This window comes from Diadema setosum, chromosome 15 (assembly GCF_964275005.1).
Source record: "Diadema setosum chromosome 15, eeDiaSeto1, whole genome shotgun sequence".
Lineage (NCBI taxonomy): Eukaryota > Metazoa > Echinodermata > Echinoidea > Diadematoida > Diadematidae > Diadema > Diadema setosum.
The window spans coordinates 3,519,186-3,591,274 of record NC_092699.1 but is presented as its reverse complement, the minus strand read 5'-3'; the positions used below and the strand labels follow the sequence as shown (position 1 = coordinate 3,591,274).

General features: G+C 37.5%; 1 protein-coding gene across 1 annotated transcript; it reads left to right on the top strand.

The window, feature by feature from the left end:
* Positions 1 to 24,732: 24,732 nt before the first annotated feature.
* On the top strand, positions 24,733 to 67,989 carry LOC140239175 (uncharacterized). Its single transcript, XM_072319056.1, has 13 exons — positions 24,733 to 24,836; positions 26,682 to 26,989; positions 36,543 to 38,110; positions 38,874 to 39,053; positions 40,656 to 40,823; positions 41,366 to 41,533; positions 46,203 to 46,370; positions 50,917 to 51,084; positions 51,644 to 51,811; positions 55,142 to 55,147; positions 55,791 to 55,838; positions 57,358 to 57,422; positions 67,848 to 67,989. The coding sequence occupies exons 1-13, from the start codon at positions 24,754 to 24,756 to the stop codon at positions 67,987 to 67,989; spliced, it is 3,240 nt and encodes a 1,079-aa protein (XP_072175157.1). The 5' UTR covers positions 24,733 to 24,753.
* Positions 67,990 to 72,089: the final 4,100 nt, after the last annotated feature.

Below are 72,089 nucleotides of genomic sequence, written 5' to 3'. Positions count from 1 at the left end.
AGACCCACAAGTTCAAGTCCTAAAGATTTTCTGGATTGTATAACAAACTTATTAAAAAGCCCCTTTTTCATTAATAAAAATATTTTCGTAATGGGTGATTTTAACATTTATTTGATTAAGAATGATGATAATACATCTCAAGAATTTCTTGAAATGTTTTTGTCAGCTTCTTACTTGCTATTAATTTCGAAGCCAACTCGTGTTACAAATCATTCCGCCACCCTCCTTGATAATATTTTTGCTAATTCTCTGCAGATTTTAAATTCTTTTATAATTTTATCTGATATTACTGATCATTTCCCCATTATAGCATGTTTTGACCTTAAACACTGTGTTAATAAGTTTCATTCTTCTTCATCCAGACGTAGAGCTACACCAGAAAATTAGGCTAGCCTTGGTGCGAATTTAGATAGGGTTGATAGGTCTAGTGTTTATGATAATGATGATATAAATGTATCGTTTGAGAATTTTTCAGGGATAATTATTAATAGATATTTAGATAAATTTATTCCCAGATTAAAAGAAAAGTCAGTTTAAGCGGTTGGAAAAGAGAAAATATTTTATGATTCAGTTAGAAAAATATAAACATGATATAAAAAATACATGGAAGGTGTTAAAGCAGGCTAAGAATATATCAAAAAAGAAATCAGAAATTACAAAAATAACACATGATAATAAAGTTTTTGAAGATCCCAATGATAAAGTCAATATTTTTAACTCTTATTTTTCAATGATTGGAGAGAATTTGGCAGAAAAAAATACCACAGTCAAAAATACATTTTTCTAAATTCTTAGGTCAATCCCATTCCAGTTCTATTTCTTTTTTGTTCCAACAACAAAATATGAAATAATAGATATTGTTACCGCAATGAATAACAAGCGAAGTGCCGGTTATGGTGATATCAGTAATTTTATTTTAAAGGGAATTATATCTTCAATTACTGACCCACTTTCATACATTTTCAATAAATTCTTATCAAGTGGTGTTTTTCCTGATTTTATGAAAATAGCTAAGGTTTTCCCTTTATTCAAAAAAGGAGATGATTCTGATATATGTAACTATAGACCTATTTCTTTGCTTTCATCTTTATCTAAAATATTGGGAAAATTGATTTTTACAAGAACAATCAATTTTCTGAATTTACATATTGTTTTTACAAATTCTCAATTTGGGTTTCGTCAGAAACATAGCACCATTCATGCTCTTTTAAAGTTTATTGACCATGCTGCGCATACTATTGATAATCATTCTCATCTTATTGGTATCTTCCTGGACTTCTCCAAGGCCTTCGATACAATTAATCATGAAATATTAGTTTATAAACTGTCTCATTATGGAATACGCGGGGAGGCCTTGGAGTGGTTCAGGAGTTACCTACAAAACCGAAAACAATATGTATCTCTGAACGAGTACAGCTCGAGTTTGGAATTCATTAAATGTGGCGTCCCATCACAGGGTAGTTTATTAGGACCTTTACTTTTTATCATCTATATTAATGACTTTTGCAGATCATCTGACATGCTTTCATTTATACTTTTTGCTGACGATTCAAATATTTTCTTTTCTCACCAAAATCCGGATATTCTTGTACGCATCGTTAATTCCGAATTGAAAAAAAGTAACTCAGTGGATACGAGCTAATAAATTATCACTTAATCTCCAGAAAACTAAGTACATGCTTTTTAGTAATTCTTTAGAAGATTTAGGCACAGGTATTGCTCTTGATGACACTTTGTTAGAACGAGTTTCTCATATAAAATTCCTTGGTATCACAGTGGACGATAAACTTTCGTGGAGGCCGCATATTACAAACATTAATACAATAATTTCACGCAATGTTGGTATTATTAATAGACTCAAGTTTCATATTCCATTGTCCTCTTTGTTGACGTTGTATTTTTCTCTAATCTTACCTTATCTTAATTACGGACTCTTAGCGTGGGGTAGTGCCCATCAAAATTTATTAGATAAACTACTGTTATTACAAAACAAAAAGGTTATTCGTATTATTTGTGCCGTCCCACCACGTTCCCATACAGAGCCATTATTTACTAAATATAAGATTTTGAAAATTAAAGATTTGTATTTTTTTCAACTTGGTCAGTTTATGTTTAATTACAATATAAATGCACTTCCCAGTATTTTCAATTCAATGTTCCCACGGAACCAGTCTTTTCATGATTATCCCACTAGACAATCTAATGAGTTTCATTTACCCCTCTTGAGAATTTTATTGGCTCAGAATACATTTATATACACCGGTCCTAGATTTTAGAATTCACTGAGCTGTGAAATAAAAAATTCCCCATCTTTGTATTCTTTTAAGCGCAAGTTGAAATCTTTTCTATTAAATCCTCTGTGATATGTTTTTTTCCTTAGCTATAGGTTTCGTCAACCTCAGGGTTTATCATCCACCCACCAATTATTTAATCACTGAATTCATTATTACGTAAAGAAGTAGCCATCACAATCCTTGCACAGCTGCAATCAGCGCCAACTCTATGAAGCACATTCTCTACCATCCCCTGTTCCATTTTCCTTGTTCAGCGTGTAGGCATTCTCTCATTCTCTCTTTTCTTTCTTTCCTTCCATACTTTTCATCATAGGCGTAGCCAGGATTTTTTAGAGGGGGGTGTTTAACCCTATTAAGCCCAAGCTATTTTGACCCCTCGCAGGCCCGGGGGGGGGGGGGCACATTGTGCCCCCCCCCCCCCCTTTATAACTTTTTTATTATCCATACGGGGAGTGAATCCGTGGCCCAAACACAGCCCGGACTCAGCAGAAATTTCTCCATTAAAATTGCTACGTCGTGTCTGTGGGCTCCCAAATCCGTATGCTTTTGCCAACGGACGTTGAACAAGTGTGTGTGTGTCAACGGCGTAAATCCGTGCTGAGGAGTGTGGGGGGGGGGGGTGATCGGCGATAGTCACCATCACCACGATTACAAGCCCATAACCGGACGGGTGCAGCCAGTGACGTACCGTGGCGGGTTGGTCAAGACAGGGGGAGGAGGGGGGGGGGGCACCTCGTGGAAAAGTAATTTTGAGGGTGTGTATGCATGCTTGTGCGTGCGTGCGTGTGTATGTGTGTGTGCGCGTATGTGCGTGTGCTGTCAGTCTGGAAACTGTAATGGGGACTGCAATACATTGTCATAACGGAATATGATACATTCCACTGCGCAGTCATTTTTTTTTTCCTTATGGATTATGGAATGACGGTGTGAAACGACAAATTACTGGCAGCAACATCAGGAGAATTACATAACAATTGAAATGAATGCGAGCGAGCGGAGCGAGCGAGGTTGAAAATTTTGACATTTTACAGTCCCCAAACTGCCGTTTGTAGCTATATTTTTTCGCTTTGGAAATTAAGTGGGCGCACCGGACGCAACTGCTGGCAATTACTGGCAACGACATCAGGAGAATGACATAACGAGTATATGCGAGCGAGCGAAGCGAGCGATCTTGAAAATTTTGACATTCTACAGTCTCCAAACTGCCGGTTGTAGCGATATTTTTGTCGCTTTGGAAATTAAGGGGACCCGGGCGCAACTGCTGGCAATTACTGGCAGCGACATCAGGAGAATGACATAACGATTATATGCGAGCGAGCGAAGCGAGCGAGCTTGAAAATTTTAACATTTTACAGTCCCAAAACTGCCGGTTGTAGCTATATTTTTTCGCTTTGGAAATTAAGGGGGCGCAACGGGCGCAACTGCTGGTAATTACTGGCAGCAACATCGGGAGAATGGCATCACGATTAATGCGAGCGAGCATGAAAATTTTGACATTATTTTTACTGTCCCAAAACTGCCGTTTGTGTAGCTATATTTTTTCGCTCTGGAAATTAGGGGGCGCTCCGGACGCAACTGCTGGCAATTACTGCCAGCGACATCAGGAGAATGACATAACGATTATTATGCGAGCGAGCGAAGCGAGCGATCTTGAAAATTTTGACATTTTACATGCAGTCCCAAAACTGCCGGTTGTAGCTATATTTTTTTCGCTTTGGAAATTAAGGGGGGGGGGGGCACCGGGTGCAACTGCTGGCAATTACTGGCAGCAACATTAGGAGAATAACATAAAGATCATAAAGATTATAATATGCGAGCGAGCGCAGCTAGTGAGCCTGCAAATTTTGACATTTTTACAGTCCCAAAACTGCCGGTTGTAGCTATATTTTTTCGCTTTGGAAATTAAGGGGGCGCAACGGGCGCAACTGCTGGTAATTACTGGCAGCAACATCGGGAGAATGGCATCACGATTAATGCGAGCGAGCATGAAAATTTTGACATTTTACTGTCCCAAAACTGCCGTTTGTGTAGCTTTTTTTTCGCTCTGGAAATTAGGGGGCGCTCCGGACGCAACTGCTGGCAATTACTGCCAGCGACATCAGGAGAATGACATAACGATTATTATGCGAGCGAGCGAAGCGAGCGATCTTGAAAATTTTGACATTTTACATGCAGTCCCAAAACTGCCGGTTGTAGCTATATTTTTTTCGCTTTGGAAATTAAGGGGGGGGGGGGTGGCACCGGGTGCAACTGCTGGCAATTACTGGCAGCAACATTAGGAGAATAACATAAAGATTATAATATGCGAGCGAGCGCAGCTAGTGAGCCTGCAAATTTTGACATTTTACAGTCCAAAAACTGCCGTTTGTGTAGCTGTATTTTTTCACTTTGGAAATTAAGGGGAGGGGGGCGCACCGGGCGCAAGTGCTGGCAATTACTGGTACCAACATCAGCAGAATGGCATAGCGATTAAATGCGAGTGAGCTTGAAAATTTTGATATTTTGCAGTCCCAAAACTGCCGTTTGTAGCTATACTTTTTTGGCTTTGGAAATTAAGGGGGGGTGCAACGGGCGCAACTGCTGTCAATAACTGGCAGTGACATCAGGAGAATAGCATAACAACTAAATGTGAGCGAGTGGAGCGAGTGAGCTTGAAAATGTTGACATTTTTCAGTCTCAAAACTGCCGTTTGTAGCTATACTTTATAATAAGGGGGCGCACCGGGCGCAACTACTGGCAATTACTGGCAGCAACATCAGGAGAATGGCATAGCGATTAAATGCGATCGAGCGGACCGAGTGAGCTTGAAAATTTTGACATTTTGCACTCCAAAAACTGCCTTTTGTAGTTAGATTTTTACGCTTTGGAAATTGAGAGGGTAGTCAATGGTGTCGGTTTATGTTCATGATTTGGGGAGGTATGACCAGCGAGGGGACGTCGAAGTGACCAAATGGGGGAAGGATATCCAAAACCTGCACTTTAGAACATCCTCTAATATTATTGTTTGTGTTTGTGTCTGTGTGTGTTTTATATACATGAAAAAGTTAGGAAATAGCCCAGGTCAAGTCTTATCATTGGCAATGCAAGGCATTTTGATATAGACTAGTATGTAAAGCAACACTGCAAAATCATTAATGATATAGCTTTGATATAATAAACGAAGCGTAAGGTACAAAGGTGTACATTCTACATCAAATTGCGCAACGTTACAGCGACTCTTTTTGCCGTTCGGATGTTCTGAGTACACTGCACACATCCTGCTTATATTCAGAATGCCAACCAGGAATCATGCTGAATCGCAATATTTTGTCGGCTCCGGACTTTTTGCACAATGTTTCACGTTATATACCTCTTTAATTATGGTTACAAGAAATCTTAGAAAAATATCTTATTTCTTGATCCCCCTTTCATGTCGATTTCAAAAGCAGTTTAGTAACCCTTGAATTACCATTTTGGTAAGTTTTTTATTCTTTTTTTACGAGCGGATGCGGGGGGGGGGAGCTTGGCGCCCCCCCCCCACACACACACACACACTTAACAGGGATCGAATGTACCACTGTTTTGCATGAAATATAAAGTATGAGGGAAGTGGCAGCAAAAATATGAAGACTTTTTGTTTTTGTTTGTTGTTTTTTTTTCTTTTGCTTGTCAGCCGACTTTTGGTGGAAAATCAGACCTTGAAAGAACGAGGAGTTTTTGTTGTTGTTTCTCTTATCTTTTGATTTTCTTTCTTCTTGACTGACAGGTGATTTTGACCCCCCCCCCCCTCCCTTTAAAAACGTAGCATAGCCCTGAATAATGCCCAAATATATTCAATGAAATGGTAATATGGATCTCCATTTCTTTGTATGTAATAACGTACCGGTATTATCTTCCTGTAGGTATTGTATTTTTCTATTTTCTTGATTTAAGTCAATAAAGCAATCATCCCAGAGGCATCGTTCTGTAATGATGGTGGGTAGGGGAGGGACTTGGAGTTGGAATATCTGTGCGAGGGAGCGGAGCGACCGAATGGGGGGAGGGTGTGGGAGGGGGATACCCCCCTCTCAGACGAGGAAGATTTTGCATTTTCAGACCTGAAATTAAGCGATCTGGTGCACACTTTTGGTGAAATTTTGGATTAACATGTTTACAATGTAGGCCTATAGGGCTATACTATTTGACGTTGTCAACGTCTGGGTCATACCTTATGTCGATATTACTGTCTTTGCGAGCGAGTGAAGCGAGCGAGCGCTTGAGAAAATTATGTATACATTATCCTACAAGACTATTCAGCTCTGTTACCTGTCTGGAGGCGGGCGTACGAACGTCATGCAATATGCCAAATTGATGCAATCACATTTCTGCTTCCTCCATTTTTTCCCTCAAATTTCGGGGGGGGGGATGATTGTACAGGCCATCCCCCCTCCTCCATTTCGGGGGGGGGGGATATATCCCCCATCCCCCGGGATTTACGCCCATGGTGTGTGTGTGGGGGGGGGGGGGCAATGCACGGTGCAATGTGCGTCCCTCAAGAACATACATGCATCCCCCGGTAATATTGGAGGTGTTCAAAAAGGGGCATTAAATGCAAATAATTTGATATTAAATGATTTTAGACATTAAGTGTAAAATCTTAGTCGATACCTATAGTTGAATCATTACAAAAAATCTTTCACTTATGCAACAACTTCCCATTTTCGTCTTGCACAGATGCACTGCGTTGGCGAATAAAATATTCCCACACCAGTACACTACAGAACAGAACTAACTTAGGTCTGCTGATACTGGCACGTCATGACAGGGCTATTAGGAGTGTCGATCGTTAAAAAATTAGGAACTTTTAGTTTTGTGCGCCTCCGCCAACAAAAAAAAAAAGGAAGAAAAGAATAAAACCCGGATATGAATGGGTCTAATAATTATATTATCAAAACTCATTCAAATTATTGCATATCATTTTATCTTCAAAATTTGTGGTCAAATCATGAGACAGAGTAATAGTAGCTTAACTTTGGAGGAATAAAAATTATTCATTTTCCGGAAATGGAAGTGGCAGCTAAAGGCTTTTGTTTTTATATTAGTGTTAATAGTCTGGAATCCCCCCCCCCACACACACAAATTAGCTTAAATTAACTTCAATTATTAAGAACAAAAAATCAAAATTTGAGGCAGTGCATTGTGTAGCGTTTTTTCTCACTTTATTTTGGGAAAATAAGGAAGTTGATAATTTGGCAAAAAGCCGAAAGGTTCAGCTCCCCTCCCCTCCGCCGGCGAAATTGTGCTCGTATAACCAATGTTACTACTAGTAATACATGTATGAAGCATCAGTATAGTTAAGACTTAAGACCCCAATTTCATGAATTACTTTTACAAAAGATAATGGAGAGGGGAAGACCGGATAGATCGCCGTTTTTGGTGTAACGCCTGCCATGCATAATTATGGAAAAGGGCGCAAAACAGCATTGGATAAGTAACCGACGCATTTTGTGTATAAACAAATGGGAGAACCTGACCCAGACCACACCCGTGTAGCCAGGGGGACGATGGGTGTGGTCGCCCCCAAAACGCAAAAAAAAAAAAAGGAAAAGAAAAAACATGAAGAAAAAAAGGAGTAAAAAAGACAAGAAGGTGAGGAAAAGAAAGAAGAGAAGAAGTAGAAACGTCGATGCTTCGATAATACACAAAGCGCGTCACAGAATCGGTATAGCATGCATTGCACACACATAATAATTATGCATCATACACAATTTACGGTACCGCGTACGGTATAATACCGGTAAACGGTAAACATTATGCGCAATGTATCTTCGCGATTCGGCCAGAAAGCAAAGCAGGGAAGAGAGAGAGAGAGAAAGAAAATGAACACAAAAGAAAGGAAAGGCGGAATTCAAAACGGAAATAAAAGCGGTAAAGACAGCTTTTGTTTCATTTTTTTAACATCTAAACATTGTTGAAGAGGGGTGTTGAACAGCTCAAACACCTCCCTTTTGCCCAAGGGAGGTGTTTGAACACCTCAAACACCCCCATTTCGGCAAAGGGGGGTGTTTGAACACCCAAAACACCCCCCCTCGCTACGCCCTTGCTTTTCATCTATTCTGGCAAGTTGTGTCATGTTGTTGTGTTTCTTCTGTTTTGTCCCGTCCTGTCGTATATCATATTTGTCACAAGTGTTTGTAAATAAGTAATTCATAAGTTTTATGAGTGGTTCACAATCTACAAGCTTTGCTTTCTAGTGGACCTCTCTATTCTTTCTTCTTTTTTTTTCAACTGAAGCATGACATTGTATTATTTTTTTTTTGCCAGTATGCGCTCTTGTATTTATCGATATCATTTATTTATTGCAAAGGCAAATATTTTTTGTTTATGCTGTATAATACCTGATTTATCTTATGTTATGTTTTTATTGAAAGAAAAAAAAAGAATGAAAATGAATTGAATTGATATTGTTGGGTCACGTACGTTACCGATATGTTCCTGCAAATTGTTTTGTTTATCTTTAGAATTATTACGTTACATGCCAATCATGACATTATACAAGCTCATCAAATGTTAGTTGCACCCTATCATTTAAACGTTTAAATTAAAAATAAGAAGCACCTTTAAATGTTAATCATGGTACTTCATGGTCACACGCTGCGTACATGCTTAGGACGCGCTAGAAGAATTCTTGGTGTGCTGAGATTTGTTCAGCACTCGTTCAGCACTCCCTGCATATTTGCTGTGTGTTCACTGGAAATGCATGAGAAGCGCGCTATTCAAAGGAGGGACACTGCGCTAGTCTGGTGTTAGCTGTACTTCAGCTTACCGTCATACGACCCATACTGTCATACGACGCATAACGGTCATACGACTTATAATACTGGTACTCAACACACGCTCCGTAGGTGTCTCTCTGGAGTGTCTGGCGTCCTCCTGGCGAGTACTAGTACAGTCATGCGTCGACCTCCTCACAAGGTGAGACCATGGAGTAGCCGTCAGAGGTACTTGCAGGCCCTAAACTATGCATGATAGTCAGAGGACCGTGTGACGGTTTTTTTTTCTCTCTTTTCTTCCCACTTAACCAATAGGAGTAATATGGATGCTTATCATCATTGACATGATATCTCATGGTCATAATATGTAAGAAATGTTAAAGACAACAAAATCCATCGTCTTTTTATTATAGCTGATCCGATCGTCATGGGTGACAAAGGTTCCTACTGAGCGTGACTACAGAAACATCTCGGAGGATGGGGTATCACGAGGGTCAAAACTATAACAAAAAATAATGTTTTTTTTTTTAAACATCAACAAAACTTGATAGAATTGGAACTTCACCGAGTCCATGTCATCTGACGGAGGAGATATTAATGGAAGACGTCAACAGAATTTCCGGGTCCGACCGTGAATATAGGTAGGTGACGACTGTATGACCAGCTGCTTTTTGAGCTTTAAAGGTATTACGCCTGAGGTAATTTGAGACGAGGAAAATGACGTTCATATTGTATTTCATAGCTCATTCGACGAAATCTGATTGGAAGTTGAGACGTTATTCATATTATACAACGTTTTTTAGCTGTTTTACCGTCATGGCAAAAAATAAAGATCAACACTTAGATAGTAACACAAATCATCCTTTTCTAGAGAACATAGGTATGCATAAACGCAGCCATTCATTTGTTTCTTGAAAGAAATAGGCCCACATTTTGTGTTTTTAGAGAGGGGGTGTTTTGTTGTCATGATTGACTTGATCGCTGATATCTAGACTTTATTTTTTTTAAAGGAGGATACACATGTCGTCTAAGCCAAATTAACTACATTATTTCTCCTATGTTATATATATATATATATATATATATATATGAAGAGTTTGTTCGCAAAAACCGATAAGTCCATTTTTGAAGGTTTTGAAGTACAACCTCTGTCATAAAGTACAAAATAATACCTTTTAAATGATATACTGGTCACTACATATAAAGGTACATTTTTGAAGTTATGGTCTAAAGAAGCAAAACATTTCTTATTATTCTCCTTATTTTTCTTGACCTTCAATCGCAAATATCTCCATTTGGCAAATATGGACTTATCGGTTTTTGCAAACAAACTCTTCATATATATATATATATATATATATATATACATATATATTACTGCTGGATCAATAAATTTAAGGAATAAGGATTAAGGAATCCTCAAGGAGAGCACATATTAGACAACGTGTACCTTCATCGACGGCCCATTAGCAGTAAACCTATGGAATGTTAAAACCTTTTGCACATTTTAATGTTACCCTGAGGAGCACGTCTATATTCATCAAGGAAGGATATTGAAAAATAAACACGCAAGACTGAGTGAATATCCTGTTCGATATTCTTAAAATGGCAGGATTGCCAATGCCTTATTATTATTCGCAGTAAGTATACCGCACAGATGGTTGGTTGAGTTGTTTTGATACTTTGAAGGCATGAACCATCAACATGCTGCGTCTAGATTGTATTGTAATATCACAACTCGTTAAATTTATGTAACTGACACTGATAACAGGTGTATGCATTTATAGTTGACCTTTTTTTTACGGGCTTTCGCAAACGTTAGACTTTATCATTCAAATGAATACCTTAAAGTGTGACGATATTGCCATAAACAAAACGTAAGGTTGTAGCTGTGACTAGTATGAGAACCGGCATGAAATGTCTTTTATCCAACTTAATGAAGGACATGTTCTGTCGTATATGCAACGACTACACAATGCATGCAAATATAGAGAAGTATGGGCTGTACGTGATGGTCTTGTTGGTGAAAATCAGTGTGTGTGTGTGTGTGTGTGTGTGCGTGTGTGCGTGTGTGTGTGTGTGTGTGAGTGTGTGTGTGTGAGAGAGAGAGAGAGAGAGAATAAAGAAAAATAGGGAGGTCTTGTTCTGTACACTCCATTCCACATGTATGTCGAATATATCATCTATTCATAATATAAACATGTGCATGTGTTGGGGATCATGAGAGAGAAATTAAGAGCACAGTAAAATGTAGAATTAGGTCTAACTGCCCGCATTAGTAATACATTGTCTCCAAAAGGGTCATATGTCAACAAGCAATATAATCAAGCGAAGAATATCTTTAATAACACCAAAAGGGTACTCATTGCCGACAGTGCCAAAGTTCGCTTTGACTGAAATCATCAGCAAACAGTGTCTGACAAAGTCCAACGCATTATTCACTCGCCTTACGGGGAAATGATGACGCCGTTGCGTGCAAAGTTTCAATTTTTCCTCTCCGTATGTGTCACAAATTTGTAATAAATCATGAGAAAGCAGCAATAAAATCACACATCGTAAATGCAAACAGAGTACAAAGTACAAAGTGTACATTTGTTGAATGTGAGAAAACTGTTCTATCATGTCGGTTGTTGTATCGTTTAATGGAGCCAAGTGTAAAGATATTTCTATGATTTCAAGAAATCGAGCCCACCTATCCGAAAGTCAATCAATATTAAGGTAAAAAAAATGAAATAGATTATGTTAAATGTATTAAAAATGTAAAAAAAAAAAAAAACGGGGCATAGAACGGGTTTAAAATATGTCGACCCTACACACTAAGAAATTGTGGTTTATTTTGGTGTTCAGTTTGGCCCAGTGCACCCTTGAGTAGACTGGAGTTGAATATTGGACCTGTATGGGTGCTATTTACTCCAAGTGGGGTTCACCTTTGAGAAAAAGTTAAATTTCTGAACCTCCGAATAGAAGAACTAGTCTGCTACAAATACCTAGAGCATATAGTGATGCGTTCATACATGTTATGATTCTTCACGCAGTATCATTAATAATTTGAATTGTCGATGAAGTTCAACTTTGAAATAGCAAATTAATCAATGTAAAAATCTGTTGTTGATGTCTGATAACATGAAGTAGCATTTTTTTTTTTTTATTCATGTCAGTTTCATAAACTGTACGTGGGCAAAGATTAACACTCCAACATATTCAGCAAACAATGTCTGGCAAAGTCCAACGTATATTTCACTCGCCTGACGGGGCAAAATGATGACGCCTTTGCGTGCAAAGTTCTAAATTTTTCCTTTCCGTATGTGTCACAAATTTGTAATAAATCATGAGAAAGCAGCAATAAAATCAGACATCGTACATGCAAACAGAGTACAAAGTGCAAAGTGTCATTTGTTAAATGTGAGAAAACTGTTCTATCATGTCGGTTGTTGTATCGACTTTGGAGCCAAGTGTCAGACATTTCGATGATTTTAAGGAACCGAGCCCAACTATCCGAAAGTCAATCAATATTAAAGGGTGCGTACAGTTCTGGTCGAGGTTAGGATTTAGCTTTTAACGTTTTGCGAGATATTCAGAAACCACTCTATGAGATGTTAAAGAGCATGCAATTCTAAAGGGTATAAAAACTTTATTTGATAAAAATCGGTTTTGAAATGCCTGAGATATCCCAAAACAAGGTGAAACAAAGAGATCCTAATAAAAGGCGTGGCCTGTAGTCTTTTAATTATTATCACTTTTTTTTTATATCTCAGCCATGTGAAAACCAATTTTCATCAAATAAACATTGAATCCTTCTTAAAATTACATGCTCTTTCACATTTCATAAGAGGTTTCTCATTATATATCACTTATAGGAATGTAAAAAACCTGAATCAAGGTGTACATCTGTTGAATATGATGAAATCTGTTCTATCGTGTCGGTTGTTGTATCGACTTTGCAGCCAAGTGTCAGACATTTCGATGATTTCAAGAAATCGAGCCCAACTATCCGAAAGTCAATCAATATTAAGCTAAAAAATTGAAGTAGATTATGTAAAATGTGTTACAAAAATGTAAAAAAAAAAGAAGAATGAGTTTAAAATATTTCGACCACTATATAGAAAGATATGCCTATATAAGCTCAGGTCTCACAAAGTAAGTTAGACACAATGTAAAATGTACTAATGAAGGAAATAGATATATAAGGTTAAAATGATACTTAGCAATGACTATCCAGAAGCCCTGATTAGAAGCTTAGTATTGAGAATTGCAAGAATCATCAAGGGTTGGAGGTTCGACACTCGGAGAGAGAGGACAAGTTAAAGTTACCTCTCCAATACATGCCTTACTTCGAAATATATTCACTGTGTCACACGTGAGTCCTTCAACGTACCTCTTTAAATATACATGTATATATCGGATCCCAATACGCTACATGAGAGAAGCTGTGAAGTACCGATATTATACACATGGAACTTAAAAAAAAAAAGAGTAAAGGGTCTAGGCATATAAAGCACTAATGTCTGAATGTCAAAACTGATCGTTATGCTCTGGATCACAGACCAAACCGGCTTTAAATGAAGTTGCAAGACTAAGACATGTAAGGAGGAGCCTCTGTTTCCGGAAGTTATGACATTCATAATTTCTTAAAAAGGAATTCTGCAGAACCGTTTTCGCACAGTTCAAATATGCAAATGAGTGATCAGACGATGTCAACAACTTGCAATTTTCCATTGATCGTGTAAAAAAAAAAATATGACAAGCATTCAATTACTCTCTGCTTTAAAGTATAAAATGTTATGGTCTTCCAGGTTGAATAATTTCAGAATTCTTTAAATAGTCGCCCTTATAATGTAGTATGAATTCTTTAAATAGTCGCCCTTATAATGTAGTATTAGATGACACAGTTCACATTAACGAAGTTCTTAGGTCTGACAATCAACAACAAAGTCTTGTGGAAGCCTAGTCTGCATGGCTTCACGACCCTCTGTCCGTACTAGTTCGCTATTCAGGATATTGACGCCCTCAACGTCGAAAACAAGTAGATTTTAAGGTAGTATTTCCTTCGGCAAAGGCGGCGACTTCGTCCAGTTGGCAAAGGGTCTGGAAATCAGACTAGTGGAAGCCACGTAATGATAGTGTTGATGTTACCATCAACGAAGTTAAGTTTTAATACTCCACGCCATCCTTTTGATGTTATACTCAACTTTGCTTCTGCCTTATCTTAAGTATGGTATCCTGCATCTGGAAGAGAGCCTGTTACGTCTCTAGAAACAGTCCTTTGAATGTCCAATGTATCTTGAAAATCTCATACTGTCGTTTTATTATTGAGATTTTAAAGATAACTGATTCATTGTTATTATCCTATCCACCTTATGGTCAGTTTACGTGTAAACCCAGTAATACCTTGATACCTTGACGCAGTAATCCCTTGAAGCAGCTTATGCATGAAGCTATACTGGGGATGAACTCGAACTGTGTGTCATGAGGGAGTGTCATTCAGTGTATGCACAGGTGTGTCACTATCATACAACTAGAGAAGTACTCTGAGAGCGCAGACCTCCGCCAAGCATGCAGTATATTTTCTACCACTGATCTTTATCAGTGATTTTCACCCATACTTCCTTATAGCATTGTGTGCTGGAAGTCACCCGATTTCCTAATTTAGAAGCCTTTGTTACGTCATAAACCCTCAGCTACACGGCGCGCCTCGCCCTAGCAGAAGTTTGAAGTTTTGAAGTTTGAAGTTTGATTTATTACTCAACGACCCTCATGGGGTATGGGAGTACAATGTCAATTGAAAATACACAAAATAGAAAAATTTCAAATAAGAATTAACATATATACATGTATAATACAAATATATACAAGATATCAACATACTTTTCAAATATAATTTGCATAAAAGTATGTTATATATAATATACTATACAAATGTAAATCTACCACGTGAATTACGAACGATGCAGGCACTGCCTGATGCAAATAATCATGCAAAGGGTATATAAAATAAACTAAATCAAACGAAATAATAAAGTGCAGTATCTAACTAAAAGAGGACATTATTACCTTACAAAACCTCGAAATGTTTGACAAAGTCTTTTTCTTAGTGGAATTGAACAATTGATCATATTTAAATGTGTTAGGATACTTCCTATAATATTTTTCGAGAGATCTTTTACGTTCTGTCGTAAAGAAGGGACATACAAACAAATAATGAAATTCATCACCAATATCATTTTGAGAACAATAGGTACACAAACGTTCAATTCTTGGAATGTCTTTGTAACGCCCAGACACTATTGGAAGCGTATGATTAAGACAACGAAAACGTGTTAATGATTTCCTATCATTTTCATTAAGACGAATCAGATACTTTTCAAAGCATAATTGCTGCTTAAAAATTCTATAAACAGTGCATTGATTGTTTAACTCAACATCACTGTGCCACTCCTGTTGACTCATATCTTTAATTTTTGTATTTATCATTCTTTTGAATGAAGATAAAGATAGATTACTTGCTTGACTCTTCCACACGTCAGAAAGGCCTAAGCTATCAAGAGTATTCTTTACTTTGAAAATCCAACCCATCTGATTTTTCCCCTTCAAAAAGGAGAAAAATTCAAAGCTATAAATGATGCTTGATAATTTAGCTGATTTCCCGTTTACAAGACGGTACCAGAACATTAGCATTCGACTAGTGACAATTTTTTTCTAATTTGTAGTGCCCAAGTTCACCGTAAGTCATGCAATTGGGAGTTCTCTTGTTCAGACCAAGCAATTCTTTACAGAACTTCAAATAAAACGTTTCAATTTGAATTACATTTTCAAAACCCCAAACCTCACATCCATATAACAGAATTGGTAATATCAATTGATTAAATAGCTCAAGTTGAATATCAACAGGTAGACAAAGAAATTCAATTTTGCTCTTCATGGAGTACATAGCTCTTTGTGCTTGAGTTACTTGTTTATTTATAGCTTTTTTGAAGCTATTGTTATAGTTGAAAATTGTTCCTAAATACACATACTCATCAATTACACTTAAAAGTTCATTGGCAAAATAAAACTTTGGAATATTTCTAACTTTTCCTCTAGAAAAAATAACAACCTTCGTCTTTGTGGTATTAACAGTAAGATGCCACAATTGGCAATAATCAGAAAGAGCGTTAAGAGCATCTTGTAAATCATTCGCACTTTCAGTAAGTACAATAGTATCGTCAGCGTACAAAAGAGTGAATAAATTTATAAAAACATCCATTTCATTCTCATAAAAGCAATCGTGAATTGATGTAGATAGAGAGCTCAGACCATTGTATCTCTCTTGTAAAAAAGATTCAAAATCATTCAGATACAGTGCAAATAAGATTGGAGACACATTTTCACCTTGCCTTACTCCTACGTTACTCTGAAAAAAATCGGATTTCTTACCACCATATGAAATACAAGATTTAGCGTTGTCGTATATTTTGACTATTACACGCAATAATTTTCCATCAATCCCGTCCTTCAATAATTTAATCCAAAGCGAACTTCGATCAACTAAATCAAAAGCTTTTTTATAATCCACAAAAGCACAATACAATTAGAGCACGCACTTTAGTACGCGCATGCAAACCTCAAATACGCGCAGTCTGAACTCCCAAGTTCATTGACCCTACCTGCAAAATATCAAAATCCTTCATAAACTCCCCCAATATTCTCGGATCACCACCAAAATTTAATCGTCTGTAACTTGTATCTTTCTAAACCTTTCCTGCAAGTTTCATTCAAATCCGTTGACTACTTTTTTGAGATATTTTGCACACGGACAAACTATTCCTATTCATCCTAATTTCACTGTTCATTTTTTCTCTTTTTTTTCTTTCTTTCTTTTTCTTCCCCCTCTCTCCCCCTTCGGTTCTCACTTTATTTCCTCCATTTCTCTCGTTCTCTCCTTCTCTCCCTCTTTTAATCATTCATGTTTACTACCTTTAAGATGTAAATATGGACAAGTTATGTAAATATATTTCAGGAGTCTGTATTATATTCTCAATTACTCTGTACATAATTATGAATAATTACTTGTCATGGTGACCTACAAATTTGACAAGCTATGCTTTTAGTTGGGTCACCCCATTTCCGTTTGTATAAGTACCCTATATTCTGTCAATTCATGCTGATATATTACTGTAATATTATGTGTCAATATGTAAACGACAATGCAATGTAAATGTAAAATGTAAATGTAAATGAAATGAATAAATTCGAATTCAATTCAAGCTAACTAACTAACGAACGAACGAACAATCGCATCGCCATTCGTTCTTCCCAAGAACTGTAAGGAACTGGAATTCCCTGTCGTCAGAAATTGTTTCAGCGCCATCTGTGGGATCATTTCGAAACCGTCTAACTGTTGATCACAGTGGCTAGTTTTTTCGTCAACTTTTCTATGTGCTTGTAAATATCTGTATATAAATTGTATTATAGTGTAAATAGCACCAGTCTGCAAGAATCTTCAGTCTATTGAAGGAGGCAGACTTAATCAGAAGAAGAAGAAGAAGAAGAACAAGCCAACGGTAACGAAAACAAAACCTCCTCCCTTGGCGGAGGTAATAATGATTAATTAAATCCCAATCATTACGTTACTAACATAACCTTAGAAATTATAATCTGTCATTATATACGTGTACATGATTTATATGATTATGATTATATAGATATTTGTAATCATGAATCTGAAATTAAATAGATTACATTGATTAATCTGCGACCGTTTGTTTTGCCAAGTGCAGATGAAATCAATGCGTTATATAAGTTATAACTTGATTGGCACTCCCTGCTGGAAAGAACGCAGTGTCCCACAGTATGAGAAACACAGTGTGAACACAATGTGAACATAATGTGAATACATTGTAAACACAGAGTGAAATCTCTTCACACTGTTAAATTCGAACGTTTTAAGAGTGTGAGCACATTGTGAACCATCAATCCACAGTGTGAAACAGAACAATGCCATGTAAACACTCTGTGAAAACCAAATCACAGTGTAGAATCATCTCCACACTGTTAAATTCGAGCGTTTTCACATAGTCGACTATGTGACCACACTGTGAATACACTGTGGGACACTGTGCTCTTTCCAATAGGGCTGTTTGCACGAGAACTGGCTGATTCAAGAGACTTAACACGAAAATATTGACAACAGTCTTATCTCAGTAATCAATTTCAATGTATTATCTTATGCATTATATATGTTCACATGCGATTGCAGAATGAAGTCTGCCCGCTATGATGTTACAGGGCTGAATTAACATTAATGACATATTTACGGTACGGGTCCATAGAGGAATCGAGCAGTCATCATCAGTAAGTCAGACGAGTGTATTATAGTCAAATATAGTGAAGTTCACCCTGCACATCGTCACGTGTATTCACGAACCATTCATTCTCAGTCACTGCCCGGAGCTTTAATGAATTCACGTGTTCGACAGAACATTTTGGATTGACGAAACTGACAGGCTTGCCCGGCAAACTTGATGGACACTTTTCAATATACTGTACTAAAGCAGATTGCGAGGGCAGGTAATGTAAATAAATGTCAATGAACAAAAGCGAGATACAGAATGATGCAGTGAAGTTAAAAAGAATGTGGAAGGTTATTGTTGTTACATTACATTTACCATTTTGTCTTACTTTTTAGTTCTCTTCGTGTGGAGTGTGGCACATCAGCCATTTGAAACAGATCGGGATCATCTCTATACTCCCCTACTGGAAAGAAAACAGTGTTCCACATTGTGACTGTGTTCACATAGTAGACTATGTGAAAACGAATTTAACAGTGTGAGGATGATTTCACACTGTGGTGTGATTTTCAAAGAGTATTTATATAGTAATGCTTTGTTTAACACTGCGAGTTTGTGATTCACATTAATTCGAATTTGACAGTTTAAAGAGATGTTACATTGTGTACACATTGTGTTCACACTGTTTTCACACGGTGTTTCTCACATTGTGGGACACTGTGTTCTTTCCAGCATGGCTATGGGTATGACGCGATCCGGCAGCTACCATCGTCATTTTGTGTCATACTCTAGAAATTCACGACTAAGATTTGCATAGAAACAGAAGAAGTTTTGAACAAATTTGTAACTTATCATCTAAGCTGTCAAATATTGTGCACAATTTTACTGACAAATGAAACAAGGATACAAGTTTCGAATTTCCATGTTTGATCGTTATTTACCCCCCCCCCCGCCCCACTTATAAAAATAAAAGAAAAAAATATGAATAGTTCAGAGTTGAAACAATTTATCAATAATTAGATTTCCTTTCAAATATGTTACTGATTCGCATATCAAAATACAAGTGTATGTAGTCGTTTTTCCAGGTGAATTTACGTTGTTCTTGATTAAGATCTTCCACGTGAATGACAAGTAAGTTGTTCGCTTCATGTTCTCGTGTATTGAGCTTGTATACTATAGGTAAATTATCGTAATCGTCACATTAGTTGACACAAACATGTTGCTGCAACATGGGTCTGTTGCCCGATGGGATGCATCCGATCCAGTATTGTCTATTTCGTGATGTTTTCAGTCCAAATTGTTATTTGTTTCACTCGTTTCTTTTTCCCTTCTCCTTTCCCTCGAATAAGATTTCTTTGTTCCATAATTATTTCTTTTCATGATGTGTTACTTAAAGGAGCTTTCTATACTCACTATCCTTTTACGTATATGACTAGCCCTAATCCAATTTTCTCTGGCACGCAATCATTGCCTTGTGTGCTTTCTATGAAATTCTTCACCATCTCCTGAAAAAAAAATCATTGTGCGTCCATATACTTGGATACAACCTGTTTCATTGTCCAAGTTTTCGGATGGAGTATAGGCACTGGAAGATGTTGCAGTGGAAAATGCTACGGGTCATAAAATTCACACCTCTAGTAGTATACCGATGCCTTTTGGTTTCTCCAAGTATAACTAGTCTACAGTACTAATAGATAAAGACCTGCACTTTCTCAATTTTCTCCCCATCCCACATCCTTCATGGTAATTACTACGCATGATTTTAATTTTTCTCATATTTTGCTCAGTAAATCGTACGCTTTACCTATAGTTCCTTGATTTTCTTTTCAAAAGCACTATGCGTAGCTCTCTATCCTTGTGAGGGCTGTGCCATAAATGTAGATATATATGTGTAAATATAGGTTTTCCCGGCCAATTTCGCACTTTTGTCAGTCCATTTGATAAAAGGTTCATTCAATTTAGCGAAAATCCTCGTCACTGCACATTCTGTCATTCAAAATTGCGAGTTGGTCGTTCAATTTAGCATTTCGATCAATTAAATTTGCACATGTGCCATTCGAATTCGTAAAACGAGCATTCAAATTGGCACGTGCTCTTCAGTCATTAAAATTCGCCAACACTGGCCGAAAGGGGTATTTCAGTCATTCAATTTCGCGTATGGGCAGTCAAATTCCTAACATGTTCATTCAAATTAACGTCATGTTATTTATTTTTTGAAAAGGTGATAACATTTAAACGCGTATTTCTATGTGACTTTTTGTTTCATCCACGCACTGTTAAGCAGTAAAAGTATCATATTTTTTTACCATACATAACTCGGGTTTGTTGTTCTGTAACGCCCCTTTTCTTTCATACATGTCATTTTAGGCCTACATGTACCAATACTACAGATTAACTTCATCTTCTTACAGTCATGACAGCACAAATTAGATACAGACGTATTTCTCAAGAAGACAGAAAAAGAATTATAGAAACATTTGATGATCATAACCTTGACTTCCTAGAACTGGCCGACACACTCGGAATAAAGCACTCAACTGCCAGATAAGTTGTGGCCACATGATGCACTAAATCTTCGGACTGGAAGAATCACTAAGCACATTGAAGAAGAAAAAAAAAACTGTTGCCAAAATCTTTCAAATAAGTACGAAAACATGAAATGTAATGACGCTTGCAAAACAGTAACTGTGTTGACAAAAAAAAAATAAAGAAAGAACCAAAGCATAAACATGCGTGCTAAATTGACTTCAAAAGATGTCAAATTGGATGCCCAAAAATGAATTTGAATGAACGAGTGCGGCATGTCCGTGATCACGTGACTATATCATTCTAAATTGAATGAACGGATAACGAAATGGTGCTAGTTTTACGAATTTCAATTGAAAAAGTGTTAATTAGAACGACGCTAAAGGTAATTTGAATGCTCCAAAATGAATTTGAATGAAGAGATCATAAAATTGAACTACCGAACATGTCATCTACGCTAAATTTGGCTAAATTGAATGCAGCAATTAGGAATTGGACTGACACACACGACACAAGTGCGAAATTGGCCGGGGAAACCTATACTTACACACAGCAGGGTCTCAACGGCATACACAAAAATGATATTCAGTTAGATTCCTACTGTACAAAGGGATAAAATGCAAATTTTACAGATTTACTCTTGGCTGTTTCGTTGAATAGCATTTTTGTTTGAACCGAAGGACTGTGGGTGTCAGTCTATCGAACCTGCATTTTCACAATTTACTGGCAAATATACATTCGGTATAATCCAGCATAATTACTGTACCCGTAAGAAGTCACAACATTATTCAAAAGCATAATATGCCATGTTCCAGAGGGTCGAAGTAGCAAACTGGGAAGAACAAAACGTGCGAAGCTGAAATTGGGTTAGGACTGGTTATGGAAGGATTGAAACGTGCACAGGAAGGACAGTTGTTGTGCTTTCTACACAGATTTTTACTGTTTTTAGTATGTAAAGTTGTAAAGGAAACATTGTGGAATTCGAATCAGTCTTTACGTGCGAATTATATGGAAACCAAGGCGACTTATAACTAATTCCGACACAGCTTCGTCGCTTCAATGCACTGTCAACCTGCTTCATACCCGGTCCGATACCAAACTAGGCATCTATGTGCTCATCTATTATAAATAAATTTAAACGTGTTAACGAAGCTCTTTCTATTTCAGTTCCGTAAAGTAGAGATATAGAATTGAGTAATAAATGAAAATGCAACATTCAGATCTGCAAAGTGAGACCACAAAGACCCCCTTCTCATTAATCAGTTCTCAAAATGAGTAGCAAATAGTTTTGTAGTCTTCAGGTCAGAATTGTCAGGGAGGAGGATGGAGGACGGGCCACGTTCCCTCACAAGGTCCGATACTGGCTAAGGATCGTTCGTCTGAATAAATCCTGCTCTTATAGAATACTCTAGCCGGCATTGTTATTTCCGCCCCTGAAAATACATTTTTGGGCATTAATTTACTCACATATTTTCAAGCCTAAATATTACACAAGATTGCTGAGCTCCAACACGATAGGTGCGAGTCCTTGTTGTTTCGACTGCCTCCTACCCGAATTTTCGGAATGTCGTCCAAATGGTAATGGGCGTTATCCATACCAAATGTATAAGCTTATAATAAATTTAAAAAAAAATAGTTTCTTAAACAAAACAAAAGAAAAAATTGTGGTGTTTGCTCTCTATACTTTAAGTTTTTTTGTTTATATAATTATATCTATATTTTACATTCGATTCCGGAAAAAAAAATGTTTTGATGAACGATTGCGCACAAATAGATGTATTTGTCGTTCACACCTGACGCTGCACTTGCTGAACAGCAAAGCATCACTCACATGGAAATATGTGTCAATTATGTACGTGAATGGATGCTGCAAAACAAACTCATGCTGAATGACAGTAAGACTGAACTGTTATTGATTGGCACATCCAAGCAAATATCTAAACTTTCTTTTGATGGGATATCAGTTGGAAGTACCGTCATAAAGTCATTTTCCACTGTTAGGAATCCTGGAGTGTGTTTTGACACACATCTTAACATGGGAGCACACATCACAAATGTGTGTAAATCATCATACCATAATTATGTTATATAATCTTAGACGTGTTAGGAAATATTTCGATGAGAATAGTATGAAAATGATTGTCCAAGCATGTATCATTAGCAAAGTGGATTATTGCAATGGGTTATTGTATGGACTCCCTGATTCTCAAGTTGGGGGCATGCAGCGAGTCCAAAACTCCTGCGGAAGGCTTATTTGTAACAAACCCAGGTTTTCAAGGATTACTCCTCTTCTGAAAGACTTAAACTAGCTTCCGATTCGTAAACAAATATTGTTTAAGATTTTGTTGATTGTATATAAGTCACTCATTGGTCAAACCCCCAGGTACATGTACATATTCGAATTATTCGTATTTAAATCCCATAGACACACTCACAATTTGCGCAGTTCTAAGGACACTCTTCTCTTACAAATTCCAACATGTACAACAAAAGTAAAACTGGGAGACAGAGCATTTGCCTGTGCAACTCCCAAACTCTGAAATGATCTACCATTAGAAGTCCGGAAATCCCCAACCGTGGCAGTCTTTAGATTACGGCTCAAAACACATCTTTTCATTTAACTGTTCATTATCATCAAACACATCAGAAGCTTTTGCAGCACAGAAGAATATATATCACTCGAATTAAAAATATGCCGTTTTTAGCTCCCAACTCCTGAACATTAAATACGTTTTCTTCGCCTTCCCTTCTTTCCTCTTCTCTTTACTTTTGCTATATGGGTACCTCTTATTTTTGTCCCTTATTCTCATTTTTCTTATTTTTCCTTTTGTATTTTCCACCTTGTGATGTCCATTTCGGTCAAGTGACATTCAAAATACATGAAAGTTTTGTGTTAGTTATTCTATATATACGTATGTGTTGTGTTCCTTCTGTAAGAAAAAAAAAGAAGAATTGTTCCAAGCCGTAATTCTTACGCGCCCTTGTCCAATTCAAGCGATTTGAAAATTGACGAACGGACTCCTCCACCTTTATACCAATAAATTGATAAACGGACTCCTCCACCTTAATACCAATAAAGATTTGTCGTCATGACATATAGAATGTATTATTTTAATACATGATTATACCACGAACCCCTGTTCATATGTCCATGACTTGCGAATATGTGATATTGTCATAATCATTTTTGTTCTATTCAATGGATAAATAAAACTTGCTGAAACTGAAGCTGAAACACACCCATGCACACACACACACACACACAAACACACACACTCACATACATACATACAAGTGAGCGCAGCACGCAAACAGAAAAGGCTCCGGGACTATGATTAGTTCCTGAGTGTAATCGGCCTTCTTGGTTATTTTTTTTTCTTAATCGTTTATTTCTTTACACAAACGATGCAGGTAGGTCTATAATACAACTAAAAGTACACTTCATAATCACGATAGTAATCAAACTACTCTAATTCATTTTTTTTTTGAATTCTGCGTTCTTTTGGATGAGCACATGCAATCAAATGCAAGTCAGAATATCTTACTAGAGTCAGATATTGGTCAATCAGAATTTGGTACTTAGATAATATTATGTATGCTTAATGTTTAATGTTTAATGAAGATCTCAACTTTTTTGCAACAGTGCCCAGGAGACAGTTCTCTATCCTACACAAATATAAAGTACACTGATCAATGACAGCAAAAAGAGTGATCATATGCCTTATTCATTCCTGGTCATGAACTAAGAAGTTAGTCCGGTGAGAGGTTCTGATGATCAGTTCATCGATTAACCTGTCTTACATGTAGCCACGCCCTTCTCCCAGTCTAGTCGCCTTATGACGTGGAATCGCCAGTATAGGACAAACTTACTACAACCCTGCACCATCCTCCATTTCGACTTCATGCATTCTGGGCGTCAATACTTCGCTGGAAATCATGCCCAAAAAGCGTGAGAGGGAAGAACAGCCAGCTAAGGCTGAAAAACATTCCAAGTTACAACACCAAATTCATGAGAAGAGGTAAACCATATCACAGTCAAAACAGGAAATTATAATTAGACAGGAATGTCTTCAAATCGTCCGTATGACTTTCAGTTTTGATGACAGGCAGGATAGTGGATAAAGCTTGCATACCGGGTTTCTTTAAAAAAAAATGGAAAGTTCCAAGTGTATGTTTCTGACCTTTGTAAAATCATGTTCAGTTCAGTTGAAAAACATTTTGCTGTGATTGCTTCACAAAAGGAAAACCAGTCGGGAATTTTCACGTGATTGACATGAGTTTTCAAAGGCACATTTCGACTCATGATTACAATGATTCGCAGACGTAACAGGGCATCTGGATTAGGGCTGGTTTTATTCTCTGAGCCATTCGAACTTTGTTTTGCATTGTACAAATTGATCGACTACTTTGATTGCATGATAAGGTTAGCATCTGGAAAACCTATATCCATTTGTGTACGTTACATCGACTTTCTCCTGTTTGTGATTCGTCACATAGGAGATTGCCTAATTGTCAGGTATTAACGAAGAAGAGAAGATCTGGTTATGGACTCCATTGAAGGTTACTCATTTCAAAGTACTAGTGCACCAAAAAAAATTATTAAAAAGGAAAACAACAACTACAAATTTGGTTCATTGATGATCAGAAATTTAAAAAGAAATGCCTGAACTACCTCTTTGCATGCCAATAAGGGTTACAGCTCGTTATTCCGAAGGTTCGTTATTCCGAAGGCTCTTTATTCCTAAGATTCGTCATTCCGAAGGTTCATTGTTCCGAATTTCATTGTCGGATTAACCGATCTTCGGAATAACGAACCTTCGGAATAACACCACAAATTTTCGGATTAACGAACCCCTTTTCATTTTCGGATTAACGAACCTCTAGTTATAGGGAATTTGCGTGTTTCGGATTAACGACCCTTCGGAACAACGAACCTTCGGAATAGCGAACCTTCGGAATAACGAACAGCACCCGCCAATAAGTCTCCGGTTGAAAATGAATGAATAGCTGGAACACACAAAAGATGCTCATCATAAACAGAAATAACCATGTGATGCCTTTAATCACTGCAATGTAAATGGATGTGCTATTGTCTATTGTGGTGAGTATACCGGCCTACTCGATGGTATAGGCCTTGATTTTGTAGTCTTGTAGTTAGAAAGGTACAATAAATGGATGTTTAAATTCGTTAAGTTTCAGTCATAACACTCTGACGAAATACTAATGTAAGCTGATTATACGACAGAAATGAATACATTTTAGTTCACAGAGCAGATCTTGGATGTAATTGTTTCACACATCTCCCTTGCAAATTGAGAGGCATGTAAGCAACCCCACCGCACAGAAGACCGCAGTATTTTGTTTTATACTAGTTTATGCTCTTCTATAATTTATACAATTACTTTTTTTTTCATTGTCTTATAGTCATTAGAATATCGTGTCTCAAAACTTAGCAATAATAACAATTTATGATGATGATGATAATAATGATAATAATAATAATAATAATAATGATAATAATAATAATAATAATAATAATAATAATATGAATTTATATTTACTTCAAATCCATTCTGTAAGAGTGCTCAAAGTGCATTATAACCCCGGTCTACGGAAACATCATTTCCCGCCAGCACAGACAATGTTCACTCTCCACTCCCTGATGGGGAGCTTTCCAACCAGTCTCCATTTAACAGATTACAGATCCATTTTTAAAAATTCACAAATGCACAAACTGTATATATGCTGGCTGATAATAGGCATAATTTTGGCACTAATTTTCTAGCTATATCAGAATTGATTTCTTGTAATTTACACGGATGAAGAGTACTACAAGTAATCATTTTCCTGACCATACATTACAGAATGCCTGAAGATCAGTCAGGTGATGTGGATTTCATTTTGAGAGATATTGCCAGAGATATCTCAGAGAATGAAGACATCGAGAACCTCGGGAAAGGGTTGGGCTTCACTGTGGCGGAATGCCAGAACTTCATCAAAACTAACTATCGTCACCATGAAATAACGAATGAAGGAACTGTCTGCATGCTTCGTAAATGGAGTACGGGAGTGAGCCCGTCGTCACTTCGATCAGACCTGAGAGAAGCTCTGAAGAGAGCCAGGCTAGTCCGGATTGCTGATATACATCTACCATTAGGTATGTCATCGCCATGTTATACCCATTTAAAGATTAAAAGGTGAAGGGTATGCACTTTCACAATGTTGTCCTAAAAAGGGGCCTTAAATCTCTGTGAAAAGAGTGATTAAGACGTTAGAATACAAGCATGTTTATTGAAAAAGTCGTCTATAATATTTGGACTTAGCTCATTAGAAAACAAATGCAATAGTTATAATCACTTATTGTGACATCTTAATATCATAGGCTGGTTTTGGAAAATGAATTCAATCTGTTTATGCACGCTGTCGTTTACAACCCTTTGTTTTCTCCTCTTTAAAGATCGGTCCCTCATTTCCACTTCAGCTCACCATGACAAAATCAAACAAACAAACAAAAACAGAACCCACACTTAATCACACGAAAATGCGAAAATGCCTAGATATTTTATATCAACTTTATCCGTCATATATTGATGTAGGCAGAAAAAAAGTGGAATATATAAGTTTAATACACAATGTACAGTTTAATTATACCCACATAATTAATCATCATTCTCCGGCCCTATTTCCACTGTAACTGAACTTGAATGAATGCACTTTCTTGTCATCATATGTTATTTGAAGGCGATAATGCAAGTGTTAGAAATTGAAACTTGTCACGGAGCCTGTACGGACTAGTGCCAGACAAGCATGTCCTTGTAGAAAAAAAAAAACATTAGAAAGAAAAGCAAAACTGAAAAAAGTCCTAATGAGGCATTCTTAAGCAGTATTTCTTTTTTCATTATCTAACTCAACTAACAATATTTAACAAACCGCATAGGAAGGACTAAGCGAAAGAAACTGAAGTCATGACAGTCGTATTTCAACTATAATTATAGTCATTTTTTTCTTCAAAGACGGTTATGGCGACAACCGGGAAACGATCGACACCGCAGCATCTTGTTTTATACTATTTTACACTCTGTTATAGTTTATGTTGTTACTTTTTTTTTCATTGTCTTATAGTCATTAGAGTATCCTGTCTCACAACAATAACTAATTACAATGATACTGATAATAATAATCATTATGATAGTAGCAATAATAAAATTCATTGATATTCAGCCAAATCAACTCTGTTAGAGTACTCAAATCTCATACAAATTATTATTATCCCGGTCTACGCATACATTATTTCCCATCAGCAGTGAAAATGCTCACTTTCCGCTCCCTGGGGAGCATTCCAGTCAGAAGAGATTTTTACAGGCGCATATATGCAAATGCATAAATTCACAAATGCACAAATTGTACATGCTGGCATATATAAGGCATGATTTGGAACTAATTTTCTAGCTAGAGACTGAAAATGATATAGCAGTCAATACATAATTCTAGAAGCTGGCAGACTTTTTGTTCAAAATGATAATCAAATGTATAGCTTTAACTCACAGAAGCATATTTTCCCCATTAAATTTCAAAAAGCAAATTGTTGATGTTTACTATGTGTGATGTAATCTGATAGGGAATCAGAAGCACGTTGCTCCATATCCAAATATGTAGAAAAAGAACAAGCATAAAAGTCTAATAAAGTCAAGGTCATATAATCAGTCTTAATAGCGTTGGATTACAATCAAACTTTTCTTGACAATACTGTAGCAACAGGTATTTTCTTATAGGAATCGCGAAATATTAATACATATCACCAGAATTTAAACGATTAGATCACATTCAACGATGTACTTTATTGATTAGCTAATTTTTCAATATATCCAAATATTTTCATCTTTTTAGGTGATACGCTATCAGCGTATCACCTATTGTGATTGTCAAAATCTCTCTTTATTTTTTTTTATTCTTCTTTCTTTCTGGACAATTTTGTGTCGTCAATATCTCAAGAATGACATTACGAAATAACATGACATTTTCAGTCAACATGTCTCATGACAAAATCTAGCCACAATAAGGTTTTCATGACAGTAACATATCTATGACGTCATCTAGGCGCCATTTTGTGATTTTCGGACCTTGTCACATGATCGATCATAACTTCATAACTAGATGTCATTTCTGTATCATTTTCGGTGGACATGAAGTTCAGGTCACGCTCTATCTTACTTTTTAACGCTAGTTACACAGGTCATCATTACGGGCGCGTAAGCGCGCGTCCAAATTTTAAAAGGCTCAAAACGACTTCCCAATGGGAAATCTCGAAGTTTCAGACAATTTTAAGCGTTTCAAACATTTTCTCGCGTGCGCGTCCGTCCGCGCAATTTCGCGCGCAGAGCCCGTAAGCAACATGGAAATGCAATTTTTTTGACTGATTTGGATTCCTGATACTTTGAGTAACAATATCCATTGATTTCCGATCGATTTCGACCTATAACAAGGGAATGCACTGGCGTCAAAGTTGAAATTCCACGTGCGCGTCTTTCTGCAAATATAGTGAAAAAACATGTCTTTCTTTATTTCGCCATAGCTCTTTAAATCGTCCGTTGACCCTATATTTCTATTGCATATTACAAAAGTATATTAATTGTAAATAACATTCCTAGTATCAATATTGCCAGGAAAACGCGATGACGTCATCATATCGTCATTTTAAATAAAAAAAGTGGAATTGATTTTTTTGAGGTACTGTTTCTGACATTCATTTGCTCGTATATCTGTTGTTTAAGCTCAATATTATCCCAAATTCAGATATGTTGCACTTTGAACATTTGCCTTTCAAGTCCATGAGATGGTTTTGACATATGATGACGTCATCACACTAGAAATTGTGATTAAAGGTAGAGACTCAAAATCAGACAAGTTTACGTGTTATGTCTATGGGAGGTGATTTTTTTTAAACCATGCATTGACTTGACAACGTTTAAGCACCTTTACCTCATCTGATTTTGCTCCATTTCCTCTGAAACATAAATATGTTGTAGCTGAGACAATAAGCTTTAGTAATCATGCATTTTATGTTGTCAAATCTCCTCATCAGGTTGACAATTTTGCAATTTAAAACTGAAAATGAGAATGCAATCTGTACGGAACGATTCCCAATTTTTCTTTGCAACTGTATATTGATCGAATCCACGCTGCCACTTGTGAGAAGTTGAATAGCGCCATCACAAGTCAACACTGTCACGATTGTATTTAGATTTAATTTTCGCACTCGATCTTCAGGACAGCCATGTGGCATAATCGGTTAGCGCGCTGGTTGTTCATAACGCCATACCGGAAGGCGAGAGGTTCGACTCCCGCAGGACTTTTATCCGTTCTTTCTTTTTTTCTCTTTTTTTTCGGCAGTTCAGCTTTACTCCGATGTCATTTATCGTATTATTTCATCAAGTGTACGTAACCTGTGAACACGGCTGCTCTATTTCCCTTGTTTTGTATTGGAGTTTGGAGATTGGGTTTGCTTCATTAATTTTGTCACACATAATGTTGTAAATTGCCCCTTGTTACAGTGTCCCGCTTGCCACCTTTCGTTTGCTCTTTCCTTTTCTCTTCATTGGTTATTGTTATACTGTAACAGAATAGGTAGGAACATGTACGTTTAAATAACTTGCAGGAATGGGAGCTGAATTGATTAACTCTAGTCCAGGTGTATGGCGTCTCGCTCATCTCTAGAAATTCCAGGTTGTTATTGTTTGACCCAATAACGGAGATGTAGACAGGTTATATGTTGCTATAGAGGTATATAACTTGTGCCACATGAGTGGAAAGCATCACTGTTTAGTAGTAGTAATGAACTTTTTCATGTTGTAAATGGTATAAAGATTTAAGATAAATATATATATATATATATATATATATATATATATATATATATAAATAAAAAAAGATTAAAGATAAATTTCACATCCAATCTTCGGTACAGCCGTGTGGCTTTATAGTCGCTTAGCGCGCTGCATGGTCATTATGCACTTCCTCAGGACGAGATGTTCGAGACCCGCAGGACGCTATCATTTTTTTTTCTCTCTCTTTCTTTGTGTTTCTTTTGGCAGTTCAGCTTTATTCCGATCGATGTCATTTATCGTATCATCTTATCAATTATACTACCCCACGACACACAGTTGCTCAAGTTCCTTTTTTTTTTTGTCGGAGGCTGGAGGTTGGCTTTGCTTCATTTATCATACGTATTGTTTAAATTGCCCTTGGTACAGTGCCCCGCTTGCCACCTTTCCTTTTCTCTTTCCTTTTCTCTACGTTTGTTCCTGTTACACTGTCACAAGACAGGTCGGAAAATAATTTGCATAACTCAGCTGGAGTAGGAATGGCAACTGAATGAATTAACTCTAGGCCAGGTGTATGGCGTCTCGCTCATCTCTTTGAAATTCCAGGATGTTATTGTTTGACGCAATAACGGAGTTGAAGACAGGTTTTATGTTGCTATAGAGGTATCTTGTGCCACATGAGTAGAAGGCATCACTGTTTAGTAGTAGTAATGAACTTTTTCATGTCCCTCCATGTCAATTATAGTGTGTTCAAAGGGGTTGTGTGTCTATCTGCCGAAGAAAAGGAAAACCTTATTTTCGTCATTGCTATTTCTCTATACGTAACCGTAGGTGATGAGTGTTGTTGGTATCTGAGCAGTGAATAACACAGCATCAGGCTAAAATCCCCCTTAGTTATACGCGCTAAGCGTTCAATTTGATATATCTTTATTTATGTAGTCAATCACTGCTAATGGAGTTACAGAATTATGTTATGACACCTTTCACTGAAAGTTTGTAAAGCAAAGTTTATGGACAAGGCAAGCAATTGTACATGAATAATACCAATGATTTCAGAGGGAAATTATGGTATACCTAAATGTAAGGGTATCATTGCTTTGGAATTGCTGAGACAATAATCATCTTGGCACGAGGGCTTCCACTTCTGATAACTGATCCCTTTGAAGATGTGTCGGTCACGGGTGATCATCGTGATTCATCTTTCACGTAGAAGCTTCCGTTCCACACTCTTAGTTCGAGAAGACTTACCATCATACTTCAAATTATGATTAAAGGTAAAGACTCAAAATCAGACAAGTTGACGTGTTATGTCTATGGGAGGTGATTTTTTTTTTTAAACAATGCATTGAATTGACAACGTTTAAGCACCTTTATTTCAGCTGATTTTGCTCCATTTCCTCTGAAACTTAAGTATGTGGTAGCTCAGACAATAAGCTGCAGTAATCATGCATTTTATTTTTTTCAAATCTCCTCATCAGGTTGATAATTTTGCAGCTAAAAACTGAAAATGAGAATGGAATGTGGACCAAACGATTCCTGAATCATCTTTCACATATAAGCTTACGTTCCTCATATTTTCTCGTCAAGACGTACATGGCCGAGAGGATAAAGGCGACGTCACAAGAGACGTGAGGTTGCATACGTACGGGTTCGAACCCCATAAGAGCACGAAACAATTAAAATGCTTACATCTTTTGCTTTTTTTTCTTTTATGGAGTATTCACCTTCGTCCATGTAGAAATCACGTTTTCATGTAAACGTACACACACACACAGGTACACACACACACACACACACATACAATATCCCTTTGTTTTGTGCTGGAGACCACATTGCTTTGACAGGCAACTTGGACTTGAAATTACAAATGTTAAAGTGAAGATGACTCTTAAAAGACCGCATGGCCATGTTTGATTTTCTTTTACAATATAAAGACCTATTGGTAAATACTCATTCACATATCCTTTCCAATCAACTTACTTGGACACGCCGACACCACACGAAATTTTCAATTGGTTGCATGACAGAAACAATTTCATCTGAATTATGTAGGACTGTATAAAGAATTGGACTTCACGAATATTTCTCAATATTACTTCAAGTCGCTACTTAACATTATTTTCGTTGTCGATCACTGAAAATGAGAATGGAATCTGGTCGAAACGATTCCCGATTTATCTTTGCAACTGTATATTGATCGAATCTACGCGGCCACTCGTGGGAAGTTGAATAGCGCTATCAGTCACTTGACGTATATCGCCAAAAAACTGAATATCAATGTAAATTTGTGTTGTGTATAGCATCCATAGATAGATTTAAGTTTCGCAAAAGATCTTCGGATCTTCCGTGAGGCAGAATCGCTTAGCACGCTGCGTGTTTATAATGCCCGACCGGAAGGAGAGAAGTTAATGGAGTCCCGCAGGACTTTTTCCTTTTATTTCTTTTTTCTTTTTTTTTCTGCAGTTCAGCTTCACTCTGATGTCATGAACTACAGCTACTCTATTTCCCTTGTTTTGTATTGGAGTTTGGAGGTTGGGCTTGCTTCTTTAATTTTGTCACACGTGATGTTGTAAATTGCCCCTTGAAACAGTACCCCGCTTGCCACCATTCGTTTTCTCTTTCCTTTTCTCTTCATTTGTTCTTGTTATACTGTAGAAGGATATTTAGGAACGTGTACGTTTACATAACTAACAGGAATGGGAACTGAATTAATTAACTCTAGTCCAGGACAGGTGCATGGCGTCTCGCTTTGTATCTCTTTGGAATTCCAGGTTGTCGGTTATTGTTTGACCAAATAACGGAGTTAAAGACAGGCAGGGAAGGAAGTGACTTGATATTGCTTCATAATGAGGAATTTCGGGCAACACCTTTCCAAGTGTAGTGATTATGACGGGGTTCTCTGTCGTTTATTTTCGTCATGGCTGTTTCACTAGTTTAGCCATAGGTGATATTATGTTGTTGGCATCTGGGAGAATAGAACAGATGAGTACCAAACTGGAATAGCCCTATAAGCAATGTGGTAAGCGTTCAATTTTTTGCATTATCTTTCTTCTTTAAAGTCAATCACTACTGATCGAAATACACAATATTATATGACACGTTCCATTGGTAGTTTAGGAAAAGGGAGTTAATGCACGATGCAATGATAAATGTGCTACCATTGATTTTAGAGACGTCATTGTGGTGTGGTACTGGTGATGGTAAGGGAACCATAGATTGCTTTTAAAGTAATGAGACAATCATTGGACCTTTGCATCAAACCGTATTCCCATCTAGAATATAGTGCATGTTCGTGCGGCGTTTTTTTTTTTAAAATCCTGATGTGGACATTTTCTTTTTCTTGTTTTTAATTTAAGAATGTTATATCTAAATTTGTTTCTTTCCCCTAACATGTTTTTTGGTTGAATATAAAGTTGGACGTTCCGTGACCGAGCAGCGATTTAGTTACAGTTTCAATGCATCTTGTTTACCATCTTCTCTGACATTAAATTGATGGTTTTTATATTTGACATTGTCTGTCTATTTGCCTGTTTATGCTCATAAAACACTGCTATAACAACTAATACATTTGCTTCACTTGTCACACGCAATGATATGGATTGCAGTTGTGCATGCAGTTTTACTTCCGCCACCTTTCGTTTTTCTCTCCCCTTTTCCCTCACTTTGGTTTTGTTATACTGCAGATGGGAATGATTACAATAACATAACCCAACTTGAAGTAGGAATGAGAACTGAATAGATTAACTCTAGGCCAGGTGTATATAGCGTCTCGCTCATCTCTTTGAAATTTCAGGTTGTCATTGTTCGATCAACGGAGTTGAAGACAGGCTTTATGTTGCTATAAAGGTATCTCGCGCCACATGAATGGAATGCATACGCTGTTTAGTATTAGTAATGAATTTTTTCATGTCCATCCCTGCCAATAAAAGTGAAGTGTGTTTGACGGGGTTCTGTGTCATTCTGCCTATGAGAAAGCAAAGTTTTATTTTCGCCATGGCTGTTTCTCTATGCGTGGCCGTGGGTGATGGGTGTTGTTGGCATCTGGGCAGAAAAGAACCGAGTATCATGCTATAATACCCCCCCCCCCCGTTAGGTTCTAAGCGTTCAATACGGTGATATATCTCTCTTCTTTATTATGTCAATCACTGCTGATGGAATTACAGAATTATGTTATGACACGTTTCACTCAAAGCTTAAAAAACAAAGTTTATGCACGATACAAGTAATGGTGCATGAGTCCTATAGGCCATTGATTTTAGATGAGAAATTATGATATGCCTATAGTAGTGGTGTCATTGATTAGGAATTAATGACACAATTAAGCACTCCTTCCACTTCTAACTGTCCCCTTTGAATGTGTGTCGATCACGTGAGATCGTCATAAATTATCATTCACGTATAAGCTTACGTTCAAAGTGTACTCTTAGTTGGAGGAGACCTATAGTTACATGGTTAAAGGCGATGTCTCTTTCGCTGGAGCCGTACGTTTGGCCCGTGTTTCTTTTGCCCTTTTCTCTTTAATTGAGGCATCACTTTCGTCCAGGATAAATCACATTCTCATGTAAACAGACTCACTTGCTCAATATCCCTTGTTTTGTATCGGAGGCTTCATTGGTTTTACTGCTGGTAAATCTCACAGGCTTGTATATAGCTGTAAGAGCTCTCTGAAAGAATCATTATGATAGCAAGATTAGAGGGAGTCATAATGGTCAAAGGTCATGTTTTAAAAGGCCACTGTTAAAGCCAAGATGGTTATAAACACTTAATTGTCATGTTTTATTTGTACGTGTCGAGGATCACTTGGACCCCGTTTACAGTGCGAGGCTCGGCCGCGGCTCGGCCGCGCCGAGCCCACCTTCATTTCGGTGTAAATTATGCGCAAAAGGCCCAATGCGGGGCCAAAATTGGCCTCGCATTAGGCCACGCTCTGGAGGTGGTCTCGGCCGCGGCCGAGCCGCGGTCGCGCCCGGCCTTTTTCTCAGTGTATTAAACGCAAACTGGGCTAAATGCGCGGCCAGTTTTAGTCTGGTTTCCAAACCCTAGCCTGTACTATTTCGCTATTCGGGATATTAACCACTTCAACGTCGAAAACTAGTATATAGTTTAAGGTAGTTTTGTCCTGCAAAGGATTTTCTCCTTCGGCAAAGGCCTTTGCCCGAACGGCGACTTTGTCGCCACGGAATTCAGTTGGCAAAGGATCTGAAAACCAGACAATACCAAATTGCGTTTGTTTACAAGTAGAGCGCCACTACGACAAAATATTGAAAGGTTTGAATCAAAAGCGCGGCCGAGCCCGGCAGTGTAAACGGACTAACTTGCGGGGTTCGGCCTCGCAATTGAGGTTGGCCGCGGCCGCGGCAAATGTGATCTGAATAATGTAGGCCTAAAAAAGTTCAACTAAGTATCTCATTATAACTTCAAGGTGCTATATTACATTCTTTTCTTTGTCGATCACGGATGACCGACATCTGATGACCCCCAGCGTATCACCTAACTCGTCTTCAGTGTGACGAGTTTCATATCTCGTTTTTCTCTTGTTTTTAGGATGAGCAGTAATACAAGGAATGTATGCAGATTTTAGAAATGGCAACAATACTTTGTGAAGAGCAATTTTTTATTTCCGGTCATTAGTAAAAAGCCTGGACAAGATCTCAGTCGTTAGCTTAGAAGCTTATTCTGTTCTGGAACCTCTTCAAGTTCACAAGTGCTGCAAAATGTAAATGATCCTATCACATTTCAAATATTTGGAATCTCTGATGTCAAGGTAAATGAACATGTGCATTTACCATAGCCTGATGATGAGATGATTAAGCCCTTAATTTTGGTGAAAGTAGACGTAACGTCGCAAATCAGGAATATTCCAGTTTAGTAACCATGAACGAACCTTATTCTGCCCTCTTTCAGCCAGTGTTCCGCAGGTACAACCAAAGTTTCCTGATGACAAAATTCTGCAATTGCTGAAGAATGAGTTACGGGGTTTTTGTCATCGATCATGCAGAGACGTGCGCACTTCTCCACTTCATTCCAAATCATCAATGAAGCTTGAAGAAATATATACAAATTTAGTGATGTGCTCTCAAGATGGGGACGTAAAAACAGACGTAAATTACAATGAATTTATCGATCACTTGGAGCGAATTGGCACTGAAATAGGTTTGCCCACTCGAATTGCAATATATGGAGAAGCGGACGTTGGCAAAACAACATTCCTTGCCAAGCTTGCATTGGACTGGGCCTTGGGGAAACGCCTGAAGACTATTGATCTCGTTTTTCTTATACATCTGAGAGAAATTGAGGAGAGCATATGTTTCGGTGATACCATCATGGGCAACTTGTCTGATGAACTAGAAATCGAGGGGCTTGAATTGGACAAGTACATTCGAACAAACCAACAAAAAGTTTTGATTCTCTATGACGGTCTTGATGAGTACGCAAAGGAAATCAGCAAGAGTGCTTCGAATGATGATGCTACCATTGCTGTGATCAGAGGCGAAAAGTTCAAAAATGTCCGAGTCATTGTTACCACTCGACCATGGAAAAAGGAGCGGATAAAATCCGACACTAAACTCGAGAAACAGTACACATTTGTAGAGATTGAGGGTTTCAAGCCAGATGATGTTTCGTACTATATTTCAAAATTCTTCCCCCACAACGAAGAAGCCAGAAACAGTCTTATCAGCTTGATGACAGACAGTGAGAGCATCGTAGCACAGAATATGGCACCCTACCCGATTTACTGCAGCATGCTTTGTTTTATTTGGCAGAATGAAGGAAACCGCAGTGTAATTCAGGGGCTGGAAACTTTCGCCAATTTTTTCGACGAATTGATCCATCATCTTAAAGTCCACTTTGCTGGAAAGGAGACAGACGAAGAGGCGCAAGAAACAAAATTGGTGCGAGGTGACGACTGTTTACAGAATTTTGGCAAAGACGCCTTGTCTAACCTCCTCAGAAACCAGCTTGTATTTGGAGATAAAGACCTCACCGTAAGTGACGTCGATGTTAAGACGGCATGTGAAATTGGAGTTCTTACAAGAGAGGAACACTTTGTTTCCAGAAGGGAAAACAACAAGAGAAGAACAAAGCGTTTGGTCGAATATAGAATACCCCACAAACTGTTTCAGGAGTACATGGCAGGATTGCATCTGGCGTGGCTGTATGAGAACAATCCAGAAGAGTTCAACCAGCTGAACAATAAACTGATTGAAGACTTTGAAAAATTTTCTTACCTTCTCTACTTCACTGCAGCGCAAGGCGTAGATGTCGGAAAGGCTGTCCTGAGTTCCTTATGCAAGATGTTACCTGATGAAGAGAAACTTGAGTTTATCATTGATGTAGCATTTGAATGCCATAGACTGGATGCTCTTCAGCCTCTAATTCCTTACCTCAATGAAAAGAAGTCTCTGAGTATCAGAGGTCCTTACCATACAGCCTCGGGATGGGTCTATGCATGGGAGGCATGTGGTTACTTTGTAAGTTCTTTTCACGTCACCAGCGCCTCAGTGCGCTGTTGTTTAATTGTCAGTATTTTAATATCCGGTAGACACAGCATCATGGCACATTATTATGCTTTCATTTTTGTCACAATTAAGACAACTAGAATGACTTAATGTGTCTTGAACGTCATAACATTATAATGCACATAATACAATGACCTGTTATGATTATTTTGTAAATATCTGAAGAAACATTTAATTTCAGTAAGTTGTGTGCGTAACGGAAATAGTGATGATAGGTGTGGATGAGTAGATTGGGATATCAATAGCACGTGTCTAAAAATTACCATGCATTAAACAACATCAGCAGTTAGCAATTATTAGTAAATGTTTATTTATTTTTATTAGGTTTGTCATTCCCCTCCATTATCAGTCCATTTAGTTTTGTATTTGTCATAAAAGGCATGACATTATTGCATTTCAATCCATAGTATAACCTTTGATAAACATAATAATATAATAATAATTACAACATGATAACACTTTTGTATTGATTTTGTGTGCCTATGTGTATACAGTTGTTCTGAATGATATAAACGACATGAAAAAAAGGAAATGAAATAAAATATGCAATTTCGTTTGAACAATGGATCATATTTCTAAGTAAACATAATTCCTTTTTCTTTTTCTTTTTTGAGTACGTTTTTTCTCACTTCAGATGATTGCACACTTAGAATCCAAATCCAACATCACCATAGACTGAAAATGACGAATTCTTTTGTCCTACTTCTATCAATAGGCATCAGAGTGTTCAGAATACCCTGGCCTAACGGAAAAGGACAATAGCACTGCGATTGCTGCTCGAAATGCTGGTCGAGGCATTTGCTTACTGTCTAATCTGACATCATTGGATTTGACGACCATCCAGCTGCATGAGGACTTCTTCACAGGAATGTCTTCTATGGCCTCGCAATCAAAGGTAAGATTCTTCTGTAAAGCAAGCATATTGTAATTTCTATCCTCTCACTGATTTTGGCATTACTTCTAACAAATGCGACAGACAGGGCCGTAAGTTTGCTAAATTCAGTCATCGTCAAGATTCAAAGGACCCGGGTTCGATTCCTGAGTCTAACTGAGCAATGACGTGTGTACGCATTCCGTCATTTCTCCACTACTAACAAACAAAACACGCTGTCCCTCGGATAATACGTAGAATTGAGCTTCCTTGTGTGAGAGAGTCACAACACATGCTTGTAAAAGATCCCCTTTCATCATTAAATAGCAAAGAGCAGATTGCATCACACAGTGAAATAGTCCCGCCTCCCATCCAAATTGACCCTATAGAAGACCAGCTATATAGTTCAGCTGAACATAGGCTATCTGTAGCCATTTTCTAAAATGGGAAGAAAATGAAACAAACAAACAAATTAAAGAGGTTCAACATCTGCCTATAAGATATGGTGTAAAGCATAATTTCTTCCTCATTTCGAAAACCTGAAAAACGATCTGTCTTTGAGTTGCGTGCCCATCTTCCCAGCTTCTGAATTTGAAGTGTTATGATTTATATTTGGCTGGTAAATGGCCAAGTTTATTATTCCATGACGCTTTCCTATTCCATTGCCATTTGCAGGGAAAATAAGTGTTACAGAATGAATGAATAAATGAATAGGTAGAAATGTGTGTGTGTGGGTGTGTGTGTGTGTGTTTGTGTGGTCGTTGAGATAAGCTATTTTTTTTATATTTTGCGTCTCTTATATTGAATAATTTTCTGTCGCACTAGTTAATATTCATAATATGCATTTCTTAGGAGATGTTTTAAGATATTCCTTATGACTCAATGAGGATGTAGAGGATAGAAAAAAATAAAAAGGGGAGCATTTGGTAGAACATTTTTTTTTTTTTTGTGCGCATTCCTTTTTTTTTTGTTTTTGTTTAAAAATCTAGCTTCGGAGAGGGGTTTTCCCAACATGACAAAACTCGGGGTACATTTTATAGAAAGATCACTACACCTCTCTCTATTCTATATATCTCTGAATGTGTTGCATGCGCAGGGCAACTACATAATATCTACCTTCATCACGAACAAAAGTTCGTAACAAGGGAAATAAAGGAATAAAAGGGTAAATATGGACATTAATCCCGAATGATATTGCCTCATTCCCATTTTCCCACCTGACCTATAGGTCCTATAGTTTCGGTTTGCCTTTACATATATATATATGTAAGGTCTGCCAAAGACGGTACACTGCGATTTGAGCTTATTTGGGGATGTAGTACCACAAGCCTGTAAGACCTAGGAGTGATTGTACCTGTTTCTTGGATTGCGGTGACTCAAGGATCTTTTCAGCTGGTCTACTGCTGGTTTAGAAAGTACAATGACTCTATGCCGAAATTGGTAGTCCGTTATCACTGGCAGCTAATCTTCTTGATGTTAAGTTCTCGAAGTTTGGGCCTCCTTTGCGCATACGACACTAGTCACTGTGTAGCATCTAAAAACAAAAAACAAAAAATCCGCGGAGATTGATAGAGCATCGTTCTTAGTCTTCTAACTCTACGTTTCCCTCTTTTTGATGCTGCATAGCTGGAATCAATTAGTCACGGGGGAGGACCAGACCTCTCGGCTGCTGCATCACAGGCCTACGCCAAGAGTATCTGCACCATGCCAAACCTCAAGGCTCTTCGACTATTTGATGTAGGCATAGCAGACAATTTTTTCATCTCCCTCGCCGAATCAGCACCAGGAGCAAGGGTATGTTGTTTTCTTTGTGTTTGTTTCTAAAGTGATATCCAATTGTGTACGAAAGAACATTTTCTTTTGTTATTATTATGATCTGATTATCGGAGTGGGAAACTACAATGCACGACACAGTTTTTTGTTTGTTTGTTTGTTTGTTTGTTTGTTTGTTTGTTTTTCTTTTTGCTGAACCATGTTGAACACTGCGGCAGTATCTTTGTTCCATGGAAAAGTCGGATGCATTGCAGAATATCCTAAATATTACTACACTGCATTATGACGTGTAACGTTTTCGTAACCTGGCATATCAACATTGCAAAAGCATCATAGCTAGCTATAATCTGTGCCTTTGGTGACAAAAAAAAAATGAAAATGATAGAACACAGAGTGCATATGTATCGTCCAATATTCTTGTCCTTTTATCTTTTATCCTTCCACCACCTGTCCACGACAGCAAACTTGCAACAAAGGAGTCACTGTTTAGCGTTTGACAAAATTCTTTTGAAGCATTTGTAGAAAAATCCTACCATTTTCCACCCTCTTACGGCCCTGTATAGCTGGAATCAATTAGCCACGGGGAAGGGCCAGACATCTCGGCTACTGCAGCACAGGCCTACGCCAAGAGCATCTGCACAATGCCAAACCTTCAGAGTTTGGAGCTACACTCCATCGGTTTTGCAGACGATTTCTTTCTCACCCTCGCGGCATCAGCATCAGGAGCAAGGGTATCTTTTCCTTGTATTGTTTCTCTTCATTTTTAGAGTGACGAGTGAACCAAAGAGACGTTTTCTTATATGTGACCGTGCACCTCAAAACGAACATTAAAAAGTCGCACACACTGATTTTGCGTGAGGACTAAAAATAAGTGAAATGGGTCAACCCAGCCGAACTTGACTTTTTGATATTTTCTGAAAGAGCGGGTCTTCTTTTACATTATGCTAAAATTTGGTATCATAAAACGGGCAGGAAAGTGTGTTTTTTTCGCCGTTTATCTCGAACATTTTTGTAGAATAGTGTGATTAGGTGTGTCTTTAGAGTCCCTTTTTCATTTCTGAAAAACCTTATCCACACTCTTCACTTTCAACTCTAATATCTTTTGAAAAGATAGTGCTACTGCTTTGAAAGTTGGCATTAATTATGGACAGAATGTGTTAATGAGGCATGTTTAATTTCAGTTTAATTTAATAATCCCTTCATTGTTGTTACTCTGGTGGTTTACTTCCTGTTTTTTGTCCCATTCATCGCACAGCCAGCACGGTTTGGTAAAGATTAAGCGCTTGAATAGACACTGCACTTCAGAGCCTCTTTTCTCAGTTCACACTTTCCCTGAGTTTGTGCTTACTTTCCAATATTTAGATAGGTTAGGAGAGTCCATTTGATTTGAGTTATACATCATTTTAAAGCTTGAAGTATGCTCTTTCAGAATATGGTCTTAACTAAAAATTCATGTCTGGCGACTTTTTGTTTGTTTTGAGGTGCAAGGTCACAATTATACATGTATATAAAGTTGGCTGTAAAGTCAGTCTAACAGAAACTAATGGTTTAATTGAAATTAATTCATGGAATGTTAAAGGTTGTACCTGTAACAACAAACTTAACACTAAACAAAAAGTAAGTTCCCCCTAAAACAAACCTCTGTAATCAATGAATCAGGAACCTTTGAGGGAATCTGAATAGAGGATCAGGCTACCCTTCATGTGAAATTCAGTGGATTTCTCTTGGCCACGCTTGAGTGAGCATGACTTAAAATCAAAATAGTCACATTTTGAAGTTCACAAGCCCAATTTTGCAACTTTAATTTGGTGATATCAGAACAAATTTCAATTTTCCAGAATAAAAAGGCATGCAATGTATGATTTATGTGCTTCTTATCGTACCATGTGACTTGTGCACAACATTTCACTGTTGAGTAAACACGGGGTGAAAATGGCCCAGTAAGAATTGCGATAATTCTGCGCATTGAAATCAATTGTACGATGTTGTTTTTTTTTTTTAATATTGTGCTAATACCAACACACATATCACTCACCACCTGACATTTCAGTCACGGCATGGGGAAAAATAGGGTGTAATTCAAAGCAAATCACAACGAAAGGAGTATCATTGTAGGCTAAAATTTTGCTCACTTCATAAGCACATTCTACTTTTCACAAATGGTTTCACAAGTTATTACAGTTGAATATAAAAAGTGTGCAAAGGAGCTTTAAGGCATGAAAAGAAGCCTCTATAAGATATGTCTCATCACACTTGTCTGCAAAAAAGCTGTTCCAGAAAAGCTGCAAAAATAGAGTTTGCCATTCGTTTTACAATTCCAAACCTTCAAATCATGTGCAAGTAGATTTGCTCTCCCTTTGCATTAGTACCAGGAACCAGAATGTCTTGTTCTCTCTTTGCCTTTTTTCGATTTCTATGATTTCAATGAAAACACCAATGCACGTCCTATTTGACCATAAACACAACAGAAAAAAAAAAAGACTTACAACTTGGTAGGCCAACAAAAGAGCGAAAAGGTATTTACACGTATATATATTAACGTATCTACACTATCTACATCATCTATGATCACACAGAAAGTCGAAGTGTATGGTTGTCTTTTTGTTTCAGGACACTTTGATTTCAGTATCGATCACATGACTCTGATGCATTGAGGCGATAATTTCACGGCCTAGCTGTTCTAGATTTTTAACTTGTAGATCCCTGTCCTGAATAGTTATACCTCCACGCAAACACAGTATTGAGGTATACAGGGCCTATAATCAATGGTCGGGTGGCCGGGTGGTCGGTCGGTCGGTCGGTCAGTCGGTTGGGCGGTTGGGCTGTCGGTTGGTCTGTTTGTCCGTTGCGAAATCTTGTAAGTCGAACTACTCCCTCATTTTTCAAGCAAGTGAAATAAGTTTTTGCGTGTGGCTGCTATCATAGGGAGATGTGTTAGATCCGTTTTATTATTATCAGTATCGCGTAATGCCGTGCAATGATAACAGCAAATTTTCATAAAAATCATACATAATGTTGTGAATCAAACTACTCTCTCATTTTAAAACAATTAAGTTGAAATTCGGAACATTGTGATCAATGACATGTGTAGTTGTGCAAGAAAATATCAGGCGATGGTCAGTGGCGTATCTAGGGAAAACGGCGCCCGGGGCAAGTGCGAAAATTGCGCCCCTAATTTCTGAAAAAGACTAGTGTCCAACCCCAACCCGATCCCGGTAGGGACTTTAAGCAAAGTCCACATGATATGCTTTTCAAGCCCTTATTAAAAGGGGTCTTTTGAGGGTGATTTGAATGTAATGAATTTTGATAAATTTTGGCGAGCGAGCGCAGCGAGCGAGCCGAAAATTTTTGTATTTCAGCTGACAAAACATGGAATTCTTGTCATTTCTTGCTTATCAAATCTTACAATAACTAATCAAGATAGTGACGGCCTTATAGATAACGATTTATCTAAACCAAGAAACTGAGTACTTTAAAAAATATTCTAAATTAGGGGGACATTTCATGAAGCATTTCAGCCAATCAGAAGCAAGGATTTCCGTAGCTTTTAACAGTTTTTCAGACGAGATATCTGACAATTTGCTTCATGAAATGCCCCCATGTACGCGCGAGTGAGCCGAAATTTGTATATTTCCGCGTCATCATCACGTTTTGTTCTTATCTCCTTTTTGTTTTGATAAATTTTGGCGAGCGAGCGCAGCGAGCGAGCCGAAAATTTTTGTATTTCAGCCTACAAAACATGGAACTCTTGTCAGATTTTGCTTATCAAATCTTACAATTCTAATCAAGATATAGTGACGACCTTATAGATAACGATTTTTACCAACAAACTGAGGACTAGAAAAAATACTCTAAATTAGTACGAGCGAGTGAGCCGAAATTTGTATATTTCCGCGTCATCATCACGTTTTGTTCTTATCTCCTTTTTGTTTTGATAAATTTTGGCGAGCGAGCGCAGCGAGCGAGCCGAAAATTTTTGTATTTCAGCTTACAAAAAATGGAACTCTTGTCATTTTTTGCCTATCAAATCTTACAATTCTAATCAAGATATAGTGACTGCCTTATAGATAACGATTTTTACCAACAAACTGAGGACTTGAAGAAATACTCTAAATTAGTACGTGCGATTGAGCCGAAATTTGTATATTTCCACGTCATCATTACGTTTTGTTCTTATCTTGTTTGATTTTTTGGCGCCCCCCCCCCCCCCGTATTTTCGAAACCGTTGGCGCCTTGTTTTGATCCAATTGGCGATCGCTTTAGAACGAAAGAAATTGCAGCCGCTGCTCCATGAAACATTTTGCCTGCTAAACATAAAATGACATGTGTGAACACAATAGACATTGTCATTTTGTCCGCGCCATCATCACATTTTGTTTTCACCTTCTTCTTCTATGTAAAATTTGGAGAGCGAGCGCAGCGAGCGAGCCGAAAATTGTTGTATTTCAGCTTACATAACATGGAATTCTTGTGTGAACACAATAAACATTGTCATTTCGTCCGAGTCATCATTATGTTTTGTTTTTATCTTTTTTTGATTTGGTTTTCTGCCCCCCCCCCCCCCCCCCAACCATTCTTCCTCCCCCCCCCCTTCGGTGAGTTGTTTCTTCTTCTTCTTCTTCTTCTTTTTTCTTTTTTTTTTTCCTTTTTTCTTTTTTTTTCTTCTTTTTTTTTGCACCCCCAAGGAGTGGCGCCCGGGGCACGTGCCCCCCTTGCCCCCCCCCCCTAGATACGCCACTGGCGATGGTGTCTAATTACATACTTTTTGCATGTATTTCGTCTTTTTGTCTCCCTCCTGCGATTCCCAAGCTCCAATCAATAAGACTCTCTAGAGGAATTCACATGTCCTCTGCTGCATCACAGGCATTCGCCAAGAGTGTCTGTGTCATGCCAAACCTTAAGACTCTGGAGCTGGACAATGTCAACGTAGCAGACGACTTTTTTCTAGCCCTTGCGGCATCAGCATCTGGAGCAAAGGTATCTTTTTCCGTCTTTGTTTCATTTTTTCAACATTAGGGAAAAGTCATTTGCATATCCGATTTGACAAAAAAAAAAAAAAACCACCATACTCAAAAGCAGACAAGATAGTGATCAAGCAAAAAAATGAAAGTGTTCTCATTATCGGAGAAAGACAAAGCAATGTTTTCACAATGATGTCGATGATGGTCACAGAATGTCAATGTCACTATGACATACTACGAGATGTACTTTTTTGTTATAAAAAGGTCAATTCTATCAAAAATTAATGAAATTCATATACCGAGTAGATCTTATCACTCCCAAAAAAGGAAAGAAATGTACTTGTAAAAGCTTAAATGCAAGATTTCATCGCAAGCCATGGTCTTACTATGCATTCCATGTTATGTTTTTTATTTCACTTTTCCCTCTGTTTCCGGAAAGCTCCAATCAATAAGTCACACTGCGGGACCAGGCCTTCTGGCTGCTGCATCAAATGCCTACGCCAAGAGTATCTGTACCATGCACAACCTTCAGACTCTGGAGCTAAAGGATGTCAGTATAGCGGACGATTTTTTTCTCGCCCTTGCTTCATCAGCAGAAGGAGCAAAGGTATATTGATTTGTTCTCTGCTTCATCTGACTTTCATTACAGGGAAGCTACAATGCACGTACAATTTCCTACAGTTGAATCTAACCAAAAACCCGCTAACAATGTAATAACACAATTGTTTTTATCACTGCCTATAATGACAGGTATAAAACATCAGAATGCCAAGCTTTATGTTAAGCAAACAACAGTCATAATTCAACTAAAAACACGATTCTTTTAAGTGTCAGTCCAATAGAAGAATCGTTAATGGTCTAAGGGAAAAGATGATGCAATGCTTCCTAATGTGGAGAGAGATTGACAGTCTCCTGTTGGTGGTTAAGATCAATGAGCGTCATCAAAATGAATAATGAAAGGTCTTTTTATATCATGGCTGATTAATAATAGGGTGAGAATCGGATGCAGCCGAATCGACCAGACGAAAAATTCAAATTGCTCTAGTTGTGTATTGTCACGTAATGAGTCTGACTATAAAGGAATAATGTACACTTTGTAAGAACAGAAGTTAATTTTGTTGAACCTATCGCATCTTTACTCTTGACCAGACTAAGTAATCATTAAACGTTTGGACTCTGCTTATGGGTTAATCTTTGTCTGTAAAGTCTTTCTAAAGACTAGTGATCTTTCACACATTTGGTGGTCTCTCGCTATACAAACAGACCATTCTGGATCTATAAAACCTCTAGCTTATTAGGAACTTTTTTTATTTCGTTTATCTCTACAATGGCTGAAGGTTTTTGAAGAAACTTATTGTATTATATGTATTAGTAGGTAAAGATTCTCTAGAGAAAGTGAAGGGTCATGCTTTCTCCATATCTCAGGAATGTGGCTTATGTGAATCTAATCTTTGTAGGGAAAGATTTGATCCATGGGGTCAAAGGTGAAAAGAAAATGCTACAACGTCACTTTCTTTGTCAATATCCTGAAAATGGCACATAGTATTGTCACCAAAATTGGTGTTTTAAAAGAAAGTGATTATTTGCAAAATTCTGCCATCATTTGAATTCACTGTCTGACATTGCCAAGATGCTCTGTCGACGTATTTGGAGAATAACGCGTGATGTAGTGGACGCATATAGTTTTAAGTGTTTTGAATCAGACAATCAACGTTTCAAACTTGCTTAAGATATGACTATGGTCTCAGCTGGTTTTATATTTACTTTTTATTTGTTTACGTATCTTTATTTATTTCTTTATTCTGTTTTCTTTTGGCAGGATAACCCTTTCAGCTCACTCGGTACTGAAGCACATACAAGTTAGGCCCCTTCAATTTGAGTAAAACAAAAAACGCAAGCTGACAGACTTGGTAAAAAAGGGGAAAATCACACACAGAATCATACAAATACCAAAAAAAAAAAAAAACCACACACACACAAAAGGAAACGGTTATTCATAAGCAATTAAAAAATGCAATATAAAAGACCATTCATTGAGAGCTTTATGCCTAGCTGAGAGAAAAATTGCGACATGATGCGTGATTTCTTTGTGGTTGTTGAGTTGGTGGATGACGGAGAAGAAGAATGAGTCCTTATATCTTCTCCCCTTCACTGTATAGTCTCTCAATGATATTCCATTTTTTTTTCCTCTCGTAAAATGCTGCATAGCTTGAAACAATATACCACACGAAAGGACCTGAACTTTCGGCTTCTGCATCGATGGCCTACGCCAAGAGCGTCTGTACTATGCCAAACCTTCAGACCCTGAAGCTAAATGATGTCAGCACAGCAAACGACTTCTTCGTCGCCCTCAACGATTCAGCGTCAGGAGCAAGGGTATCTTATTTTTATCTTTACTCGAATAATCTTGATTTCGTTTTTAGAAAAAGAGCACGTATATATATGACCAATGCACCTGAGATAGTATGAATAAAAGCAGCTAGGTTACAGTGATCCAACACTGAAGCAATAGTAGGGCCTATTATTAAAATTAGGAGAGAAGGTATAGGTATGGGTATTTCTTCACAACTCGCTTATAGCAGTGACGATCACATAACTCCGCCCCCCAAAAAAAGTGTATTGTCGTAACGAGCCATATGAAAACATGGTAGGAAGGTCGATTTATTTTGTTATTATTTCTTTGTTTACTGCCGCACTTTGCAGTGAAGCAAACAGTGTACGACTCCAGTCTGGTGGAGTACAAAAAAGAAAAGAACAAACAAACAAAACTTGTGAAAACGACAGAATGTTCTCAAAATACATGATGCTAATTCACACGCGGATTAGATATATAAAACTATATCAGTCGCAAAAATAAAAGAAAAGATGAAGGTTGTAAAACTCAAATGAGAACCAGCGAAATACGGGAAAAGATGGCGATTGCACCGAAGCGATAACCATAACGATTGCACTATCGATATAAGAATTGTGCTATTTTGATCGATATATATATATATTTTTTTTTTTTCCGTAGTGCATATAAAATGTGAGGATCGTGTCGTGGCCTTCAAATATCATTGATACCAATAAGCACTGCAACTAACGTAAGGAGTCACATCCATCAATATTTTACGCCTTCTATTTGCATTGAAAGTGATGTGTGCATTGATTGATTTTTTCCTTTGATTTGAATGATTAAAACAAATGACGTTTTGAGTACAGAGTCGTACAATGTTTCCCATTACTTTGATTCAAAAATTTCTAAAAATATGACTATAATGTCACATGAAATTTTATAACGAAGAGTTTTAGTGACAGCTTACATGTTATCCTGACAGAAATCTTATGGAATGACGTATGATTCTTCTGTGTGTGTGTTTTTTTTTGTATATATATAATGTTTTTATATATATATTTTTTTTTTTTTGGGGGGGGGGATGAGTGGGTGGGAATAAGAATGAGTTGTTGCATTTTCTTCACTCCACCATGAAGTCTTCTAATTACTTCGTATTATTGTTCACCCTTGTACTATGCTGCATAGCTGGTATCGATAAGTCACACGAAAGGACCTGAACTCTCGGCTTCTGCGTCGACGACCTACGCAAAGAGTGTCTGTACAATGCCAAACCTTCAGACCTTGAAGCTAGATGATGTCGGCACAACAGACGATTTCTTTCTTGCCCTTGCCGATTCAAATTCAAGAGCAAAAGTATCTTCTTGTTTCTATTGATTTTAATCTCATTTTCAATTTTCGAACAGTACGATATTATAATGACCAACTTTCTGCAACAATGATATATTAAGAAACATCAAGGTTAGTGATCCAGCATTGAAGAGAAATATGATATCAAATACGGACAAGAAGGTTGACGTGTTTTTTCATAACATTGTCGATTACATAATAAAAAGAAAATGAAAAGAAGGGATAATATCAAAACCTTGACATTCCAATATAGGCCTAAGAGGGATCGTATTTTCCTACAATTTTCGTAATGTATTACCTTTTGTGATAACAGGTTAATTCATTATTGGTTTCTTGTTGAGTAATGAGTCATGGTATTCAAAGCTGCTAAGAACATAATTTGATGTTACATAAAGACTTTTAACGAAACTTTTAGGTTAAAACTTACAGGTCAACTTGGAGAAATCTTGTTTCATTGTGTGTGTGAGTGGGGGAGGAGGAGGAAATGAAAAAAAGGTGAGTTGTCATAATATGTCCCACTCTAGCATGTGGTCTCACCGTATCACTTTAATTTATATTTCACCGTCGTAATATGCTGCATAGCTGGAATCCATAAGTCATATTAAAGGACCTGCACTCTCGGCTTCTGCGTCGATGGCCTACGCCAAGAGCGTCTGCACAATGCCGAGCCTTCAAACTCTGATGTTTGAGAATGTCAGCACAGCAGACGATTTCTTTATTGCCCTCGCCGATTCAGCGTCAGGATCTACGGTATCTTATTTTGTCTTTGCTCAATCTCTCTTCCATTTAATGAAGAGTACAATGTCGGCCTATATGTGCGACTTGTGTGCGATTATAATAGATGCAACGACACAAAAGAGTGAATAAACCATGAAGTTGAATCAATAGTTAATATAAAAGACTAGAAGGCTTTTTTTCTTCTTTTTTTACACGACACAATGATAACAGTGACAGTGACGGTATGCAAGTTGGATAATTATGATGTCATTGTCTTAAAATTTCATTTTTGTAGCAAAACAACAAAAACTGGTTAGGCAACTTACATAAGAGATCATATTCATGAATATTTTTTGTATTCTTCTGCCTTTGAAGGAATAAGCTTATTTATTTACTGTTCCTTTGATATTAAAGATCAACACAATGAAGTTTGTAGTAATGAATGAGTCAGAGAAAAAAAAAAAATCCGTTCAGAATTTATAAGAATATGACTATGCTTGCGCAGGCAGTTTTATAAAGAAGAGTGTTGATGAAAGCTCACATGCCAACAGTGACAAAAATCTTGTGATAACATGATGTGTGAAGTCTTTTTTGTGTGTGTATTGCTTGGGGGATGGGGGATGAGAAAAAAATATGAGTTATTATAATCATTTCCCCACTCCACCATACAGTCTGTCTATAACATTTCATATCATTTTATTAATTCTTGTACTTTGCTCGCCTTTTATTCATCCTTGCACTATATGCTGGATAGCTGCTATCGATAAGTCACACGAAAGGACCCGGAATCTCGGCCTCTGCATCAACAGCCTACGCCAAGAGTGTCTGTACAATGCCAAACCTTCAGGCTCTGAACCTGGTTGATGTCAGCCTAACAGACGATTTCTTTCTTGCCCTTGCCGATTCAGCGTCAGGAGCACGGGTATCTTATTTTGTCTTTCCTTTTTAATCTTATCAGGGTTGAAAGAAGAGCACAACATTATAACCAATTTCAGATAGTAATGATTAAAATCATCTAGGTTAGTGATCCGCGACATTTATCAATGTTTATATTAAATCAGAACAAAAAGGTAAACTGGACTTTTTTTTTCTTTCATGATACATTAATAAAAGTGACGATCACAAAATGTGGATTAAATGAGAGGAATTATTTCATGTCCTTAAAATGTCAATTCTATCAAAAAACATTCCATCCATACACAAGAGAACGTATTTATCTGTACGCTATTACGTCAGTATTCTATTAGTACGTTCATATTAACGGCCTTACTAGCATTCATTCCTTGTCACTTCTTAGATTTAAATAACAAATATGCATGATGTGTGATTTGTCCTTTGTTTTGTTTTGTTTTGTTTTGTTTTGTCTTGTCTTGTCTTGGGAATGGGGGATTAAAAGAATGAGTTATTATATTTTCCATTCCACCGTATAGTCTCTACATAGTATTCCATATTATTCCACATTTCCTTACTATGCTGCATAGCTGGAATCAATACGCCACAATAAAGGACCTGAACTCTCGACTTCTGCGTCGATGGCCTACGCCAAGAGCGTCTGTACAATGCCAAACCTTCAGACTTTGAAGCTAGATTATGTCGGCACAACAGACGATTTCTATCTGACCCTTGCCGATTTAGCGTCAGGAGCAAAGGTATCTTATTTTGTCTTTGCACTGTATGATTTCATTACAGGAGGAACTCCAATGCACATAAAAGTTTACTGCAATTAAATCAAGCAAAAAAAAAAAAAAAATGCTCACAATGTCGTGCCCCGAGAAAGGAGTGAAATCTTTTCATTATGAAATACATGATGTTAGATTTTCGTGTTTTCATATCAGGTTGATATCAATGATAATCACATAAAGAGATAAGGCGATGATGTAATGGCCCCTAGAGTTGACAGCGGGTTTTCACTATTCTGGAAGAATTAATTTAGTACGTTTTATTATTGTTCCCTCTTTTAAATGAGAAGTGAATAATTTCAAGAAGTATGCATTTGGTTATGATAAGAATGGATCATGTCCTTACTCTGTTCCTAATCTTGCTAAAACATTTCGCATTATTTTGAATCCTCCGTCAATGTTGCAAGTCTGCACTGAATAACTATATCGACATGGAACATCTGGCAATTCGGTCACTGCCTCACAGTCCGCACCAAGCGCCAAGAGTAATCGCTCCATGCGAAACCTTGAAAATCCTAAGCTACATTTTGTCACTATGCCCCAGATAGCGTCCGGGTAATTTTTTGTTTTGTTTCGGGTTTTTTTTTTTTGTTTTTGTTTTTGTTTTTTTGTTAAAAGGGTTTTCGCAAAATGTTGCTCGGACGTTGTCATGGAAACTTTTCTATAACCCTTGAACCCTTCTAGTAGATCTCAACCGGGGGAAACATTCCTTTGAAACAAAAAACACGCATGCGCAGCATTGCAGACAGAGAATGATTGACACCCCGCGCACCGATCACGCGCATATATTGCAACCACTGATCTCGCATCTACGTAGTTGAGATCAGTGATTCTAACCACATTTTGTTTACTATCACAATTGCCCACCTAGATGTGAATATTTCTCGAACAAATAGCAGCGCTGGACAGTGGGCGGGGTAGTCGCACCAGTGGACACACCCCTTTCTTGGAAATTCACCCGGAGGAGGTTTTCAGTGTGTGTCTCTTAAAACGGTACCCCTCGCTCTTTCCTGCTGCTTTATTGCCCGAGGCGAGGAATTTTGTTCTTCGGACGTTGTCGCGATGTTGTCGCGATAAAGTCTGTTGAAACAGGCTTCACACAGTATTTATTTTCGCCATCACCGCAATATCGCCAGAAGGGAGGGTTTTTATTTTCCCCTTTTCTGATTTCCATAAATGACATGTCCAATGCACGTCCAGTTCCCCCCCCCCAAAAAAAAAACAAAAAAAAAACAAAAAAAAAAACAACCAACACTTACAACGCAGTGATCCGAGAGCGAAGGTGTATTGAAGTAGTCCAAAGAGGTGTCACGACATATTACTGTCAGTGACAGTTATTTAATTCGGACGAGACAAGGCAATGAAGTCATGGCCTCGACAGTATTCTTTTCAAAGCAACCTTACGACGAGAATGAGACATCAAAGGTCAAGCACAAAAGTCATCAAAAAAGTTGTAATATGATTTTTTTGGCCATGCATTCTCATTCTAACACGGATCAGTTACGTGCTAACAACATTTGGTGTAAGAGCTCAAGTAATAATTTGAAAATACCTATGCGCCGAGAGGGGCAAATTTCCAATTTCGGGTTGTGGTCAAGATCAAGGAGCTTCACCAAAATGTATGTGAATATAGCTTTGAGTTTATGACGGCCAGATAAAATAATCGTGTTACAAGCACATACACCCAAGTTCATTGGGTGGTACGTTATTGGTTGACGTGAGAATTCAGCTTTTAACTCTTTATGAGATACTCAGCAACCAATTTATGAAATGTTAAAAATGCGTACAAATTTAAGAGGAATTCAAAGTTTATTTGCTAAAGATTGGTTTAAAATGCTGAGATATCCAAGAACAATGTAAAACAATGCGATTCGCATAAAAAGGTGGGTTCCCCCTTTTATAAGGATTGCTCTATTTTGGGTTTCAAAGCTATTTCAAAACCATTTTGTGAGCAAATAAACTTTGAATTCCTCGTAGTATTATATGCTCTATAATATGTCATAAGATGTTTCTTATTATCTAAAAATATCATCCAAAAAATGTTGAAAACCTCGACCCCATCGCAACCTTTGCTGTACTATCCCTTTCGATAAGAGTCGAATTTCTTTAGTTATCTAGCAGTCTAATGTCACTTCCTGAGTAGGTCCGAAGAAAAGAGTACACTTTGTAGAGCAAACAACAAAGTGTACTCTTTTCACTATCAGTCCTCAGTCCTCAGTCCTCAGTCCTCCCCCTTATCTTCTTCCATTAACATTTGGTGCATGTTCAAAAATGCCTTGAAGGCTGTCATTGTCATGACTGTACAACAGTATTTAGTATAGGATGAATTAGTGTCTGTTATGAAGAGCCAACACATATTATCAAAGTGAAGGCATCGATATTTTTTTTTTTAATTGTTATTGCGCTATTTTCACTTGAATAATTATCTTTGACTGCAAATATTCAATTGTTCGTAAAAAAACCCAAACAAACAAACAAACAAACAAACAAACCCAAACGCACTGTGAGGTCAACCCTTTCCCTCGAGTCACTTTATTTGTCAACATAGAGTCCTCAAATGAAACACGGTAAATATCAAGCCTTTTACAGAATTCTACTAAAGCTAAGGAAAATACCGGACAATCAAGGACATGACTGAAATGTAAGATGTAATTAAGAGTTTGTTCGCAAAAACCGATAAGTCGATTTTTGAAGATTTTGAAGTACGGTCTCTGTCATAAAGTACAAAATAATAACTTTTAAATGATATGTTGGACATTACATTATATAAAGGTACATTTTTGAAGTTATGGTCAAAAGAAGCAAAATTTTTTTTATTATTCTCTTTATTTTTCTTGGCCTTTAATCGCAAATATCTCTATATGGCAGATTTGTATACTTATTGGTTTTTGCGAACAAACTCTTCAATTGCCTGTGGAATCCCAATGGATTACAATGTGTAGTAGTTACTTCTATGTAATGATAACATTAGACCATGACTCAGTGGTGGATCCAGAAGGGGGCACAGCGGGTGCGCACCCGCCCTTTACGAAACAAAAGAAAAAGAAAAAAATGGAAGGAGCGTGCGCCCTCCCTTTAATTCTTTAAAGGACCCCCCCCCCCCCTTTACGGTATTTCTGGATCCGCCCATGTGATTGTACATGCAATGACCCTGACTTCTAAACTCAGTACTCCAACGAATGTGTTTTCATTTGGGATCACTAGATCCGGCGATTGGAACTGTGGGGAGCTACATTATCAGCAAGTACTATTCAATCCATTTTGAAACTACCCTGTCTGAATTCGCTTACTCTGATACAGAATAAGGTGAGTTGGAAGAAATGTGACGCAATTTTTCTATTATTTATTTTTTGAGGCAGAGATAGTACTATCGATCTGTGTTGCGATATTCGTTGGATATACCATTTTTGTAATGTCACTTAAACGCCATGTCCTATGAAAAATAATAGAAAAATAACTACGTGGCTTTTTTTTTCTCATGAATTTTATATAAACCAATATTTGAATGTCCTGAAAAGGCAGAGAGATAAGATAGATACGTAGATAGATAAATGGAGAGAGAGAGAGAGAGAGAGAGAAAGATACTGAAATGCCATATATCAATGCGTATCCACCCTTGTTGATTGGTTCACATTTGAGATTTTTATACCAAAAATGACGACTGACATTTTGATTATCTTAGCGTTTTCTTATTTTTGTTTTGCTGCTAATTTCACAAGATGTTGGACTTTGTATCCCTCTCGGAAGCTATTCGTCGTCTCCTCTTTTTCTTTCCCCTTCTTTCTCTTCCGTACCCCTCCCCCATAAAAACGTTGTTCTTTTTGTGAGATATTCAAACATTATCAACTGATTTTGATTGTGCAGATCTTTCTGGTACAAATGCCCTGTCCTGGATACATTTTTAAGTGTGTTTATTTAGATAACTTGTATTCTATTCTCTGAACTTCAGCTTTCCACGTCACATCGTCCAGACGACAAGGAAGATGCTGAGCATGAGGTTTGTTCTATTCTATTCCACTTCCGTATGAATTGCTATTGCAGATCAGGAAAATTTACCTGTTCACCTGTCACAACACTTTTCTGGATAAAAATTATGATAAGTTTTCAACAGTGAAATAGAAAGGAGAAGTATTTGCAGAATCTAATGCGCACTCAACTCTCATATGAATAGATAATGAAATGGCCCACATATCTTCCTTGTAATATGAATATTAAACTTTTATTCACTTAAAACACAATGTGGTTCGTCATGATTTTCATTCATAATATTTCATAAAGGCAAATTTATATTCATGATCACTCAAAGCAGAATAGTTTTAACAGTTTTCGGTAATTGAGCGAAGGAAAAATGTTTGTTTTGATTGCGAAAATGGTACTCCGCTTCGTAGGTTAGACGATTTTTTTAATCCTGTTGAAATAAATTGGAAATTAATCATATTCAAAATGTTATTTCGCGTTCTATTTTAGACAAAGCTTTTTGTTCTGTTCGGATTTAACACGATATAATTTTGCTTCATATGAAGTAATATACTTTTTAATTACTTGTTCGTTATGATAAAGCATGCGATAAAAGTAAAAGTGGGGGAGAGAATCAAGCAAGCCAAAATATAGTGTTGTCTTTGAGTTGAACGTGACGTAGACAAGCCTTTCTTTATCATTGATACATTTGTATAAAATGTCGTTTTAACATTTAGAAAAGCGAGCGAGTTTGGTAATAACCCTCTGCTTGCCACATTGATATCTGAACAACTAGCAAGTGTGTGAGATCATGCACATTTGACTCTTTGGAACAATAAGGTTTTAAGCCGGGTTGATAAAAACAAATGAGAAGATGATGATTAAAAATGCTCTTGTGATGGTGAAAATGACTATCACTATGAATGATAGCTGGAATTCGCTTTATGTTCCCATACCTAATGGAGCACTATGAATAAAGTTAATCATTGTGTGTGATGTTAGCTTCAGGTGCAGACAAGAACAGAGTATAGCTAACTTTTTCGTTTCTCTGGCACGAATTATTGGAAGTGTTTATTTTTTTTTGTGCCAATGAAAAATAATTTTTTAGATTATATGAAGAGTTTGCCAGGTTCGGAAAAACCGATAAGTCCATATTTGCCAAATGGAGATATTTGCGATTAAAGGTCAAGAAAAATAAAGAAAAAGGTTTGCTTCTTTTGACCATAACTTCAAAAATGTACCTTTATGTGTAGTGACCAATATATCATTTAAAAGGTATTATTTTGTACTTTATGACAGAGACCGTACTTCAAAATCTTCAAAAATGGACTTATCGGTTTGTGCGAACAAACTCTTCATATATAGATATGGGCCTATGAACATATATTTGCATGCATCATATATATTCTCCTTCGTGTTTTACATATAGTATTGACAATATTTTAATTAAATGAAAAATTGAGTAAATTATTTTGATGAGCTGTCATCTCGTCACAAGATCTATGACTAATACTACGGTATGGACAATATTCTCATCTTTTTTGTTGATCTTTCTACAGAATGGCTTCGTGAGGAGTCCCATCACCCATCTTTGTGTAGAAGGCAACTCTGTCCCACTTCTCAGGCAATTAAATGTGCCCTCCCTTTGCCCCAATGTGAAGAAAGTGTCTGTATGGATATTAGGTTTCAAGTCCTATTCTTTCCTGAACATTGACAAGGCGTGGCCGCTTTTTTCTCACAATGTGGAGCTCGACCTACGGGGCGATTTGACGAAATTTGTAAAGGACGGTCAATTACGCCAGTCCTTACTTGCACCTCCTACAATAACCGGACTGTCTATAACAGATGCATATGTATTCAATGAAGGAGCTAAGGAGTTGATCAGATCTGTGAGATCTTACCCTCATCTCAAGAATGCTTCGTAAGTTCACATGAAACTCGCGTCATTGTACGCTTTTATCAACCTTTAAGAAAGTCATGGTGTTCAGCAAGCCCTCTCGATATCGGTTTTCTTGAGGCATTTGTATACCACATTCATTGGTGACCCCTGGATATTTTATAAATTGCAGATGTACAGTGTACAAAAAGAGAACAATCACGAGTGGGATTGTAACAAGATTTCGAACGCAGTGAAAGATGAAGCGCACTATTCAACAAGGCGAAGTCAACTGGAATACTGCACCTCATCTTTCACCGAGAGCAATATCTTGTAAAATTGCAGGAGTAAAGAAGACCTTACGCCATTTTTTGTTCTCCAACACATCGGACATCAATAAATGCGGTCAACAGTGACTCTGAAATGTACTACAGAAAACGTCACCATTACAATGATTACTCGTGACAGGGTAAATGGTTGTATATTTTTGGATATTGTATTGTGACACAGTCGTATAAAAAAAGAAAGAAAGAAAGATCGGTTAAGCCTCTTGATAGTTTGACCGCTTGGCTGTGTGGAAGTTTTTATCGATTCCTTGTTACCTTGCACGGGCATTGTTAATAAATATCATGGTACCTTTACATTGTTAATAGAGAAAAAGAATTAAAACTTAACAAACGTGTCTGGGGAAAAAGTGTTTATTTACCGATCAATGCATCTCAACTGCTAACATCTGTAGTCGTAGAAAGTATTTCAATATATAGGGAGAGTTGATTCCAGCATTGAAATTTGTTTCGGAGTAATCTATGTAGCATTTTGAGAATTCAAATTAGTGCAGTAATGTTGTGTTCCTATTATCATCAACACAATCATGATATTTCATGTATTTATTATGCATCGATGCATGTCTTTCCTATATTTGCATTTATTTTGCATGACGACATTCATTTCTTCTTACACTCTTCAGGAAAAAAAGAATGAATATATAATATTGTATCATATATAAAAGGTGCCACTTCTGGCCACAAGAATAACAGCTACAGTGGATCCTCTGCAATATTTTGGTTTTCGTTCCACTTCCGGCTAATTTTATTGGCTGACAAGCATTTAACGAAATTCAAGGGGGAGTGAGCATTTGCTGTCCCCCCCCCCCCCCCTATCCACCACTGGGGAAAAGTATGCATTTTATTTTTATTTTTTCTTGTGTCATCGGGTAATGGGTGCTATGCACACTATGCTAATGACTTGTTTATACAGTCTTGATATAGGGAGAGTTCATTTTTTTTGGTCGTTTTTTCCATTTGACTTGAATATTTTTATGTGCCTTTTATTTTGCTGATTTAGCTACTTGATTGAATGCTCCTTTCAAAATTACTTTGAAAAAAAAAATCATTTTTTTGCCTTTAATTTGGGTTATTTTCAATGGAAATTTATATTTAAACTTTTAGAATTCTTTAATTTTTAACATTTTTTTTATTTGGTGAATAAATCACTTAGAAATCGCAACTGTTCTGAAAAAGAATTAGCATCACCTTCAATCACAGCTGAAAGATCTGCAAGTGTAAACCTCTATGTATTTAGGAATATTGAAACCACTCTCTACCTTAGGAAAAAAAAAAATTCATCGTGTGGATAGAAGAGGGATTGAATATTAATAAACTTGGTGAAGAAAGGGCAACAAAGTAATTAAAGAAGGTATAAATGATAACTACCCACTTAGACACTGTTTTTAGTTTTAGTTCACTGTATCGCCGCTGTTCAAACACTTCGAGTTTTCATCCAGGCTGATCAGATGTGATACTACAAAGGAGCTGGACCCGTTCTGTAAAGAGGTCAACGCAGAAGGGACACTCTTCATTACTGTTGAGCATGGGAAACCAAGTATGCTTCCAGTTACAGTATGCCAGACTCAAGTCTGTGTAATGTGTACATTTATTACAATCTTTTTTTATCAACTACACTGTATTTTCCCATCATAATTGCGCCCACTGAGGCAAAGTCATTTCAAATACGTGAAAGGACATTTCTCGCCCCCCCCCCCCATGTGAATGTGCATGCATGTGTGTGTGTCTGTGTTTATGTGCATTTATGCCCCTCCCAAAAACAACAACAAAACACGAAATATTCAAATTATATCAATGAACAGCAAGATATCGACTTCTCTTTGTGGGGTACTCTATGTAAAGTCATACTTTTTTTGTAGTTATACATACAAATGAAGGGTCCAACTGGAGTTCAATTAGATATAACGGAATTTGATTTTCCTTTTTTTCTATTGCTTCTATTCAGTCCCGACTGCCTTCTCATTGATAGGTTATAGAATTACCAAAGACTTTCCCTTTAGAGACAGTGCAAATCCACAAATCCTGGTTCATGAGTGATTTAATCTTTTGGTTCAACAATCTCTAATATTACCCCTATTCACTTGTTTAACGAGAATGCCAAATATGACACACATCGTTGTTGAAATTACATACAATTAAACTCCAGTCTTAGATTTAATTCCCTGTAACTTATCAAAAAAATAAAGACAGTTTTACTGAAATGAATAGCGGGCACCCAAACATGTTTTGTAGGTCACGTAGGTGTGGATGCTATGATCATTTTGTAACTCTCCTTATTGTTGCAGTATATAATTATTGTTTGAAATTCAAATTTCAGATTTTGATGACCTTTGATGATCTTTTATACGAAGTCTCGCCGCGGTCAGAACTGGGTAGGACCATGGACCTAATACACATGGACATTCATCGCATCGTTAATTAATTCATGCACCCGTACATCTCAAAAGCGCCACAAAGACATTTTTAGCATGCTTCACTGCTTTGATCCCATGATCGTCACCGCCAGCAAGCCGGGAGAAGAACAAGACGGAGATTCGAGAAATCTAAAACTGTATGCGCAGAAGAAAATAACTCACAAAGATCAAGTAAAGTGAATGTGCAGTTGTGGTGTATGTTAGGAAATCTTACCTCAAACAATTTCGCTTGGGAGAGGCAGGCAGTTTTTAAAAGAAAGCTAACATTTTGGCAGAATGATTGTCATTTGTGATCTCAATATTTCACTTTTCTCCAGCATATTCCACAGCAAAAAGGGACGGTAATGGTAGAGAACAGATATATCTTGCCATTAGGCAAGGTCTTATGCGTGTGCGAAAATGTGCGAATCAGCAGTTACCCATCTTTTGACACAAAATTTGTAATGATCTCAGGTTTGCTGCTCCTCATCATCTGTATTTATTCAAAGACATTTCCGTCTGAAAAAGGCACATCAGCGAAACAAGACTGAAATGAGGGAAACGATTCTTTTGTTAGTGACGATACATGATTACACAATCGTTATTGTCGAGACACCTGAATGTACTCATTAAGATGCACATAATCATGTGTCGGTGACGATCATTACATCAAAGAAAGACTGCCGTGAATAGTCCATGTGTATTAGGTCCATGGTAGGACGGACATTGTGGACAGTAATGACATGACAGCTATGTCAATGATCAGATGCCGGCTTTACTCTCATCCTTTTTCTTTGAATGCTTGCACGTATTTTCATTGTACCATAGGATGCAAAGACATTCCGAGTAACTCATGGGCTATCAGTGTGGGTGCTCAGTTGCGTCATAGGGGGTTCTGATGATAGTCAGGTGTGATTTTTCAGGTTTGCAGTTCAGAATTTAATTATTTAAAAAAAGGTGCAAAAAATATCCTATTTTGTTAGATATGGTTTGATCTTAAAGGTCCACTTTACCTTTGGGAGCAGTCATTTGAACAATTTTCAAGATATCGCCTTTCATGCATATGTGCAGGTCTGTTGTACCACAAAACACCCTCCCATATAAAATGTTTGCAATAAAGAGTAAGATATAAGGGGATGTCAGTATTTTTCTCAATAAAGCGTAGCAGTATACGGTTTAGTCTGGAAACATTTTTATTATAGCTATTGGCCACATTTTCTATATCTAACAGTACTTAGCATCCATTGTACTGATTCAAATTTCCTCAGTGGTTGTTTCTACCCCTAACTCACATTTTAGAACATTTTCAAGCACTAATGCTGGCTTTTTGTTTCATATGCAAATGGTAAAGTATGCCTTTAAATTATTCAAACCAAGACAAATCAAGAATCTCTGTTCGGGTTTGTTGCGATCATGTCGGATATAGTCCCTTATCTGGCACGTCTGTTTGCTTCCAACGCAGAGGCAGAGTTGACCTCTGACCTATGGAACTTAAAGATATTTTTTTTTATTCTCCTAGATGAAATTTTTGTGCCGGCATATTTTATGCATCTATGCATCCTGTCTCCACAAATGCTTCTACCCTGTGTGTTACGAGTAGATGGATGGATGTAGATTCGAAAGGGCTGCATACGTTTCTTGACGGAACTTTATTTTACTGCTTGTGTTAATGCTGACTCTCACCCCTCCCTTCCTACTGCCTTACAACTATACAAATTGTATAGTACGTTCTGGTGAAATTGTTTAACATTTCACGAAAACTTCGTACCCTTCACGGGCAGTTAAAATGTACGATCAACTGACATGGTTGTGCACTGTATTATGGTCTTGAACTGCCATTTATAATGATTCGAAGGCAAACTGCAGTATATATTTGAAATGTTGATTTCTTGTTTAGAGAAAAAAAAACACTATATTGAAAACATTGTTCGTGCTTTGAGCTCCTGGTTTGTATAAGTTTACAAATTAAACAATTCATTTGATAGAACATTGGCCAAATTGAATGAAACTTGTGAATTTCAATTTTCAAATGTCTTTGAAGATCCTCACAAACGTTGGCAAATATTGATTAATCATGGCCCGTTAAATTACACAATCGTTCTACTTAATATAAACATGTTGTGTCTATATACAGGGTAACTTGAATATGTGGCTTGTTCATTCACATGATCACATGACGTTGATATGTGATCATATGTTTTAAAACTTACAACAATCAATGAAAATAACTGATTTGAAATTCCAGTGATTACATCCCAGTCAAAAGTAAAATCAGGTTGTCATTACTCTACCACTTTTTCATGTGCTGTACTTCTGTAGTACACTGTTTTCTGCAAGTTTTGTTATCAAAACGTGTCAATATCTGAGATATCCACTCTTAGTCTGTCAATGTCGTATTCTTTTTAGGCAATATTGCTTGCATGAGTATAATTTGTTCCTCAACTTGTATGACCTCCTCTGCCTTCAAAGAAAAAAGGGAAGCGTGGTAATAGAATGATATGTATAATGAAAATGAAGTGTATGACAATTGAGCAGCTCTGAAATAGGATTCATCATTACCCCAGGGAAACATGCAAAGACGATACGTCATTCCTTTGATGATATTTGACCAGATTATGATGTACATACACGTAGCATGTGGTAATCCAGGCATTTTCATTTATGATCGTCTAACGATACAAAGTGAATCTTATATCCAGTTAAGTCTGATGTGGAATTGATGGAGTAAGACAGTGTAAGGGGAAAGAGATAATGCATATCTGAAAGGTATGTGAAGTAGAACAGAGTGATGCTTGCTGTACTTTCTCTTTCTCATTTTCACTGATTCATATCATTAGATTTTTGGTTTGTGTAGGTCGAATATTTTCTGTTGTGTTAGAATGACAGAGATGACTCGGGCAATTGTGACAAAGAAAAACTTTATCAGGAGTAGAAGATTATTTTAAGGATGGAAATGAATACAGTGTACGGTGTATTACACAGTATTGTGCTCGTATTATATGGTGGGTCACCATACCATGCAGTGATTATAAGGCAATTCAGAAGTGCACCATGCCGAATGCCAGTTTTCTCCAATCTCGTTTGCCACAAAGTAAAGAAAAGCACATTATGGTTAAGGGGTCACGTTACTGTTACCTCACTGCGATTGTCGCCTAATCACTCATCAATCTTAGTGTATAAAATAGGCACGATGGATTTAGTAAGCGTATTTACATCTGTAGACATGATGGTAGATACTGTGAAAATCTCTCCGGTGATAGATAATGTATTAGTATCACTGTGGTAAAGTGTGTTAGGTTTTGCACTCTAAATGAATTAACATACATAATGGCAGATAGGACGAAGCCTTACTTTATTTCAACGATATTCATACCGACACTTCATTACTTCTCTAGTTACAGTTACCTTTATTGTAATCTAATTCATGGAAGTGGCATATTCATTTGCATAGCCTTCAGAGGCACCTTTCATGATTCATAAAATTTGGAGATGTTCAGATACCGTATAATAAAATTAACAATATCAAAACGTTTCAAGATATAACTACAACGACCCTTTTTCCATCCCTTTCCTTCATTGCTCTCTATACAAGTTTGTTCTTTCTGTATGGAGAAGTGTGGGATTTCTGCGGTCTTTTCTCAAGTGTACATCCCAGTTTGCACTTTCAGAAAGCCGTGATGAATGTATTTCTTATTACTTCTAAATGAACTCATTTTCGTTACGTGTATGTCCTTTTCTTTCACGCAATTAAAGAAACAACACCCACTGACTCCAGCTCTTTTGTTTATTCAAAAGAATCATTATGATCTAATATACGCCTTTATACGTGCTCGTTGAAACGCTTTCAAAATAAATGTTGTACATTGTATCCTTTCTTTCATGTAAACATTTCAACTATAAAAAATAATCACAAAGCAACTAATGTCGACATTGTTTTCTCAAGCTCATCGTATGAGTCGTTGGTTTCTGGTTGTTTTTACTTTTTCAGAGAAATTCGTCGTGCATATTTAGGCCACTTGATTTCCTTAAGAATGATGCTCACAAAGAAATGGTTTTACGTAGTTATTACTTACTAATGTTTGCTTGAAGATACATTGTCTCCAATATTGCATTTAGATCATGTAGGTTGGGTAATATTTCAATTATCATGAATTGAAGATATACATAACAGCTTGATCAGTTCAAGAAAAAAAAAAGTATTGTCTGTGTAGACTGCAAAAATGAGAAATTACTGATTTTCAAGTTTTTGAACACATCTGTAAAGACTCTGAACGAGTTGATTAGACCGAGGATCTTCACCCAGAAGGTATGGAAGCATGGTGCTACTGAGGTAGGAGAATCCAACCTGATGCCCCGGGTCTGCACAGCCGTGTTGTCCGCCAGCTCCTGGGTGCCCAAACATTGTCACTCCGTCCTACAAAAAGAAGAATAAATCAGGCTAGTCTATAAGAGAAATCAGTAAAACTCATTATAGGTATTACAAGCACAGGTATTAATCCGATCCTGGATGTACGTTTAGAAATAATTATGAAATAATAGTTCTTACACGTATACATTATGTTCATTAAATTGCTATAGCTATACATACAGTCTTTGTAACCAGAATGTTATTGTGTACACCATGGAGAACAAAGAGGCTTCCCAAGGTGTTTGCCAATACCTCTCGTAATCAGGTTCCAGATTCAGTTGATATTCCTACATATCCATGAACATACTAAACACTAAACTTCTTTTAAAAAACACTCATTTGTGATACCCGCACCTCCAAAGCACAATGTTTTAGCTTTATTCCCTGTATATCAATCGAACGTGATTACAGAGAATATAATGAGTACCAAATAATACAAAAACATAATTATGACATTCTATTAAGACCTTCTGAATACATGTGTTTTGTAATTCTTATCCCATTTCTCTATCTTATCAAATACCAGCGCTGAGGGCCTTGATACTGTATGCACAATGGCCATCTGAGACAGTTGTCCACCTGAAGGCTAACCTACATTATTAAAGCTGAAGTATGTCCCAACTTTGACGAACCAATGTGTGGAAAAGCGTACAAACTAATGCAAACGATAGATATCAACGAAATACATAAGGCGTATATATTACTATTAATGGTCGACAAAATTTAGTCACTCTGGGGGACAATATAGGGAGCTTTAGATTTTAGACGCGCGGACGTTCAAAGAGAAAAAAACGTGGTCTGAGCGTGCGCAGTAGCGCAAGTTACTGCGCACGCACAGACCATGTTTTTTTTTTCCTTTGGACGTCCGCGCGTCTAAAATCTAAAGCTCCCTATTATGTTCAAGCAAGAAACTAGCAAATAAGTAGCGTAAGTCATTTGCTATACGATATGAACTGATTGACCACTCACAACAAACTTATCAATTTTGATCATCCCGCGACTGAAGGAAAGAGGAATGCCGAGAGTTCTGTCGACAGAAGGAGGTTCGAAATTCAAAAAATCGTTGATTCTCTCCTTCGACAGCAGAGTTTTGTTAGTAACTGGGTCTATGCCACCAGATGAAAGTATTCCATAGAGCTGAAAACAAAACGTCATGACATTGACATAATTATACACATCACTATGTGTTTCGATTCAACACGTTCAAAGCTTGTAATGGAGCAGATATGAGATTCATATACATTGTATAGTTGAGTCACTCGATCAAATCAATATCCACCTACTATAAGTCTGAGTTATACCTTGCGAGTGCACGTAGAGAAGCTTAAGGTACACAATATTAGGTAAATCGTAGGGGAAGCATCAAACTTGATGGACAGGTGGTGTTAATGAGACATAAATGTTGATTATGATTTTACATTTCCTGACATGATGGCGCGTTCAGTGCTATAAGGGGACAATATTATGTCTGCTTTTGATAGAACTTGCTCTCTCTATTCGCTCGTTCTATTTTTCTTTTTATTCGCTTTGGAGAATGTTTGTCAAATACCGCAGGCATGACAGGGATTAGTATCGGACCCCGGCAATCCTGAATGAATATTATGCGTTCTTTCTCGTTGTAATCAACATGTAGTATTTTTACAAAGTGCCAACATTCCATCAAGACTCGTGATCATTTTAGCAGGGAATTTCGTGTATCGAAAGCCAGCTGGCCAAATCACGACAAATCGCAAATAACACCATGCAAGCAGTAGATAACGATCGCAGACTTGAAATACATCCTGAAGACTTCACAACGAATACAAATCTCTTAAAGGCATTATCTGTTTTTTTTTACCACCATCTAATGCAAATGAATATCATTATCATAATTAGCAGGAGGATATGGTTATCATTTCCCTTATCAAAATCATGACAACATTATAGTGAATAATAATGATTCCAGTCATTAGTCGCCATCATTACCTTTGCAAGACCAGCCGCAGACCCGATCCCATTTACTGACGACAATTCTATGGCTCTGTAACAACTGTCAAAAACAACACAAAATTTTATAATGCAACGAACAGAAGAGCGTGTGTGGATGTGAATGCAAACTTCGTGGAATTATAGTTAGGCGCACCTCTCCAAAGTTGGTATTACATGCAAATTACTTTCTTCATACTTTTAAAGTCGACGGAAAGATTAGTTCTCTTATCCTGGCTAAAGGCCCCGTCACACTACAGCGAATGCCCAACGAATGCCAAGCGAAAGCCCAACGAATTTGAAAATGTGAAGACAGTTTGCATGTCTGACGTTCTTTGAATTCATTAGCTATTCATAGGGATTCGCAGAGATACGCTGGAGATTTTGGACATGTTTAAAAAATAAAATCGGCTCCAGCGTATCTCTGCGAATCCCGACGAATAGCTAATCATTAAGCCCCCGTCACACTAGAGCGTATCTAGCCAACGAATGCCCAGCGGATCCGAAAATTTGGAGATACGCTCACATCCGCTGCTCATCGTTCGTGACCCGCTTGGCGTTCGCTGTATCCGCTAGCTGTTCGCAGAGATTCGCAGAGATCCGCCGGAGACAAATTTTGATTTTGGACATGTCCAAAATCTTGAGCGGATGACGAACGGAATGACAATACGCTTTGTGGTCGCTTAGCGCCCGCTGATCGAAAGTTGTGGTCGCTCTGCGTTCGCTTCTCATTCGTTCGCCGTTCGTCCAAATTCGCACAGCAAATCTGGACAGCACAGGTAGCATTTATCAGTTGGTCATCAGAAATGGAGGACGCTCAGAGATTTCAGATGCAATATCTTCTAGCTGTTCATCAACATGAGCATGACCTAAACCAGCTGGCAATCGCCAAATACATCCAAGACAAGAGAAAACGGAGGAGAGGAAAACATCGAAGAACGATGTGGACCAGGGCCTGGATCCGAAGACGAGGGCAGTTCGGGTTGTATAATCAGCTTCTCATCGAACTTCCGGGATATTAAAGTCCCGGCGTTTGCCTCTGGCTTTTTTTTTTTCGCTGAAGGTCCAGGCTAGGAACAGTTGGAGGCACCAGACGTAATGGAGGATGTTGGACTCCCCACATCATCGTCAACGTGATCATCAGAAGGAACACAGGAATCTTGAGGACCGTCGAGGGTAATGACATCAGCAGCACCTGGTGGTGACTTCTCCTTCCTTCTTTTGGGGGCCATTCTCACAATCACAACGTTACTCGACACTGTCACTACTCAAAATGATTTGGGAAAATGTGCGTCAGTCGAGATCCGTCACGTGACTGCCGCAGTATCGCTCTGCATATGTTGGGCATTCGCTCCTCATTCGCTTTGTCCGCTCAGCATCCGCTGGACGGACTGTACGCATTCGCTTTCATTCGCTACTTAATCCGCTCGTAACACGGTTAGCATATGCTCATCATTCGTTAGGCGAACGTTCGAAAACGACGTTTTGCTTGCGGATTCGAGCGGATTCGAGCGTATCTGGACTTTGCCAAATTTTGCCCATCCGCTAGGCATTCGCTGATTTATACGCTGTAGTGTGACGGGGGCTTTACAAAGAACGCCAAGCATGTTACGAACTATTCTAGTATTACCAATGGATGTTAACATATCTTCAGATTTTCAAATTTATTGGACATACGTTGGGCATTCGTTGGGCATTCGCTGTAGTGTGACGGGGCCTTGAAGTGCAAGGCTAACGTGGAGCACTCTCTATCAGTATATATGTATAAGTCAACAGAACGGTACATGTTTCACTGAAATGAGAAGGACATCAATTGGTATGTACACGTTGTATTCACAGTGTACGCAACTGTTTTGAGTAATTGAGACCTTCGGTAGCATAATACCCTACTGTAAATAACACATTGTCCCACAGTGTGTTCAGAATGTTTTTCATATTGTCGGATGCGTGAAAACTCTCGAATTTAGTAGTGTGAAGATCATTTCACATTGTGGTCTCGTTTTTCACACTGTGTTCTCAAAGTAATGTTCTGTTTCACACTCTGACTTGATGATCCACAATGTGTTCGCAATGTTAAACGCTCGAATTTAACGGGGTGAAAAGATTTCACATTGTGTTTTCAGTGTTAAAATGTTCGAATTTAATAATTTGAAGAAATTTCACACTGTGTCCACACAGTGTTCTTACACTGCGTTTCACATAATGTTTCACGTTGTGGGACACTGTGTACAACTTTCCAGCACGGCTATCCTGCAGAGAAAAGAGAGATTTGACGGAAGAACAAGCAGTAAATATACGAAGGTTTCCTCAGAAGATGAGATGGGGCTGCAGCCTGATAATCTAAAGTTTTAGTAAGCTACTCCTATCTTATATGTAATTGTGGCACGTACGCCCAATTCAGATTTCTGAAATATACATTTCGTAACTTGCTAGATACGATCTGTCGTTAACTTTTAGAGAACAGGAGAATGGAGTGAGAAAAACTTACAAGGGCAAACAGCGCTTGTAAACAAACCGTAAATCCTTGGCCTTCCCTACTGCAAAGAACATTGTTCCACAGTGTGCTCACATAGTCGACTAATAATGTCAAAAAGTACAAATATGTGTACACATTTTCCCCCTTACGTTTTGACAAAGTACGACTGTACACCTGCGTGTATGTAATAATGATTACACCTAGTTCATCTCATTGGGGCAAAAATCACTTAAACTAAAAACGTGTTTTAATATATAGGAATAATCATTATCATCCGCAAACTTCAAATTTAGCTATTGAAAGTCACAATGATAAGGTAACTCGCTTGGCTTGCCATATTCCTGTCGTTCGTAAATTTGTGCGTAACTTTAACTCTTTATGTGCCACGTTCGCACGTCCGACTCAGTCGACGGCGTGCCAACTTCGCATATTCTGCTCAACAAACAAAGCCGCCAAAACCGATCGATAAATCGCTAATCCCGCGGTACAATCAAAGCGTTTCTCGCGCTTTTGTTCCTCTCACATACGGTTTACATTCTATGTGGTGAATGACTATCAAGCGGTGTTCCCAACTAGATTTTGCATGTACACTTTAAGTTTCTGTCACTATTTTATGTGCAAAAGTCATTCCTTTACAGTAATGTAGCAACTGGTAATTCAAAAGAAAAATTGAAAATAGAATTGTTATACATTGTATATGGAAGCAAAGTTTGGCATTCCTCTTTAACTTTGCTCACTATTATGTCCAGCTCAACAGAAATTTGTAGAAGTTATACAGATTGGAAAACACAGAATTTTTTCTCTAAGCATGACTATCTTCGTGTCTCAGAATAACGTGGCACACAGGGGGTTTCCACCATGGCACATAAAGAGTTAAAGACATTTATATGAAACGCAGGGCCTAGCTGGCCTATTATTTTCAATTGCATGGTTATTCTATTACATTTGTGATTGAGTGTTTCAAAAATATAATTTCGCTGTTCTATTAAACTTACAAAAAATTAATGTTCAGTATTGTTTATCAGTTTGAATCGTACATCATACATATAAAAACAGGAAGTATAGGAAACTTGAAACTACGGATTTGGACACTGCCCGGCGGAGACGTGCCCACATCATACGAAAAATTCTTTCTTTCGCTCCTTTATTTATTTTTTTTTTCGGATTTTAGTTTGTTTATTTGCTTGCTTGCTTACTTGCATCAGGAAATTGGATTCTTAGGCAAGACAATTAAGTTAAGTGCACTGGAAGTGTTTTCTTAAGTTTAGTGTCAAGATACATCTTTTGTTCGGCGTCAAGGAACCTTAGTACAAGACAAAGACCGCTGACCCCACCCCTAATGAAATAAATATAAGCATGAAATCAAAATCACTAAAACATGCTACTCTATCATCTTACACGCATGACGGGAGTTAAATGTTTCAGCGGGTTAGAAGTAAATATGATAATAAGGTACCTTCTACATGGGTACGTGACATCGATTGTTGACACTAGATTTTGAATTTAAGACCATTCAAAAAATAGTTAATAACACAATAATTGATGATAACGATAGTATCACCTTAAAAGATTGTCCATTGATCTTGCAAAAAAACAAACAAACAAAGAAACAAACCTAACCTAAGAAACCTTATTCTCCTGCTATAAAAGTTAAAAGAAAGCGGTATTCCTTGCTGATTAACTTCAAAGATCAATCAAATGTAATAGGATTTAAAACCGGGTCCTAATAACGTGTAAACAAAAAAAAAACTGGATGTTTCAAAAATATTGTTTACAAACCATAATATTCAATTCAATTCCAATTTTATTTCATTTTTCGACAAAATATATAAGTTACACTTCTTTTGACAACAGAGAATAAGGTAAACAGAACCTTATGTATCGAAAAGAATGTAAAACAATTGAGGAGGACCTTATAGTAATTATACATTATAGTAAAAAAAAAACAGAAGTGATCGAAATAGAGTACATGTATAACTTTGCTTAAAGTGCGAAATATGGAGAGACCCACTGAAAAGACAGAGCTTGTAGAATGTGGACCCCTCTGGAATAATAACATCAATGGAAAGATTAATTGAAGCATCGTAAATACAAAAGGAGAGGAAGAAAAGAGGAAGAAGTCTGGAAGCCCACTAAGAATTAGATTCACAGATAAACACTTTCTATCATAGACGAAAACAACATAGGACAAGACTAGACAACAAAACAACTGCTGGAGAAAAGGCTGTACGGGACAAAACGGGATGGACAAGACCAACAGACGCGAACAAACATGAAACAAAACTAGACAACAAAACAACTACTGAAGAAAAGGCTGTACGGGACAAAACGGAATGGAAACGATTAACAAATAGAAGACAAAATAGCAAACGAAATGCACAACAGAGACAGCGATCTTCGACAGAAGCGTATCAAGGGAAACAGAAAATGGTTGTGGAGGGGAAAAAGTGATTGTAGCGTCTGAAAGGAGAAAAGAAGGAAATGAAGGGACGTGAGAAGAGGAATAGAACAGACATTCATGTCTTTGACTCTTTTGGCGAAAGCGTAGATGGCAGCAGCCATCCAAAAGATTATAATTTATTCTTCAAAGAGGAAAAAGTGAGTAAGTCTGTATGTGAGAAAGAAGGCCAAATGGCTAGTTGTGTCCTGCATAGTCATACGACTGCAATAGAAAGGACTTCAGTCTCCTCTTGAAAGAATGTATGGATGGGGCGTTTTTTATATCATGATTCAGAGAATTCCAATAATTTGGGCCAATATAAATAAGTGTATTTTTAGCAAGGATCGTGCGTAAGAGTGGTAAATGAAATTCATTGGAACGCCTAGTGG

What these genes read in the sequence shown, in the direction of transcription:
- LOC140239175 (XM_072319056.1), top strand. Translation starts at nt 24,754, where the DNA reads ATGCCCAAAAAGCGTGAGAGGGAAGAACAGCCAGCTAAGGCTGAAAAA. An exon ending in CACCAAATTCATGAGAAGAG is followed by an intron (nt 24,837 to 26,681) that starts GTAAACCATATC and finishes CATACATTACAG; the next exon opens with AATGCCTGAAGATCAGTCAG. An exon ending in GGGAGGCATGTGGTTACTTT is followed by an intron (nt 38,111 to 38,873) that starts GTAAGTTCTTTT and finishes TTCTATCAATAG; the next exon opens with GCATCAGAGTGTTCAGAATA.